The sequence below is a fragment of the Staurois parvus genome, unplaced genomic scaffold (assembly GCF_062004578.1).
Source record: "Staurois parvus isolate SC_StPar_1 unplaced genomic scaffold, SC_StPar_1.0 ptg002753l, whole genome shotgun sequence".
NCBI lineage: Eukaryota > Metazoa > Chordata > Amphibia > Anura > Ranidae > Staurois > Staurois parvus.
Window position 1 is genome coordinate 2,207,024 of NW_028320549.1, and position 72,089 is coordinate 2,279,112.

The window sequence follows — 72,089 nt, forward strand, 5'->3', positions numbered from 1 at the left end:
CAGACGTAGTCAGATGGGATAGCCGAGATCATACACAGAGGAGCAAGAGAGGGAGTATCCATAAGCCAAGCCGAGGTCAGATCAGGGGTAAATGCAACCTCCAACTGTCCTGCCTGGAGTCCCCAGCCCAAGAGAGTCCCTTCCACATAACTTTCTATTAATGTGCTTTGATACAGCACTTTGGGAACATCCAACGTCTTTTGCAATTACCTTTTGAGGCTTTCCCTCCTTATGGAGGGTGTCAATGATGGTTTTTTGCACAACTGTCAGGTCAGCAGTCTTTCCCATGATTGTGATTCCTACTGAACCAGACTGAGAGGCCATTTAAAGGCTCAGGACCCCTTTGCAGGTCTTATGGCTTAATTAGCTGATTAGAGTGGGACACTTTGAGCCGAGAATATTGCACCTTTTCACAATATTCAAATTTTCTGAGATTGTGGATTTGGGGTTTTTATGAGCTGTAAGCCATAATCATCACAATTATGACAAATCACGGCTTGAACTATCTTGCTTTGCATGTAATGAGTCTCTCATATATAATTTTCACCTTTTAAGTTGCATTACTGAAATAAATAAACTTTTGCACGATATTCAAATTTTTTGAGTTTCACCTGTATATACCGTAAGCCTAAACAATTAGAAAGAGGTTCTAAAGGCCATTCACAGTAACAGCATTGGGTTCCATTGCCTTAGTAGTCCCAACACAGGAAAATGTGCCTTATATCCTATGGGAATAAGGAAAAAATTGAACATTTTGCATTTTCCTGCAGTACTTGTATTGCTGTTTTTACCCCCATTGGGAAGATTCCCTTTCAACATATGTGTGCAATCCAGGTGACCACAGGAAGAAAGAAAGAATTTTCTGAATGGGTCACAGACATATTGCTTTATGCTATTGAAAGAAAAAAAAAAGAATGGATCTCCACAATACAGTTTCAAAAGGAGTTGGAGCAAAGTACATCCCACAACTCTCAATCAGTTTACACATTCAGCTTTGAAAGAATAGCTGTGGACTATTAACAGTGCACAACTCTGCAACTCTCTACTCTCATAACAATGGCAAAAAGGAATTTACACTCAACAATTTATCATCATCAGCCAGTTGTTGAAAGAATTCTAAGCTCTCAATTACACAACTAAACACATAGCAGTAGGACACTGGGGATGTGCACATGCTCTTTTGCTGTGTACATTTTTTGACACACATTATAAAACTACTGACAGGAACAATCAGTCTTGTAATGGAACATTGGCAGAAGCATTCCTCGACAACAGGCTCCTTTTACCTTCTTACTACATATAATGATTTGTTTTATAGTGTGTAGAGGGTTTTCAATTATGCCTTTACAAACTGCTCTTGCAGAACAATGCAACGGATTGCTAATAAAATGTGTCAATGATGGTGCATGAAGAGGACCTGCCACTTGTTGACAGGCATAGTGGTGCACAACTGAAGGCCTAGGGCATGTTAAATTGCTTTATTTTATTTTTTTAAGATTTAAGTATATTTATGAAGTGTGAAGTTACACCCCACAAGCAGAGAATAGCACTTAAAGTAAACCTGAGTTCCAAACATAACATTTGTTATCTTATAGGTAACATCCAGAAATGTTGGTTCTAAGCAGTAACCTTAAAAAAATCTAGCTTTTGTCTGTAATTCTTTTTGAAATAAAATCAATGCACTTCACATCCTTTAGGCTCTTTGTTGTTCATCTGTAGAGTGAGATCATCTAAGACTCTACTGCCTCTGACTGCTAGTCTCACATAGATTTTAGTGAGATTTGGTGATGGTACTACTGTACTTCTCATTTTTCTCCTCGCTGGAGAGAAAGCTGTACCTGAGGACTTGCACTGCAAAGATCTCCCTGCTTCTGCTTTGTTTATTTTGTGTTATGTGCTTCATTCGTGTCTCTTGCTGCTTTTTGAGTATTCCACCGCTAGTTATCAGATCACCAGTCATCAGTGGGTTAGCTTGGACATGAGGAAGCAACGCCCTGCTCCTTTACCAAGGAGGCCACCTCTCTACGGACACAGTGCAAATGTGGGCAAGGTAAGTCCATAAAGATCAACTGCAGGGAGACCCTAGGAAATACTGGTGACAACCAGGGGCGGACTGACTACTCATGGGGCCCCCGGGTAATAGGGGATCATGGGGCCCCTGTGTCCTTGCCCAAACTCAAAAAAGCCTATGAAAAAGGTACCAGGGGCTTCTCATGGGGCCCCCTACTGACCCCAGGCCCTCGGGCAGTGCCCGAGTTTCCAAATGGTCAGTCCACCCCTGGTGAAAACTAATCCTTGTCTTTTTTTATCACAGGTTCCACAGTTCAGTCACTTTTTAAAGGAAACCTGTATTAACCTGTATTTACAAAATATGGATGGCACCAGTTGTCGTCTTTCCTTTTTAAAATGATATATCTTTGGCTGTCATACTGATTCTGTGATTTCAGTACTTTCTGTGTCTTAAGCAAGCTAAGTATGACGTTCCTAGGTTCTGAATTTAAAATAACTTTGCTTGTTGCATGCTTGTTCTACGTCAATGATGCAGAAAGTAATTAACCAGAAACAGCTAGGCAACCAGCACGTTCAGAGGGAGGTTAGCATTGGCAACCTTCACATTTTATTCAATAAGGTTTCTTTTGAAAAAGTTGAGATTAGTAATTGTAAGTAGTTTTTTTCTACCAAAATATATTTCAGGTTTCAGTTGGTGCCAACAGGGTTGATTCACTAAAGGTAATTAGTATTGGCTATTGGCTGTTTACAGTGCAAGGGCAGTTGCACTTTGTATGTGAATTTTCCCCAGAGCTTAGTGAATGTATTGAAATTTCACTTTGCAAAGCATACCCAACCCTTTCAAGGGAATAAAAAGCAGCATTTTTGCTTGCACATGATCGAATAACGAAAGTAAGCACAGCTTTACCTCAATCACTAGGCTCTGAAGAAGATTCTCCTACAAAATGAACACTCTATTTGCCTTTAGTAGATGAACTTCCGTTCACCATTTATATTACTTTAAATAACTCGGGCAGCAAGAAAAGGAGTCAACACTGGAAAGTTGTATGAGATATCACCACTAAAAACCTCATTAGATATAAAAAGCCAGAGAATGATTAAACTCATTGCTGTCTGCTCACAATTAAAATATTACTTTTGGGATGGACTGACCTTTTAATTTCACACTTCATATATAGCTGTGTCAGATCTGCAGTGACACAGGAAGGATCATCACATATAATTGCTACACAGTGTAACACAGTTCTCAAACAGTCTAGAATAAAGGGTGGACTAATCATCAGGAAGGCAAGATGCAGGAATGCAGAAGACTATTGGAGGCAATACACATTGGGGTCACCAATGATACAAGCTTGAACATAACTTATAGCAGCATAGTTTAATGGCTAACTTAAACTGGATGTAGAGAATCTTGGTTATTGGCCATTCCTTAAGGATCCTCACCACTCTACCTGTCAGTTGTACAACTCACAACTTTTTAGTCTTCACAACCCATGATCCTCTTGTTTCAGAGGGAAAGTGGTCAAGTTCTTTGGAGATTAGGATCTTCCAGGGATGAAGGACCAGCTGTTTCAGTCTCCTTATCAATGTCACTCTTACTCGTGGCCCCATAATCACAATTCTTTCAGTAAACTTCTGCTCAAATATTCCACCTGGAACAACTGAGGAGACTTTAGAAGGTTCCTGTTCTGACACTGACTGCTCAACTAGTTTGCTGAACTGAGAACAATTGAGGGGGAGTGTTAAAGTTCCTGTTCCAACACTGTCTCATTCACAAAGACCAGTGAAACCTATCATAGACTTCCACCTAAAACGTTTGGATACCTAGTTTCTTCCAGACTTTGGAAGTGGTCAGGTTACCATGGTGGCCCTATGCTACAGTTCAACATGCCCCACTCTTTTCCCTGGTGTCACAAACCTCTGTTGGCTAATCCAACACCCTCTGTTGGCATGACAGCTACACAGAACTCTTCCTTGTTGTAGATACAAAGAGATAGATCTCCATACCTGTTATATAGTTTCTCATTGCTTTCAATATCAATAACTGTCTCTGATCCTTCCTGAAGAACTCTTCCTGGGAAATTGTGCCCCAGAATATGTCTATGACTGTACCAAAAACATTTTCCTGAAAATTCGGAATTGTTACTATATATAAATATTCTTTCTGCTTTAAAGTTAAAGCTTAACTCCGGGAGTTAGACAAAATCTATCCTTGCAGCTCTGCACTGCAAAGGTTAAATGCTCATTTAGTCTAGGGGTGCAGAGATAAGGTCTATCATTTACCCTATCCCTCTTTCCTGCAGGTTCCAGTCCTGTTTTCTTCTTCCGAAAGCTCTGGGTTCAGTGCAGTCTCTTGACATCATCATGTACAGTGAAGAGCTATTAACACTACATTGTACATAGAGGAAGTGAGCATGCAACCTCTATTAAAAGCGCCTTAAAGAGGCAGCATCATTGGACCAATTGCATGAATGGAGGAAGCCTGCTGGAGCCAGGAAAAAGGAAAGTACTACACCTTATCCCTGCACCCCTAGACTAAATAAACATTTAACCCTTGTGGTGCAAGGGGGAGGGAGAGGCAGGACCCACTGCCAGGAATTTCAACAAAATTCCAGAGTTCAGTTTTAAAGGAATACTCCACCCACACTAAAGAATGTATAAAACATATAATACATATATGCTATACAAGAAATTTTGCCATTTTATATTCCTAAAGTGTACACCCTAGCAATGAACGTCTCTTATTTGCTCCTATTTGGTCTGGTAAATATGCCATATAAAGTGATTTGTTATAGCTGTTCAAAAAGCGTAATAAGATGACTGTTGATCCTGCCAGAAAACCTGTGCACTCATAACTCATAACTCATAAATGACACTGAAGTCAAGTCACAGAACATCCCCGCCCAGAGATGAGGAGATTTAGATGTATTTCTAGTCCTTAAACACTGCCATTCCACCACAGAGACAATGGCTACAATATAACCAATGGGAAGACAGACAGCACTAAAAACTTGACAGATGATCTAACCCTTCATGAATTACATATATAAATGTGTGAGGATTACAGTGGGGAAAATAATTATTTGATCCCCTGCAGATCGTGTAAGTTTGCCCACTTACAAACAAATAAAGGGTCTATAATGTTTATCATAAGTGTATTTTAAATGATAGACACAGAATATAAACCAAAAATCCATAAAAAACACATGATACAAATGTTATAAATTGAGTTGCAGTTCAGTGAGTAGAATAAGTACTTGATCCCCAAGCAAAACATGATTTAGTACTTGGTGGAGAAACCCTTGTTGGCAAGCACAGAGGTAAGATGTTTCTTGTAGCTGGTTACCACGATTACACACATCTCAGGAGGGATTTTAGTCCACTCTTCTTTATAGATCTTTTCTGAATCCTTAAGGTTTCTTGGCTGTCGCTTGGGGACTCGAAGTTTCAGATCCATCCATACATTTTCTATAGCATTAAGGTCTGAAGTCTGGCTACGGCTCTCCATGACCTTGATGTGCTTCTTCTTGAGCCACTCCTTTGTTGCCTTGGCGGTATGTTTTGGGTCATTGTCATGCTGGAAGACCCATCCACGACCCATCTACAGTGTTCTGGCTGAGGGAAGAAGGTTCTCATTTACGATATTACAATACATGGCCCTGTCTATTGGCCCCTCAATGTAGCAAAGTGGGCCTGTTCCTTTAGCAGAGAAATAGCCCCAAAATATAATGTTTCCACCTCTGTGCCTAACTGTAGGGATGATGTTCTTAGGGTCATAGCATTTTTTTACCTCCAAACATGGCGAGTCAAGTTAACTAGCTGCCGACAGCAGATAGCCGAATGACGGCTGCACTGCGGCCGGCCAGTTCTGGGTGGATGTCATATGACGTCCTCCCAGAGCGCGCTCTCCTGCGCGCCCCAGGGGGCGCGCACCCGGCGATCTCCGTGATCGCTGTGTCCTACGGACACAGCTGATCACGTGATGTGGTAAAAGGCCAATCACAGCGGCCTTTTACCACGTGATCAGCGGTGTCCAATGACACGCTGATCAGAGGGAAATGCAAGTGCCGGTTCTCGGCTGCACTTTCCTCACGCTGTCAGATCGTGAGGAAAGTACTGCCGAGAACCGGCAGCTGTCAGAGTGGGGATCGGCACCGATCATCAGGGCACTGATGATCAGTGCCCTGATGATCGGTGCCCAGCAGTGCCACCCGCAAGTTCCGCCCAGCAGTGCGCCCACTAGCTCCGCCCACCCGTGCCCAGCAGTGCACCCACCTGTGCCACTCTGCAGTGCACCCACCTGTGCCACTCTGCAGTGCCACCTACCTGTGCCCAGAAGTGCCACCTACCTGTGCTGAGCAGTGCCACCCACCTGTGCCCACCCACCTGTGCCCACCAGTGCCACCCACCTGTGCCCACCCACCAGTGCTGCCCACCAGTGCCACCCACCAGTGCAGCCCAGCAGTGCTGCCAGTCAGTGCCACCAGTCAGTGCAGCCCAGCAGTGATGCCAGTCAGTGCCGTCAGTCAGTGCCCAGCAGTGATGCCAGTCAGTGCCGTCTCTCAGTACCCATAATCAGTGTCACCTATCAGTGCCGCCTATCAGTGCTGCATATTAGTGCCGCCTATCCGTGACACCTCATTAGTGCTGTCTATCAGTGCCGCCTATCCGTGCCACCTCATTAGTACTGCCTATCAGTGCCCTTTAGTGCTGCCTATCAGTGCCCATCAGTGCCGCCTATCAGTGCCCATCAGTGCTGCCTCATCAATGCACATCAGTGAAGGAGAAAAAATACCTGTTTGAAAAATGTTATAAAAGAAACAAAGAAACTTTTTTTTTTTTTCAAATTTTTTGCAATTTTTTTATTTATAGCGCAAAAAGTAAAGCACCCAGTGGCAATTAAATACCACCAAAAGAAAGCTCTATTTGTGAGAAAAAAATGATCAAAATTTCATATGGGTACAATGTTGCATGACTGCGTGTAGCAGGAGATATTAATCCTGTCTCATGGCTGTGATCTGCTGACTGGCCTCTCCTGTGTAACCTGACACTTGCCCTGACACAGACAAAGCAGTGAGGGATTTCAGCCCCCCCTTTCTCCTCTCAGACTGTAAGAGAGAGAGAGCCAATTATAAGAGCCATTAAAGGAGCCAATGACAAGGACTCTTTCAAGCAGGAAGTGCAGCTGCAAAGCATTGTGGACGATGGAGTTTTGAACAGAAACGGCCTTATAGGCTGATATGGAGATAGAATAAAAATAAAGAACTACGAAAGCCATCATGCTTAGGGAGAGGAGAATGAGGGGGGCCATCTTGGGTTTCTCCTGAAGGAGAGGGGGACTGCATGTGGCAGGAGAGAGATTGGACCTGGAAAAGAAGTGCTTTTGGGCAGTGCACTGGATGCTTGGTGATCTGCATCAGACAAAGGAACATCCAAACTGAGAGAAGTGGTCTACAGTACAGTGCCTACACTGACAGTGTGAAGTGCTCATCGTGAGGTGACCAGAGGAACCTGTCATTTTCAGGACGATCGTTTGGGCCTTTGTCACAGGATCTGGTGAGAGGGATTTCTCCCACTGTCAGATGACAGGAACATTGCACACATACAGAGACATCATACCTTGCTCATATTCACCAGGCACTGGGTTGTGTAGATGGCCCTGCTGAACAGACACCGTGTTCACTTTACTATACAAATACTGCCACTGGATTACAATTACACTTTAAGTGTTTAAGGAGTTTAAGTGCACCAACGAAAGTGGCTAGCTGAAGATCCCAACATTCATCCAGTTACAAAGAGACTAAAGTTACTGGTGCCATACGGGCACGCGCATGCGTAGTCAGGCCTCTATATTGCATGGTGTGTGAGGGATTAGCTTTACCTTGAAAGTAGCTATTAAGCATCATTTGGGTACAGTGTTTTCCTATTGGGATCATGGTGTCGGGGGTTAGAAGGGAGAAGTCTGACACAACAGAGAGTCATTCTTCTGCTCTCCTTCTGCTTGGACATCATGGGGCCCATTTTATGAAGAGGAGTTAAATCCACTTTGAGGGCGCCATGTAAGTGTTTCCTCTGCTCTTGGGGTTATTCATGGTTGGAATCCCCTGAAAGCAGCCTGAGTGTAAAAGTGAGTTATATTGCTTTCCGTCACAGTATTTGCTGTTCTCTTGATTCTCCTAACATATACCTGTTGTTAATGTTTATTACTTCCCATAGAGGTCTTACAGTAAAGCTGATCTCTGTGTTTTATTACAAAGTGTGTGCTTTTCATTGGTCCTTGCACTTACACTATTGCCAGGTGTGCCAGTGTGGGCTGAGACAGTTCTTGGGGTTGAGAGGCAGAGTGGCGGAGTGAACAAACTTAAGCAGCCCCTTCGGGGGTATCGCTACATGCGCAATTGTCAATCAAAGTGCGGCAGCGCTGAAAGCTGAAAATTGGCCTGGTAAATAAGGGGGTATAAGTGCCTGGTAGGCAAGTGGTTAATGGCAAAGAGATCAATTTTGGTCTCATCTGCCCACAGCACTTTCTCCCAATCCTTCTCTGAATCATTTAGATGTTCATTATCAAACTTCAGACAGGCTTGTACATGTGCCTTCTTGAGGAGGAGGACCTTGCTGGTATGCAGGATTTCAATCCATGGTGACGTATTGTGTTACCAATGGTTTGTTCGGTGATTGTGGTCCCAACTGCCTTGAGATCATTCACAAGCTCCTCCCATGTAGTTCTGGGCTGATCCCTCACTTTTCTCATGATCATCCTTACCCCATGAGGCAAAATCTTGCATGAAACTGCAGACTGAGGGCGACTGATGGTTATTTTGTATTTCTTCCAATCGCTCCAACAGTTGTCTCCTTCTCACCAAGTTTCTTGCTGATAGTTTGTAGCCCATTCCAGCCTTGTGCAGGTCTACAATCTTGTCCCTGACATCCTCTGACAGCTCTTCGGTCTTGCTTAGGTAGGCGCTGCAATATGTTATATGAGAAAGATAAAAATAGAATGACCTATCAATAACATCAAACAAATGGTAATCCTGGACAAAATATGATGAATGGTGAACATATAATAGTGACAGTCTCATAAAGATGTAGTCCCGTAGACTAAAAATTTGCTCTTTCACCATGTGCAGACAGTAAGTGAATTTCTCACTCACCAGAGTTGACTCCGGTTAAGGTGGTCAAATATTGCTTTGTGATCATAAATAATAATGACCAGCAACAAGCTCTCCTGGATCAGACCTCCCAGTCTCCTAATAAGAGATGCGGATCCAGGGGGATCAAACATGACTGCCCCCAATTGACTGATCACAAGACTCTGAGTACACAAATAATGGATGGATTCACAATCCCAGGCTCTCCTCAAGGTAAATATATTGCTCCAAGCAGCTCAAATAAACCAAATGAATTAAAATGCTCTAAGTGTAGTATTTATTGAAAATTGCATAACAAGTAGATATATATAAATGCACTCACTTGTATTGGTGCCCAGAAACTGGCACCAGTCTATGTAGCCTGTGTTTGACAGATGGCAGATGCCTTATTACATGCAATTTCAATCTAAAAATTAAAAATACAAACATAAGTACATTGCATAGGTTGGTGTCTAGAATTTACAACTATCCATCAGATTGGGTTACATTACTAGATTGGGTTGATGACATATTAGTATAGGGTTAGCTCTTTCCCACCCACACTTCTATGTGTAACTCATGTATCTTTATTAGGTGGTAGACACCCTATAAAGTGGTTGGATTATATTTTTAGGTGCATGGATGCAGTCTCCTTTTCATAGGACATTTTGTTTCTATGTTGATTTTTCTTTTTGGAACAGAAATACACTGATGTCTGAAAAACTGTTGGATATGTCCGAGATTGATTAATGATTACTGATGGATAATTGTAAATTCTAAACACCAACCTATGCAATGTACTGTTTGTATTTTTGACTTTTAGATTGAAATTATATGTAATAAGGCATCTGTCATTTGAAAATGTGAAGTCGTGAAGATACTTAAAAAAATATATCTATAGATGGTGATATCATTTTGGATCTGTGATTTCTATGACTTTTTAGATGACGTTTTGAAATAAAACATTCACTTTTTTTGTGAATTCAGTGTTATTGTGATACTGATGGGTCATCCTTGGACAACCTTTACTTTCCTTTTGTTAAGGACCAACTGGCGGTAGCCTCTAGCGACCCACAGGCCGGAATCCCTTAGGGCGCGGAATCTAAGCCTCAGTCTGCTGTTTCACCAGAGCCCCTGATGGTGGGGATGGACTTGAAGCAGCCTGAGACCAGGTCGCGACCCCTGAGTTCAACCAGCTGTGGTAGAGGTGGATTTGCCAGTGGTAGGTAACAAGTGAGAGCCAGATGTGAAGAGGTAGTGTGTAACGTAGTCAGACAGGCCAGGTCGGTAACAGCAGAGGCAGACGGTACAGATCAGCAGGCAAAAGGATAAACGGGTCACAGGCCAGGTTCAGCAACAGGAGGTCAGGTAAACAGGAGAAAGCAGAAGAATGGTCAGACAAGCCAGGGATCAGGGCAGGAGAGAGTCACGATAATCCTGGTCAGGCAAGTTCGGCAACAAAGGCAATCTCAGGTACTAGGAACAGGAACACAGGAATAAGACCATACGGCAATGTGAGCATTGCAAGAGCTGGTTTAAATAGCCCACCCGGCACTGACAGGCATGCCTGGGTCCTAGTGCCTGCCAGCACTGTCATTGGTGACAGGCGCACCTGGGATCTAGTGCCTGCCTGCCTCTATGTCTTGTCGGAATCCTACGCATGTGCAGATTCATGCGTCGTGGCGATCTTCTTGTTCCCTGACACCTTTTTATCTTGATGCTATATGGTCTAACCCTTCCCTACTCTATCCAAAACCACAAAAAAAATGTCTTGCTAGAGATGGAATACTATCATTACATGCAGTTTATTTACCATATACGGTAATTAGGATACAGTATTTTTTTCTGTTTGTGGTTCCCTAATGGGTTTCAATAAAACTATATCAGCAATTTCAGATTCATCTAGCTGTGTGTGTAATTTGGCAGGCAGACACAAACTGATGTTGGACCTTTTAAAATGACACAAACACTTCCTTTCTTCTTTGTAATCTTACTGTAAGATATTGATTAGCCTGCCTACTTACAGAGCCTCCTGTGTGTCTAATCATAGGTACTTTAGAAAATCCCCACTATGGTTTACCACAACAAATAAACACATTTTGAAAATGTAATGAAAGAGATGAGCTATCCAAAACTGGTAATTTAGTTTTAGATTGATACTGAAGAGTTAATACCATGTAACAGTTTCTTATATTACTCATGGTAGGATTGCAATCTTTGAATTCCTGAGTTTGCACATTTGCTGATGCTGTTACCAAAAGTCCTGTATTACCCGTTAGGTTTTCTGTTATTAATCGCTATTGAACATGAAGAATGGGAGAATCCCAGAAGTGGGCAGGGGCTCCAAGATTTGGGGGGGGGGGGCAGAAACAGGGCTGATAACTATAGCAGGGAGTCTTTTCTGCTAAAGAAAAACATATGAAGCTACCAGGCAACACAGCTTAATTGACTCTTCCTGTAACTGAAATCTAAATTTTGGGTGTGCCAGTCTATCACATAGAATGTGCAATGGTTTTGTGGAAATTGTATAGCTCTTTATTATAGTAATGAATAAAAACATATTCCATTAATATTATGCAGGCTTCTATCCAGCCATCAGGTGGAGCTATAGTCTAGTTTCACAATATTTGCATAATTAAGTTTCATCTCTGCTGAAAGGAGCACCATGTATACAGAACTAGGATAAGCTTCAACGAAAAAATCAAAAGTGGAAATAACATTGTATATTCTCCTCACCTTCCCCTGGTCCCCACAGTACTTATTCTATTCTTTTTTATTCTGTTTTTTATTCTGTTTTATTCTTTTCTATTTTTTTTCTATTATATTATTTTCTATTCTACTCTGTTTTACTCTATTCTTTTCAAAATTCAGAAGACGGCTATATTCTTTCTATTCTATTCTATTTTTTTATATTCTATTGCTTTATTTTCTATTCTATTCCTTTATTTTCTATTTGATTCTATTATTATCTATTCTATTCTTTTATTTCCTATTCTATTTTGTTTTATTCTATTCTATTCTTCTTAAAATTTGAATTTTGGAAGACGGCTATATTCTTTCTATTTTTATTCTATTCTATTTTTTTATTCTATTTTGTTCTGTTATATTCTTTTTTGTTATATTCTACTCTTTTCAAAATTCTAATTTCAGAAGACAGCTATATTCTAATATATAAAGTCTTTTAAGGAAATCAGCAAAAGTCAGCAATATTCAAATTTGTGTTCAATTTCATTTTCAAATTTGTTTTGAATTCAATTCAAATCTTGTTTCATTATTTCATATTCGTTTAAATGCTTTACTATTGCAATTTGTTACTATTGTAATCTCCAAATAACAACAATTTTGTATGCATTTAAATTCGTAAAGAAGTGAAATGCACATGTCCACTGGCTGGGGGGGGGGGGGGGGGTACTGACAGTTGATCACCTATGGTGGTAAGGACAGTTGGGACAAGAAGATGGGGGGATGTGTGCTATGCTAGTTCACCTTTTCATTTTTTTCTGAAAAGATGAGCTTACTTACTTAAGGCATGTAAATCTTTGCAGTAAACTTTTCTACTGTGACCCCTTTTGGTCTGTCACTTAAGTCTTCAAAAGTGGTGTTTTGTTATATTTGTTTGATAAGTATTGACCCTGGCAGAAATCTTGTGAGCAGATCGTTTCCTGTATTTTCTGATTGTTATCAATCAGTATTGTTTCCAGGTCTCTTTGAACTATAGCACCCCTCACCATCTTATACTGGCAGGATCACCAGGGGATAACAAAGGAAAAAAAACTGAAATAAGAGAACTAATGCAGCCACCACATTCAAGGACTAGTAAGTTGTAATATATACGAGGGGTGTTTAAGTCAAACCGGGATATTTAATTTTACAGGTATAAAAAGGTATAAAAAGGGATGCTAGCGTGGTGGTATTACACGCAGCAGTAAGTGTCCTAAAAGTGTAGTAGAAATTTTGGCAAACCAGAGAACTCCGGACACAGACTTCTGAGGAAAACAAGTGATTTATTGAAACATCGCTGTTTGACTCAGCCGGGCTCATGCCTGCAAAGCCGAGTGAGTTGAAAAACATCTCACACAGTATACATATTAACAATTACGTCACAATGCATACATTTCTTCTTTCATTTTCTATACTATACTATCAAAAGGCTTTCTAAACTCTACAGAATAACCTTGATTAGCAGCTGCAGATAAGAGTACTAGCTATTAGTTGATCCATATCACTCACAGGAAATAAGGGAGGGGGGAAGTGAGCCGCAAACCTTGTAAGCAGATGCTGTTAGAAATGTTACAGTTTAAAGTGGAACTCTGCCATATCTGGGTGCTACCACAAAATGAATAGACTGCGTACATGTTGGGGGAAAACCCAGAGACCATTAATCAAGCTGGCAGACAACAGTGTTAATGGGTGCAGCGTTTGGTGATGAAGTTTATTGTGAATGAAGGTGTAAAACCCGTGGATATCTACTGAAGACTTAAGCACAGTACGATGATGAGACGCTCAGTTGCGGTAAGATATTTCAATGGTGTGAACATTTCAAAGATGGCCGTACGTCCGTCAGTGATGATCCCGGAAGTGGTGGTTCTCAGCCAATGACAATAGTCAATCCTGTGAACATTTAGAGGAATGCCTGATCTTGGATAATTGACGCATAACCTGTCATGAAATTGCACAAAAGACAAATCTTTCTGTGGGAATGGTGAACACAATCATTGATGAAGTGAAGCAGGCTGTCCTAGGATGTTCAGGCATACTGACAAATCTTTCTATGCTGAAGGTTTCCAGGCATTAGTTAAATGCAGGGATAAGTGTATAAATGTATGTCGAAAAATTCTCTTGGGTTTATATATAATACAGTAAAGAATTACAGGTGATTACACACAGCACAGTGTAAAGATAATTATAGCATACAAATGGACTAAATGGAAGTTTCCTACTTGCCTGTGAATGAAAAAAAATCAAACAAAAAGACAAGAAACAAGAATCTTGATCAACAAACAAAGCTCCTACACATTTCGTAAACCCATCAGGAGACATTCAGAAGGTAGAATATAGTTGTCTCAGACACAGACTCTCAATGACAGTCGGTTCGCTCTATCCTTGAAAGAATTTTCTGATCTTGATAGATGATGGTGAAAAATGCTTCTTGACAGTTGAAGATGTAGAAGAAAAACTTTTTAGGTGAAATCTGATGGATATTGGAAACATAAAAAGACATATAACAATACAAAGCAATTCTTCTAATATAAATTAAGGTGCAGCATGAACAAGAAGATTCTGGTTTCCTTTCATTATTATGTTGAGCACTAAAATATAATATAACATAAGAAGTGCCCACTTATTGGCTGCATATTGTAAAAATTGATTATTTATAGCACTTGTATTGCAATGACTGATCCTTTGTTGATTGGGTATTGTAAAGCTGGCCATACACTAGTAGATTTTAAAACAAAGGTTTGTGTGAACATTCGTACAAAAATTCCCAGTACATTAGATGACTTGACAAATGCCATTTGAAAATAGTTCAAAATCGTGCTTGCTTTTTAATATTTGATTTCGGAATGAAACAAAAACTACATTTACTGTTAGAAATTTAATCACACATGAAAAATCTTCCATTCTGCTCTTTAGAATTTTTTTGTCATTATAGTTGAAACTAAATATTGATCTGACCGCACGGTTTAAAAATCACGTGATAGTTCTTGAAAGAAAAAAGTTTGAATGAAATTCTACAAATGCATCACCAGCTTAACCCTTTGAGATTTTGGAACGCCAAAAGAATCAATTTTTTTGTTTTTAAAGTTCGTACACTTCAGTTGCTGTAACTAAGCCATTTCATGAAATAATTGGCAAAAAGCTAGATCCATTTGTTGTTTGTTGATAAGAACTAAAATTTTGACTCAAACCAAAAAAAAAAAGAGTTTTAAGTTCTTAATCAGATGATACATGCAATTAAAAACATGGGACAAATACATCCCTTGGTCCTCAAAGGATTAAAGCATAACTACACTGCATCTGGGCACCACAAGCCAAAAACGCTATTTAATTAATTTTTAATATTCAAAGCAACCTCACCCATCCATCCATGTCTCCATGATTATTTTTGATAAGAAATCACTTTGGAAAACACCCCCCTAGTATTTCTGGCCATGGCCATCTTGAGTAATGGCAGATGATTCATGTAGTATTTACTTCCTGGAATCAATCTGCCCTAAGCCCAGGGGTGTGCTTAGCTGAGAAAACCCCTTCTCCACTCCTGAAGACTCCTGGGATGTATGACATCACTTGCCTAGGCCTGAAAACCAGGAAGTAACTGATGAAATATTAAAAAAAAAGTTTAAAACAAGTAAATATGATAAAACTTTCTTATCTATTTACTAATACTAGCAGAATAAGAACTAAAAAAGACAATGCTGATTGAGAGTGAAGTTTCCCTTTAACAATCCGCTGTTTGATTCCTGCACATTGTAGCAATTTCTATCATTTCTATCATTATCAAACCATTCTACTGAAAAAAACTGAAATACAGTACTTTGTAAAAGTCTTAGGCAGGTGTAAAAAATGTAAAATGTACATGCTTTAACAAACAGAAGCATTCATATTTAATTTTTATCAATTAACAAAATAGAAAGTAAATGAACAGAGAGAAATCCATATTGAACCCATATTTGGTGTGGCCACCCTTTCCCTTCAAGACAGCATCAATTCTTCTAGGTACACTTGCACACAGTTTTTGAAGGAAATCAGCAGGTAGGTTATTCCAAACATCTTGGAGAACTAACCACAGATCTTCTGTGGATGTAGGCCTCAAATCCTTCTGTCTCTTCATGTAACTCCAGACAAACTCCATGATGTTGAGATCAGGGCTCTGTGGGGGCCAAACCATCATTTCTGAGACTCGTTGTTCTTCTTTACACTGAAGATAGTTCTTAATGACATTGGCTGTATGTTTGGGGTTGTTGTCCTGCTGCAGAATAAATTTGGGGCCAATCACACTCCTCCCTTGTGTTTGGCATGATGGATAAGTATTTGTCTGTATTGCTTAGCATTGAGGACACCATTGATCCTGATCAAATCTAAAACTCCATTTGCAGAAATGGAGCCTCAAATTTGCAAGGAACCTTCACCATGCTTCACTGTTGCCTGCAGACATTCATTATTGTAGCGCTCTCCAGACCTTCACCAACAAACTGCTCTCCTGCTACAGTCAAATATTTCATATTTTTGACTTGTCAGTCCAGAGAACCTGCTGCCCATTCCTGTACCACAGTTCCTATGTTTTCATGCATATTTTAGTCACTTAGCCTTGTTTTCATGTCCTGTGCATGAACACATAGAAACCGGGGTGCAGAAAAATGGCAGCAGGTGCTCTGATGAGTCAACATTTGAAATATTTGGCTGTAGCAGAAGGCAGTTTGTTCTCTGTATTGGTATCGGCGAGTACTTGATCAAAACTATCGGTAGTCGTACTCGCCAATTAAAAAATGGTATTAGTACATCCCTAATTGCAAGTATTTGGTTAATTCTGTCAATGTGATGCTGAAATGTATCGTTAATATGGGTACATATATTGGCAGTTTTCCACTTTTAAGCATATCAAAATCCCCCAAAAACTAAATTTTAATATATTACAGCGTGTCAGAGGTCGATGGTTTGTTTTAACCCTCTAACTGACACTTTTGCTGGAAAAACTTGGTCTATTAACCACTTGCCTACCAGGCACTTATACCCCCTTATTTACTAGGCCAATTTTCAGCTTTCAGCGCTGCCGCACTTTGATTGACAATTGCGCGGTCATGCAACATTGTACCCATATGAAATTTTGATCATTTTTTTCTCACAAATAGAGCTTTCTTTTGGTGGTATTTAATCGCCACTGGGCGCTTTACTTTTTGCGCTATAAATAAAAGAAGTGCAAAAAATTTGAAAAAAAAAAAAACTTTCTGTGTTTCTATTATAAAATTTTTCAAACAGGTATTTTTTCTCCTTCACTGATGTGCGTTGATGAGGCAGCACTGATGGGCACTGATAGACGGCACTAAAGGGCACTGATAGGCAGTACTAATGAGGTGGCACGGATAGGCGGCACTGATAGACAGCACTAATGAGGTGTCACGGATAGGCGGCACTAATATGCAGCACTGATAGGTGACACTGATGATGGGTACTGATAGACGGCACTGACTGGCATCACTGTTGAGCACTGACTGGCGGCACTGACTGGCACAACCCCTGGGCACTGACTGGTGGCACTGACTGGCAGCACTGCTGGGCTGCACTGGTGGGTGGCACTGGTGGGCAGCACAGGTGGGTGGGCACAGGTGGGTGGCACTGGTGGGCACAGGTGGGTGGCACTGCTGGACACAGGTGGGTGGGCACAGGAGGGTGGCACTGCTGGGCACAGGTAGGTGGCATTTCTGGGCACAGGTAGGTGGCACTGCAGAGTGGCACGGGTGGGTGCACTGCTGGGCACAGGTGGGTGCACTGCTGGGCACAGGTGGGCGGAGCTAGTGGGCGCACTGCTGGGCACAGGTGGGCGGAGCTTGCGGGTGGCACTGCTGGGCACCGATCATCAGGGCACTGATCATCAGTGCCCTGATGATCGGTGCCGATCCCCGCTCTGACAACTGCCGGTCTTCGGCAGTACTTTCCTCACGATCTGACAGCATGAGGAAAGTGCAGCCGAGAACCGGCACTTGCATTTCCCTCTGATCAGCGTGTCATTGGACACCGCTGATCACGTGGTAAAAGGCCGCTGTAATTGGCCTTTTACCACATCACGTGATCAGCTGTGTCCTACGGACACAGCGATCACGGAGATCGCCGGGTGCGCGCCCCCAGAACTGGCCGGCCGCAGTGCAGCCGTCATTCGGCTATCTGCGGTCGGCAGCTAGTTAAAGGAAGTTGAAAAATAACAGACTTCCTAGCTGGATCACCAGGTGAAAAAAAAAAGAGAAAAAAGCCTTAAAAAAATCGAATGTAGCCAACGCATCTAACAATTGGTTAGCTGCAATATAACACATTTGTTTTTGGATTCAGGTACAATTTAAGTAGACACCGATCTTACATACGGATCTTGACCCATGACCAGGATGAATCTAGCTTGACTTGCCAATACTTGCTTGATGTGTCCAGTGAATTTTGAATACCTGACCACAACTCTGTTCTGTAGTACATGTTATTTTTCATACAACAGCATGACTTGAGTATGTAGAAAGTAAGGTGAGGGGGATGGGAAGTTAGCTTTGTCACCAATGATCCTATTTGTGTTTGTTCATATGTTAGGTTGGCATGGGGAAGGAACAGAGATTTGTCACATCAGAGCTCACACAGATCCTCTCTGTGCAAATGCAAAAACAAACACAGCTAAAGATGAATGAAAAGTAACATTAAATATTTCAGAAAGGCCATACAGGTAAGCTTTATGCTTCGGGTTCCACTATATCTTTCCTTTTATGATCTGGAAAACAATGAACAGCTCACCCTTATTGAAGCTGGCAGCTGAAGTAGATATAAAAACAAAAAAACACTTCTTAATGAAAGTATCTCATTTTCCTTTATTTTCCCGTGGTGATCCAGCCAGTGAGTCTGTTATTTTTCAACTTCATTTAACAGTCCAAGCTGTTCAGACAAAAGTGGCAGTTGGAGAGTTGAGATAAAGTATATAACACTGACAGGGGTACTTACAATGATCAGCTTTTATTCATTTATGTTAAACCTTTATCCCAAAAAGAAAAAAAAAAGCGGTTGCTGTAACTGCTTATAAATTGTTACTTCAAAAAAAAGTTCAGCTTTAATTTGTTAGTCAAGTCCACCTAAATCTGCTAGACTAAAGCAGCCAATAAATTATGCAATACAGGTGGAAAGAAAGAAAATCACTTTATTCCCCCATCAACAGAGTCAATGTTGTTGGGGAAATCCTTCCCGCAGCAATATTGTGTCTGGTGGTGGGGAGCCTTCCCTGCTAACAGAACACAATGATCAGTGATTGCATGAAAAAAATTTGACAGGCAGGTTGTACTGAAGTTAAACGATGGATTGACTTTAGTACAAGCAGCCTGCTCAAATATTAAATAAATCTTGGCCAATCCCTGCTGAACCGACCCAGATTCAATCCAACTACTGTATGGCCAGTTTTATACTACCCTATCCTGCTATCCAAGGATATCTCCATTTTTCCTCCATCCAGAGTCGAAGTGTGTTACTGGCTGGATCTCCTGATGAAAATAGAGGGGGGAAAAAACAAACAAAACAAAAGAAACGAATGCAGACACCACATCTCAGGATTAGATTTTTGGTTTGGGGTTTAATACAGCTTTAGGAATACTAGTAAAAATCACAAATGTACTTTATGTAAAAATGAACTAGAAATGTCCATCTGGTATATTTATGATTCAGTAAAGCAGTTGCTAATTGTATAAATGCTGCTTTGAAAAGGTGTTTTCAGGGAAGCCTACCCCACCCTCACCTAACTGCTGCTCTCCTTCATTCCTCCTACCACTCTATCCCCCACAGCCACTTCCTCCTGTACCACTACCCCCTCCCTCCTAGATTGTAAGCTCGAAAGAGTAGGGCCCTCTTACCCCTCGTGTGCTGTTCGTAGTTGCTGTAATGTTTCATGTATTGTCCCCCCCTCTATTGTACAGCGCTGAGCAAACCCTTTGGCGCTATATAAACTCAATGTAATGTAATAATGTAATGTGTTTCTAATGAAACACAATGGTGAATTTACTATAGACATAATGTTTGAAAGGAAGAAGGCCATGAATCATGCAGCAATTCTTCCAGAATAAATAAGTGTTCCAAGTATAAGAAAGGTGTCCTTCAGCCTGTGATGTGTTTGTGTAGGGGGGGCGCGAGGCAGTTTAAATGGGAAATCCAGGCAAGATAAAGCTCACTATTAAACTGGCATGTCAGGCTATGTGCACTGTGCCTTCACTGGATTTGTAAGCTGTGGTATGGTCTGCATAGTTAAAAAGACTCATAAAAACAATTACCTTTTGTGTTTCAGATGCTGTGGATACTATACATGCTACAAACCCACTAGAAAGAGTCAAATATTTTCCAACCCATCCAGTTGATTACTTTCAAAAACTTAGAAGCTGATATTTTTCTTTTTTTTTAGTTTATCTTAGATCTGATCTGGCTGCTGAACACATCTGGAAGGCTTTATAAGAAAGTTGCCCTCCCCTTGTGACTGCTCATTAGTGGGAGGTAAATGTTCAAGATTGGGTAAGGCAGAAAGGGGGTTTGGAAGTCCCAAGAGACCTAAAAGGGGCAAAGGGTAGGGTCACTCTTCTTCTTGGGGCAAAGGGTAGGGTCACTGACCTTCTTGGGGGCAAAGGGTAGAGTCACTGACCTTCTAGGGGGCAAAGGGTAGAGTCGCTGACCTTCTTGGAGATAGACAGCCTTCAAGCAAGTTCCTATCTGCTCTCTTGATTTCAAGTTTTGGCACAGTTTTCTTGGCAGTTTTTTCCTTTTCTAGCTGTTGGGCTGGAAGGCTTACATGTTCCTTGGTTTGTTGGACGCTTGTCTGTCAATTTATGAAGACAGATCTTTAGACAAAGCTATAATGTTAAAGTCCAGCTCCTTGAAACTAAAAAAATCCACTTTTTTTTCTGGGGTCGCTCACACTACACGGCTAATTGCTTGTTATTTCTAGGGGATTTCAGGACAGGTTGTATCTCTAACCTTATACCCCAGTCCGGCCAGCTCCAGTTGTCTCCTCTTCTACAAAAGCTTCAGTTTGTGGGTGGAGCCTTGGCATGAACAGGTACAATACAGGGACATTAACCTTGTATCATACGTTTTGGTGTTTGGAGTATTGAGTTTGACTGGAGACAGCCGAAGTTTACAGTGGAGCTTGTGGGAAGGGGGTGGATTGCAGTGCTGGATGGAGACTGACTGAACAAGGAGTAAGGTAAGTATTTTCTCCCTAATCCTCCATCCGTAGACATACCACTAGCAATTACCATTGTAACGCAGGGGCCCACTGTGTTAAAAAACATGCTGATCTCTTATTTCTCCTTTTCTATTTCAAATTGACCTTGCTTTCCATGAGAGTACATAATTCCCAGCATGGTTAGTTTTCTGGCTGTGCTGGCAGAACGGCTTGCTTGTTCTCCAATGATAAGAGTTTTGCTGACATGCCCCCACACAGCCATTTACTGGGAAAATCAGTGTACTGCTGCTTCTCCACCTGCTGCTTCTATATATATATATATATATATATCACATAAAGATGTAAAGGCAATAATGATGATAATAATAAAAAATAATAATAATCATATTAACTTGGTTTGTATATCTCTGTTCTCTATATATCCAGATCTCCACAGTACATTTGACCCTATTCTAACATTAAAATTGTAACATCGCAAATTCTAATATCCACAAATACAAATTCTATTCCATAGTGCCCCATACTCCCATATGGATGCTGCAGTTAAGCTGCCATAAAGGTCTTATTGAATCAGCACAGTAGAAATAATAAACTAAATAACCATACTGAGATCAAGAAGACCTTCATTCAGCCCCTGAGGAGTCTGACTATTAAGCATGTATGTCCAGAGTGTCTCTCGGTCACATAACCTTTTGTGTTTAACTCTAAGATCTCTAGCTTCAATCCCATATATCCGAGATAGCTCCAATGCCAAATATGAGTCCCTGGATCCATGATATTCAGAAAAATATTTAGCAAATTAGTGGTTGGCAACTTTATTCAAAATAGATTTTATTGAGTTTTTGATCAGATGAAGAAAAAATTTCTGAAACACACTTTAAACCCACATCTGGAAACTCTTACTCGTATGCTAAGAGCGGACATCATTCAAGGTGGTGTTAAAATGTGTTGGGCGGCCATTTGTGCATACTGAATATTGATTTTACATTTGTGAGATACTGTATATTTATCTGTCTTGCCATACCTGAAGTGTCATGGGATTACAAAACTTTTAAAGTGTTATGAAACTCATAACAATAAAATCAGTCTGTATATACAGTAAATCATGCTTGATATACTCACTGTGGTTAATCCTCTGCATTGTAAAGAAAGGCTGTTTGATCTTGTCTTCTGTGATCCTCCCCTTCTTCTATTGTTCCCAATCCATAGTACAGAGCAGCACAGGAAAATCTGCACATGCTGTGTTTGGTGTGTATTGCTAGAAAGTTTTTTGTTTTTTGTTTTTTTGAGAGGGTGCATGTGATTGGCACAGGGCCAATCAACACTGTCTGGACAGAGGGTCAGGGGTCATGCAGCCTCATAGGACAGTCAGAGGAGAATGAAAAATCCTCCTACAAGAATAACCAGTGCTCGGCCGGACACCGATAGAACTCACAAGACTACTCTAACTGCTGATGAGAAAAGGTATTTAGCAGTTTATATTTACTAAAATAATTGAATTTCCATATTCTGTGTACTGTGGGAGACTGGATATAGTTAATGCAGGGTCCTGGGTTTAGTAACACTTCAAGTACAGAAAACGACCTGCTGATGGCTAACCAGTAAGCCACCTGCACAGTGGCTTACTGGTTAGCACGTCTACCTTGCAATAAATGGGTCATGGGTTCAATTCCTGACCATGGTGCCTCCTGCATGGAGTTTGCATGTTCTCCCAGTACTTGTGTGGGTTTTCTCCGGGTGCTCTGGTTTCTTCCCACACTCCAAAGACATGCTGGTAGGTTAATTGGATCCTGTCTAAATTGGCCCTAATATGTGTATGAATGTGAGTTAGGGACCTTAGATTGTATACCCCTTGAGGGTTAGGGACTGATGTGAATGTTCAATATATACAGTTGTGTTCAAAATAATAGCAGTGTGTTGAAAAAAGTGAATGAAGCTCAAAATCCTTCTAATAGCTTTTATTTCCATACACACAAATGCATTGGGAACACTACGCATTCTATTCCAAATCAAAACATGAAGAAAAATAGATCAAATTTGTGTTGGTCCTCTAAAAAAATTGAAGAAAAGTGAATATTAGACTTTTCAAAAAAAATAGCAGTGTTTGTATTCTTCTTTACAAACTCAAACATTCACTATATAAACTGAAAAATGTTTGAAGATTTTGCTTTCCTTTGAATCACTTAATGAATATTTAGTTGTATAATCACTGTTTCTGAGAACTGCTGTACATCTGTGTTGCATAGAGTCAACCAACTTCTGGCCCCTGTGAACAGGTATTCCAGCCCAGGATGATTGGACTACATTCCACAGTTCTTCTCTATTTCTTGGTTTTGCCTCAGAAACGGCATTTTTGATGTCACCCCACAAGTTTTCTATTGGATTAAGATCCGGGGATTGGGCTGGCCACTCCATAACGTCAATCTTGTTGGTCTGGAACCAAGATGTTGCACGTTTACTGGCGTGTTTGGGGTCGTTGTCTTGTTGGAACCCCCATTTCAAGGGCATTTCCTCTTCAGCATAAGGCAGCATGACCTCTTAAAGTATTCTGATGTATTCAAACTGAGCCATGATCCCTGGTATGCGATAAATAGGCCCAACACCGTAGTATGAGAAACATTCCCATATCATGATGCTTGCGCAACCATGCTTCACTGTCTTCACAGTGTACTGTGGCTTGAATTCAGTGTTTGGGGGTCGTCTGACAAACTGTCTCCGGCCACTAGACCCAAAAAGAACAATCTTACTTTCATCAGTCCACAAAATGTTGCACCATTTCTCTTTAGGCCAGTCAATGTGCTCTTTGGCAAATTGTAAACTCTTCAGCACATGTGTTTTTTTCAACAGTGGGACTTTGCGGGAGCTTCTTGCAGATAGCTTGGCTTCACATAGGCGTCTTCTAATTGTAACAGTACTCACAGGTAACTTTACACCTTCTTTCATCTTCCTGGAGCTGATTGTTGGCTGAGTCCTTGCCATTTTGGCTATTCTTCTATCCATTCGAATGGTAGTTTTTCGCTTTCTTCCACGTCTTTCAGGTTTTGGTTGCCATTTTAAAGCATTTACGATCATTTTAGCTGAGCAGCCTATTATTTTCTGCGCTTCTTCATATGTTTTCCCCTCTCCAATCAACTTTTTAATCAAGGTACGCTGTTCTTCTGAACAATGTCTGGAACGACCCATTTTCCTCAGAATTTCAGAGAGAAATGCACTGTAACCAGCATGTACAACATTTGCTGCCTTCCTTCCTTAAATAAGGGCAATAATTGCCACCTGTATTTCAAAGAATGAATGCCCTCACTAATAGAACTCCACACTGCTATTATTTTGAACATGCCCCTTTCAATTAGTGATTCAATTACACAGAATCAGCAGCATGCATGTCATGACTGTTGGGTCTGTTGGATTTCTATTACTCTACTACACCTGCTAGTAAATTATTTGCCATGTAGAAATATCATTTCTCCCAAAAACAGTGATTGATCAGGTTAGTGATGTCTGACTGCTATTATTTTGAACACAACTGTATATATATACAGCGCTGCGTAAATTGACAGCGCTATATAAGTACCTGAAATAAATAAATACATCTGCCATGAATGTACTCCTATGTTCTATTGTGGAATGACAACATGAAGCAGTTTTTTCGACTAACTGGTGTCAGCCCTGCCAAGTTGTATTTGGCTAAACTACTCAAACTCTCCTACTTTCCGCATCTATACAACATAGACATCCTGTAGTCAAAATAGTAAAAACTATTAGTTGAGTAGATTCCCTGAGGTCACAGATGAAGTGTGCACAGGAGACAGGACACATCATCAAGTTTTTTTTGCCTTCATTGCAAAGATACTGTATATCAAATATCCCCAGCACCATACCCTCCTTACCTTCCTGCACCATGCCTTCCTGGCCTTCCAGTGCCATGCCATCCTGACCTCACTGCCCCACTCCCTCAGCATTGCACCCTCCTGAACTCCCTTCACCATACCCTCCTGACCCCCCTTCACTGTGCCCTCCACAACCCCTTGCACCAAGTCCTTCTGACCCCCCTGCACTGTGCCCTACTGAACTCCCTGCACCATTCCCTCCTGAACCCCCTTGCACCATGCCCTCCTGAACCCAATGAACTGAGCCCACCTTAACCCACTGCACTGTTCCCTTCTGAACCCCCCTTCACCATTCCCTCCTGGACCCCCTGCATCGTTCCCTCCTGAACCCCCCTTCACCATTTTCTCCTGGACCCCCTGCACCGTTCCCTCCTGAACTGACTGCACCGTATCCTCCTGACCTCTCCTCACCATGCCCTCCTGATCTCCCTGTACCATACCCTCCTGACCTCCCTGTAGCATTGACCTGCTCACGCCTGTCTTCTGCCCTACTGATCTCTATACACAGCTCTTCACCCTATTGACCTCTGTACAATGCCCTACATACTACTGATCTCTGTACATTGCCCTACCTACTACTCAGCCCTAGATGCTGCCCTACATACTGTGACAGACCCAACTGGGACAAGGGCTTTTAGAGGGGACTGCAGGCTAGCAGCTTGCCTACTGACCATAGCCCTGGTATTTGAGGGGGCTCTATTCTTTGGTGTGTGCCTGGGGGGACCTTTGGAGCAGTGTATTTTGATTCAAGTCCATGTTTTCCCCAAAACACACAAACTCTGAGAACTGGAGGAGCAGGATACAGGTTTGGGGTCTCTGTGCCCAAACCAGCATTGGCTGCTTCAACCCCCCCTTCATAGTTTCAGAGACGCTAAGAAAATGTTATTATAATCAGCTCAAAAGAAACTTTATGTGAGGACTCTTGCTCCTAGGTGTGCATTCTATTGTTATTGAGTTAATTGAGTTGCCTGTTGTTTGTCTGTTGGCAAGTCCTTCTGGAGGTGCCTACAAGATAAGACTAGATGGATGTAAGCTTCACCTTGTTGTCTAATCAATGTGGGATGTTTATCTCAATGTGTAATATTTGTTATATTTTGGGGACCGCCCCTATTTCAGGAGTGTATAAAAACTGTATTTCTGTTCAATAAAGTTAGTTCCAGTTTGGCATCTAAGCTATTCTCATCTAGCCTTGGGTGCCCGGCTATAATACCTTGGTCCTGTGTCCAAGTGGTGAGGAAGTGGTTCTCTTACTGAGTCACCCAATCCGGTTGACAGGTGTTCCGTCACACATACTGTATACACTGGCTAGAAATCAGGGCAGACAGCCAGGCCTGAAATTTGTAGAACAAATCATCCTGGAGTACCATAGAGTATGTTCTGCTTTCATGATGAACTCTGGCATCAGCCTTGTGGGGGTAACCAATTACTCCCCAGACATGAAACAAATTGTGAATGAAAGTGAACACAAAGTTGCTCACTGAAGCTAAAGTTTAAGATAGGCTAAGTTTATATTTCTTCAGTGACATTTGTTTTATAAGATTTTTTTAAGTTTTCATCCTTCAGTCTTTACTTTTATTGGGGGCTCGCTAGTTAATTTCTTTAAAAAGAAAGAGAGGGGGCACCGCACCCCGTGATCTTTGATCTTTTCCATGTTGTACAGGCAGATTTCCACCTCTCAAAGGTATAGAAGCTCAGGTACATGTTGAGAGTTAATTACTACTGTAAATGTCAGTGAGAAGTCTCAGATCGATAATCGATGCTGGTTACGTTTCAATCCTGATAAAGATTCAGAAAAATTATTTTTCTAGCACGTTATAGACACTTTCCAAATGGATAAAAAAAATTTGGAAGGCAAAAGTACTGCAAGTAAGTAGTTGATTTTTTTGTGTTTTTCTGCAGTTTTTAAGTTGGTGATCTCTTTAAATCTGAACTCTTCTAAATGAATTAAACAATTTCACAGCAATGAACAAAAGCAAACAATGGCGCACTCTCATCGTGCATTACCGTGGTACACCACGTGTTTATTATGAAATCAAATAGATATATACTCACAAACCAAAGGAGAATAAAAGCAGAATGAGTAGTCTGCAATGGCAGTCAATCCAATGCTGTGCCCTAATTAGGGATAAGCCGACGCGTTTCGGGAGATGAACCCCCTTCTTCGGAGCTCTGAAGAAGGGGGTTCGTCTCCCAAAACGCGTCAGTTATACCTAATTAGTATATAACTATTTGATTTCATAATAAACACGTGGTGTACCGCGGTAATGCACAATGAGAGTGCGCCCTTGTTTGCTTTTGTTCATCAGGATCCAGATTTCCCGATCTTTGAAGGGCTGCACCTCCCCGTTTGGCATTCTGAATTCCTTCCAGTCTGCATGAAGATTTGAGCGCTGGTTTCGTTTGTTTGTTTTAGAATTTCACAGCAATACTCATCTACTCAATGGTGCTGTCCATTGCAGAAATTCAGCTCCATCCTGTTGCCTCTGCTGGTCTTTCATGTTTCTCTAACTTCAAACACAACATTCCACAATCTTAATCTTAGGGTGTTACTAAACCCAGGACCCTGCATTCACTATATCTGGTCTCCAACAGTACACAGAATATGGAAGTGTAATTATTTTAGTAAATACAAACTGCTAAATACTTATTCTCATCAGCGCTTAGAGCAGTCTTGTGACTTCTATCTGTGTCCAGCCGAGCACAGGGTAAAGCTTGTAGCAGGAGTTTTCATTTTGCTCTAAGAGGATGCAGAACCCCTGACCTCTGTTTGTCTGTCTGGACAGTGCTGATTGGCCCTGTGCCGACCACATGCAGTCTCCCAAGAAAAAAAAACTCTCTAGCAATACTGAGCATGTGCAGAATGACTCCACAGATATGTCTTATCAGGAGATAATCGGGTGGACACTAGAAGAAGGGGAGGATCAGAGCAGTCAGGATCAAAAAGAGTTTTTACACAGTGCAGAGGATTAACCCCTTAGGTTCCATGGTGAGTATAACAAGCATGCTTTCCTGCATATACAAACTAATTTTACTTTTGTGGGTTTAGTAACATTTTAATTAAAACTGAGTTTTTGGATAACTGAACACATTTGCTAAAGTCTGCAAATTCCAGTTAAAAAGTGCATGTTCCTATAGCAAACAGCCTTCTATTAAGTTTAGGACGACAGTAATGTGAAGCTCACATGGTGGTTGTGAGTTACTGCAAATTGCACAAAGTGATTGCACTTTGCCCTGCCTTATAAAATATGTATCGGAGATACCTTGGATCTTTGTATGAATTGCTAGATATATGCAATTCATTATTTTCATTGTTATTGTGGTTATTATACAGGATAATGGTGTTACATTTATATTGTGTTTTGCCATATTGTCATTGGCATCATTCACTGAGTCCAGCATCTCCATGGTAATGTAAAGTGTGTGTGATCCTTTATACTACACAGGGGATAGAGCTGGTGTTGACTATATTCATCGCACAGCACAGAACAATGAGGCTCATGGGGGATGTTTTACTCTGCAGTTGAACATGATTGGCCCAGAAAGATGAAGCTGTAGAACCAGTAAACAAGCTAGCTGCCTTTTGTGAAAGTACTAAATAATTGATACTTGCATAAATATATAAAGTTTTAAGAAACCTCTTAAAGTTGAACATAGATAAAATAACAAAAAATTATAGTGGGAAAAATGTTCCTGTACTATTCCTATTGTCAATATGTTATTAGTTATTTTCTGCTGTCCTCTCATTCCTATGGGCTACAAAGTGTGTTCTCTGGGAATTCCTTTTCATTCATTAAATGTGTATTTGTGAAACAAAGATTGAGTGTACAGAATAAAAAAGAATAAAAATATAAAACATCTGTTTAAGAACAAACTTTGGCTGGAAATTTTTTCTCTAAGCCTTGTTCATTGGGCCGTGAACGAGCCAACTGTTTACGCATCCGTAGCCACCAGGTTCCATTAGCAGGCAACCCATTCAAGTCTACAAGGACACAGCAGCTGCACAGACATAGCTGCCTGTCCTAATGTGTCCTCATAGACTTGAAAGGGCTATCTGCATGCAGCACCTGATGGCTAAGAGACGCATAGACAATTGGCCTCTTTATGGCCCTTGTGTTCAAGTCTTAGAGAAAAAAAATTAAGTTTGGTGTACAGGCCTTAGTACCTGTGAGAATGAAGCCTAAAGGCTGTGCTGTCAACCAGTAGAAACATAATATCTCCAAAAAATTAGAAAAATAGGGTTGCTGTCATTGTATCTGGGAAGACATCATGGGCATCAAACATCTAAAGATAGATCTGAAGTGAATTTTTCCAGAGTTTTCACAGCTGCTATCTAGGGTCACAAGAGGGGGGAGCAATAAAATAATTGACTATTTCAGGGTTATGCAACCTTTGAGAGGTGAAGATCTACGTGGGCAACCTGCCCCCCCCCCCTTTTTATTTTTTTTAAGAAATTAACTAGCAAGCCCCCAATAAAGAGTAAAGACAGCATGAAGAAAACTTCTTTAAGAAAAATCTTATAAAACTAATGTCGCTGAAGAAATTTAAACTTAACCTACCTTAAAATTTAGCTTCAGTGAGAAACTTGGCATTCACTTTCATTCACAATTTTTTTCATGTCTGGGTAGTAATTGGTTATCCCCACAAGGCTGAAGCTATCTAGTACTACAGGCTGATTTGTTCTACTAGTTTCAGGCCTGCCTATCTGCCCTGATTTCTGGCCAGTGTATGTAGTATGTAGGGCAGCATCTAGTGGTGCTGGGGGTTTAGGAGGACACAGTACTAGGGGGTCAGGAGGGTACAGTACAGAAGGGTTAGGTTAGCAGGGCTGGGGGGTCAAGAGGACATAGTACTAGGGATTTAGCAGGGCTGGGGGGTCAGGAGGGCATATTACTGTGGGGTGAAAAGGGCACAGAAGTTCTATCCTTACACAAAGTAGGGCACAGGGAAGCTTCACTATACATTGGGAGAGCTCAGGAGAGCACAAAGCCGTACAAGCTATTATGGAGGCTTTCCTCGCCCCACAGCCGCACATATGCAAGGGTCAGGACTGTCTCTGCAGCCTAGGATTGGTTTAGCGTGCACCTGCACCACTCTGCAACTATGGGGAAGAGCACAGGGTGGGCATTGTGGGAACGTCTTCGTGGTCTACCCATCACCCGCCCATGGTCGACTGGTAGATTGTGATCGACAGGTGCTCTGCTGTCGGCCAGTTGAGTAAAGTGTCATTGACAGAATCACTGAAGAATCTCAAACAATAAACTATCATTTTACCAAGGCACTCTCTAGTTCTATGGTGTTCTGTATTCAGTGATGTGGTAGTAAACCCTTATATATACCAAGTGAAGTGACTGGCCTCAGGTGATTCACAGAGATGAAGCAAATCCTCCTACCTACATTGTACCTGTGTTTATCTGCAGTCTTCTCTACAGCCAATCAAAGTTCAGAATTTATACAGCTTGCCTGAGTTTTCAGAAAGCAGGGGGTGGGGAGCTGAAGTTACACTTTGCAGAGCTCAGTGTGAGCTGATTGGAGAGAAGGCACTCCCCTTCACACAGTACACAGCAACAGAGTTAAGGCTGTCAATCACAAGCTGAGTGCTGGAACTCCCTCCTCTGTCACCTTTTTACCTCTTGGTGTCAGGAAAACTTGTTAGCAGTGACTCATGCAGATGGCAGATTAAGGAAGCAGCAGACAGAAGTGACACTTAATACTCTAGATCAGACTTTCGCAACCTTTTTACTCCAGAGGAACCCTTGAAGTGATTTTCACCCCTAAGATTAATCCATTGGAGGTAATTAGGAATTTGCCACCCACATTGGTGGTCAGTGGGAAGAGTGCTTCCCTTACGGTGGTGGATAGAATACCACCCTTGCAGACAGCTTTAAAGATCACTGGATTGGTGCCATGCTCCTGACTCTGCCAAGTGGTGATGGACCTGGATCTATGAAGGAACCATCAGATTGGAGGCCAATTAGCCACAGTTCAAGAAACTCCCAGCAACCTCTGGAGGAACCCTAGAGTTCTATAGATCTCTAGTTGAGAATGGTTGCTCTGAATTGGGACAAGTACACACTATAGAGGAATATACTTTGTTCACATTTCATGTCTGAGGTTTACAACCACTTTAAACAATATTATCATGCCTTTAACATGTTTATGACTTTCACAAGGTATGGTTCTGTTTTGCTGGGAGTGGTTACTTTTTTCTTCCAGCAAAAGTGAACCACACACTGTTAGAAGTTTATACACACCATTTCTGGTGAAGTGGCCATACAACTTGACATTGAAGGTGTGAAACCATTTCATTTAAGTAACCCTGTTCTACAGTACATCATTCCTACAAAACACCACAAACAAAGGGGCACCATGATAACATTTTTTATTCAACTCAACAGGCTACCAGACACTAGTATCACCAAACATGGGCACCAGCTTTGGATATCCAAGAGAACCTGTGAACCAGAAACTCATGAGAGTACCGTGATGCCCAAAATCTGTATATCCTGCACAGGAGAATATTAGGTTGTTTCCTATGTTTGGACAATCTCACAGATGTGAGTGCTATATCTTCCTAAGCACTAACATAATACCGTTTTATGCCTACCATCAATTCTATGCCATATAGGAGTTCCATCCTTCCTAATTTTACCTCTAACGCTACCTTTGTGAGGGATGCTGTGTTCCTAGGTACCCCTAAACTCTGCACAGCCAGGCAACACGCATTTTCTACACTTTGATCCACAGTCAGTGAACAGTCCATGAGCTTGGTTTTTGTTATTTTATTACGGGAAAATAACTTGGATAGAGTAACAGTGAATATGAGATGCCCAACTTGACTGAATCACTGCACGGGGACAACTTCCTTTCTATTTACAGAAACATATCCTAGATTGTTCATTTCCTTAAAAGCCATCAGTCTTTGCGGATGAGTTGCAACAGCCACTTACAGGGGTGGTACTCACAGCCCCCTTCTGAGAAATCAGCTTGACTTGTAAACTACTTGCAGGGATGTCTCTTCTCCCCTGTGGAACTGCTTCCAGCTCCACAGCCTGCAGACACTACCAGCCCTCTTGGCTGCTCTGAAGATGTACCAGGACAAGGATAAAGGATTAAGCACAGTGCTGTTCTTTGAAAGCCTGCTACATGTGGCAGTCTCTCCCCTTGTGACCCCTGGGTGTACTGATGTACTCATTCTGTCCTCCTTGATCCCACTGCTCCCAGGCCTTGATCCTGTTCATGCCATACTGCTGAATGGATCCCCCTGAGCCAGCTGAGCCCAGCCTGGAGGTCAGCCCATCCAGACCCATGAGACCCTTTCCAAGCTCCCGACAGTCTCCTCAGCACTCCAGCTTCCACCTGACTCCCCAGCCAGCCTGACTATCCCATATTTATAGGCTGGTCCACCACTCTACCAGGGCCTTCAAACCTGGGATTGGTTAGACTCCCATAAAAATGCAGATTAGGTCTCCACCTCTTCCACCTTCTGGCTTCTGGAAGGTTCCCATGGTCCTCCAGAACAGGTGGAGGCAATAGAGTCCCAACCCTTTAAGCCATCCAGCTCGACCTGCAGTAACCCGACCTTAGACTCACACAGTTACTATGAGTCAAACACAATAGATTTGCCTACACTATTCTAGTAGCACGCTAGAGGGTGCTACATCTATGTTTTTGGAGCTATTTATTTCAGAGCAAAAAAATTCTCTCTCAACAGCAAATGAGTGCTGCCTCTCTCATCCGTCCTAAAAGGAGTACAATGATGTATAATAATAAGTATATTTCTGACATCTCTAGTGATCCTGTCATGGCGAGTTATCACGTAGTGTAGCACTACCACCGAAATAGTCTCTTGTATGTTTTCCACGGGCTCCCCTTTACTTACCTTGCAGCCAGGCACAGTTTATTTCTTCAGCTAAATACACACACAATTCCGCTCATTGTCTTTAATGACTAGTCCAGGGGATGTTTTGTTCTTTGGAGTTTTTTGTAGAACTGGGGAAAGGGATGGAGAACTGTAGTAGGGTACTCCAAAATCAGAACTATTCACACTGAAGACATTGAGCTGATCTCTTAGTTGAACACTTATGAAGTCTTGGCTGACAGTAGATAGTAGACTTTCTTGTAATATATAGAAGCAAGTAGTTTAGGAGTGAGCAAAATCCCTTTTTACAGTAGTAGTAGTTACAGGGTTGAGCCCTCAGGTACAAGCCAGTTACGACAGACTGCGGCAGCCCAAAGATAACGTAGCTGAGCAAAGTCCTTTGCAGTAGCAACACTTGGACAAGCTCTCCAGAACACTAGCCAGTGTTCCCTTTTTTTCCAGACCCACGCTGACTATCAAGCACCAGGGGAGGAAGCAAGCACACAGCGTCCCCAAGTTCCTCAATGTCAGTACTCACAAGGTCCAAGGACAGAATTGTTGCCTCCTTCCAATCGTCCAAGTGAAATCCTTCAGTGACATGAGACAGAGCTTTGGCGGACAACTCCCTTCAGTCAGCTTACTGAATGGTCAGGGTTGCTCTCTTTAACTTCGGGCTCTCAGGTTGACCCATCTGAGGCCACATGGCAGCAAGTGCCAGGTCAGGCAGCCTGCCTCCAGCCTCACTGGTGCAATCTGCTCCTGGAGAAGGCACTGAACCCATATGTTCCTAGAACATAAATACCACTCCCAGCTGCAATGGGACTATGTTCACTTGCAATTGGCCAAGGCTATATCCATATTTATGCTGTTCATTTGCCCAGCCCCGACCCATGTTCTGGAAGGTTCTCAGAGCTTCCTGAAGATGGGCAGAACTCAGCCAAACTCAAACAGCAGAGCAGCATGAGCAGACCTAACTAATCAACCACAGCATCCTATTAAGCAGAATACCACACATCCTCTCTTGTAAGCAGAGAAACACAGCTATGCTTAACCTAACTATACACATCCTAGCACCCAACTAGGAGGGTGCTACATAAGAAACGTACAAGTGTGACACGCGTCTTGGTAAAGAGGGTGGGATGGAGCCATGCAACATAACAACCTATATTCACAGTTCAGATTTAGGGATATCCAGAAGAGCTTGTATTGAAGGAATGGCTCAACTTTACAAACAGCCCAGTGGGAGAGAACTAAGCCAGGAAACACTCACAGTTCTGTACAGCCTGAAGGTACAGCAGGTTCAGATGCACCGTTAGTGTCTGTCTCAGAGGGTGGAATGCGGCCTGGCCAGTCCTGTCCCAGTGGGGAGGTTTCCAAAAAAGGGTGGCATGTCCTTAGCCTGTCCCTACTCATCTAGAACCTCTACCTGATGCTGATCATTCATGCTAAATGTCAGATGGGTGCTCTTTCCTTACACTATACACTTTGCAAATGCATGCCTAAACCAGGCAGGGACCTAAAATGGCTCTGTTGACCCAAGATGGCCGTGGAAACAAAAACAACACTTCCTGTGCTCTATGGCCCAGAGCAAGGGTGGATAGATGGACACAGAACTTAAAGAAATTCACCACCAAAGCATCAAAGGTTGTGTGGCTCTAAACAAGGCTGGGGAAGCCCGACCAATACTGTAAAGCGAAACAAAAAGAAAGCGCACCAACCTTGCGCATTACCTCAGTAAAATGTGATTTTATTGAATTTAAAATATACTCACAAACAGAGAAGTATAACAAGCGTGTAAAGTCCTTAGCGAGACTCAAGAAGTCTGAGACCAGCGCGAGTCTTATCAACAGGGAAGATTCTCAAAGTCAACTGACAAGTTGAAAGGGAGTCCCTTCTTCATCAAAGCTGACTAGACAATGAGAGCCCTCTACCATATATACCCTGAGACTGAAGTAGGACCCTCCCACCTGGGTTAGGCAGTCCCGGGAAAGGAGAAGGGGCAAAGGTGTCATCAGAACAAGCTCAAAAATCAGCAATAGAGTAAAACGTCATTAGGTATGGTAAAGAACATTAGAAACATTCAACGCATTATTGGTAATGCTGCATATAGCAAGATTGGGGTTCACAGAAATGAATATTGTTAGATCAGCATAAATGCTTAGAAATAAATAAATAATATGGTTTTATTTCGCTTTACAGACCCAAGATGGCCACCAGGGGTCACCTGGATGGAGCATTGCCAACTGGAATGCTGCCCCAGAGACCCAGGAAAAAAAACAGGTTTCTGCTGACTTCTCCAGCTGCAGTACCTCTCCGGTTGAGCGCCACCTACAGTGGAGGAAGCAGACTGCACCTGCCTACATGTTGACAACCATATGGACAGGAAAGACAGACAAGCTCAGAAGATGAATGTCAGGACAAAATTAAGATCCATCCAGTAGGTAGGGAAACATGTATTCATCACTGACAGTAGAGTACGTACATAGTTAGTCTGGTTGAAAAAAGACAAAAGTCCATCCAGTTCAACCATAAAAAAAACCCAAAAACCTATACCTAAAGAGTAGACATTTATGCCCACCCTAGCCTAGCTATATCTCAGAGTGACACTAAACAATATCATTAGTCTCCAAAAAGGATCTGTACACATACATTAGTTAATGGCCCTAGAAATAATTTTTCATTAAATTGTTTCTTACTGTGGTTTTTTGTGTTTGTGTAATGTCCTCCATGAGTTCCCGAACATCTCTCACTTCCAATGAATGAGCCATGCATGTTAGTTGTGGTCATGTGAGGTCTATGAACACTACCAATCCTGTAGCCCTTAGTCCCTAGGCCATTTTGGGAGCAAGCAAGAGAGGGTTGTTGCGTTCCTACTGTACATACAATGGGACCATGGAGAATTAATGTAGATACCCTCTAAGAGGAAATCGGATGACAGCATTAAAAAAAAAAAAAGAATTAGAGGAAAAGGAGTAGAAGGTACTTTTTTTGAGTTAAGAATATAAACAGGAATATATTTTTTTAAACTAGAGTTTAGTGTCACTTTAGATATCACTGGTGTTGAGAAAAAAGGAAAGTGTTCCCATGCCAACACAAGAAAAAGTGAGATAATTACACACTAAAAATAATGTTACTCCAGCTAAAAGAGTCATCTCTGGCTGGTGAATTCCTAGAAGTCCTTGGGATTAAAGTAGCAGATGATAGAAAGCTATATAGTGGAATACAGTGCTTGTCAAATATGTCTAGCAAGCTAACCTGGATGCATGGGTATATTGGGCAGATGAATAGCAGCTGAGGTTTGTTATTGCATTCATCATACAATATAGAGGATTTAATAGTAAAGAAGGATATGGTGTCCTGGCAAGATGGAACATTTCAAGATGAACTCAAGGCAAACAGGTAAACAGACAGATGCTTACCAGTCAAATGATTTGTATTTCTCACCGATCCATTTACACAGCCCCTTCGCACAGCACATCCAGGCAGCTGACACTACTTTTGCTATTATAGTTATTTACTATAGAAGGGGTACAGTGTCCTCTCTACATTTACATGATTGGACAGTGATGGAGCAGCAGAAGACCGGTAAGGTTATCTCTATTTTTCCCTCTACTCTCTAATCCTATCAGTATGTTCCTTGTCAGCATATCTGCATGCAGTACATATGATTGGCTCCCAGCGCTGCCACTCCCTCTCCCAGACTAAGTGCTGCTGCATAGGATTTCGCAAGAAGCTGATACTAAAATTAAATTAATTTATTTACACTATTGCATAAAAAAATCAATTTAACAATTTAATACTGGATACCTAGTTGCATTTATTTGCTACTTTTTATTTGACTGATATGCGGCTTGGCATGCAGTGCTAATTTGAGTAAGACTGAGCAAGTTTGTAACATTAAAAGAAGTGTAGCGCTACCCATGCAGGAGCCGCTGAGTTTGTTTGGGTGCCCCCTAAGCTCTGCATGGCCAGGAAACATGCATTTTCCACATCCCCACACACAGAGTCAGTAAACAGTCGTTGAGCTGTTGTTTTGTTGCTTTTATTGAGGGGTTAACAACTTGGATGGGGTCAGTGGGATGCCCAAGGAACAGAAAACGTGAGGATAAACTTCTTAGCAAACTGTACACTGTACAAAAATGTGGCTCAGCAAAAACAGCACTGCCTCTTTAACCTCCCTGGATGTATTCCCGAGTGTAGGTCAGGGTAAAGTTTCAGCACCACAAGCGGTAACCCCGAGGTACACTCGGGAATACCCTGCAGTGTTGCTCGGGATCCCTTCTGCACTTACATTGTCCTTCGCTCCCGCGATGTCCCCCCTGCAGTGTCCCTGGCAATGTCCTCCAGCAGATGCCAGCATCTGTCTTCCAGGTTCCGTTCCCTGCAACGTCGGGACGTACGGGGACGGAACTGGCGGAAAATTTAAAAATGTCAAGAAGTGACATTCACTAAATACACTAAAATCACATAGTAAAACATTATTGTATCAAACCATTTCACATACATGTTGTCCCGAGTGCTTTGTCCTGTGTCCTGCCTGCATTTTTACTGTTCTTTCTGCCTGGAAATTGAGAAATGTCCACGGCACCCAAAAAGCGTCCCTTTAGGTCAAAAGCGGTTTTAGACCAGCTAGAGAACAGCGATAGTAAATCAGAACCACTTGCAGAATTGAGTGATAATGATTTGTGGGGAAATTCGTCATCAGACACTGAAAACGATTTTGCGATTTTGCTCAGTGATGTGCGAACTTGGCGCTATATTTCAAATTTCAGTGTTTTTGGTTTGATTACATTATTGAATTACATTTATTATTATTATAATATTATTTTTTATGATTATTTATTAAATTATAATTTATGATTTCGTGTTTCAAATTTTAACCTACCAGGGACAGGCTAGGGAGGTTAAGGAGCACTGAAGTCCCCTTGATGTACCTCCTGAGATCCCAGATGAATCCTTCCTCCTTCACCCGGCTGCATTGAGGTTATCCCTGGGCAAGGGATTCTGCCACTTAAGTAGTCCCAGATGAGAACTAGTTGGGTCTTGCACCTGACCTCCTTCTCCCTTTTCTCTGGCCTAGTGGGTGTAGAAGTACTCACACTGTGCTCTCCTGTTAGCATGGAGGGGTGCAGCCCATTTCAGGCCTTATGCTAGGCTGGCTCCGTCCTTGCTGACAGGATTGTCTTCCCTAGAAGACTTAGAACAAGGTGGAGATCATTCTGTCCGCCAACCAGCCTGTAGGTAGGCTCCCCTCCCTGGGGCCCCCTCCCAGGCTCCACTCTCTAGCACCTTCCTTCAGTCCATCTTCCACCCAACTCCCCTGCTGCTGTCATATTTAAGGGTTGCCCTTGGCCACAAAGGCAGGCCTCCTGCCTGGGGAATGGCCAAGTTCCCCTAAACATGCACATCTGGGACACAAAAAGAGAGACATAATTATGTTCCTATACAAAGAATTAGTTCTCATCTTAGACTACATTCACCCGGGTGGCCAGGAACTAAACGATGCCTCTGGACACAGCAACACTAGGGGCTAAGGGCAAATGCAAATTGACTGATAGGCTGCTGCCAGTTTGTGTGCAGCCTGAACCTTTTAGAAGCACTGTCCAGACGAGTGGTCAGATGAGAGGTCATATGTGAACAGCGACAGCAGCCAATGATTTGTGCAAATCACAAATCTGACGGCCGTCACTGACAACTGCTGTTGTTCACACACAGTATGTGCAAGCGATTTAGAAGATTCTTGCTGGAGGTCGCCCTGTGTGGCCATATCAGTGTAGCCTTAAAGTTGCAGTTCAGTTTAGGGCATCCATTCACAAAAATGTCTGTTGTGAAACTGGAAGGAGTCCAAAGAAGGGCAACTATATTATTAAGAGCAATGGAAGACCTCAGCCTAGGAAAGATTAACAAGACTTCATTTGTTCTGTTTCAAATGCCACTTAATGCATTGACATACCTCCTTAGACCCAGTCTGTCCAGGACAGTATGGGCACCTGTTGACTTGGCACCATCCACAGGAAGCGTAACTCTTCAATAAGACCAGAAGTTAAATCCAACACAATTTTACTTTAGCTAATTGCAGTACATATGATATTTCTCCAGTCCTTTGAAGTGTAGGACAATGATGTTCCTAAGCCTTGTCTCTGTGGATATCTAACACTGACTGGGGGAACATGAAGGAAACAGGGCAGGTCTAGGTAGGACCTAACTAACAAGCAGCTAAAGTGGTACTAAATCCAAAACCAAAAAAAGTGTATTATATTGCAGCTTATTAATCATTAGATGTGGTGGCTGCATTTGTTTTGTTTTCTTTGGCTTTTTCCTCTTTTTTTCCTTGGTGATCTATCCAGTAACACCCCTCCTGTATTAGTGAGACATCACTCTGGATAAATCAGCACAGGAGGCAAAGCAGACAGCAGCATGGGGGGGGGGGGGGGGGTAAATGTATTAGCATATTTAAATACGCTAACAAATTGAAGCCAAACTGCAGTTCTCACTTTATAATAAGGTACAGCAAGCAAGCTTTATTTTTCCTTTTGGTTTGGTTAAAAGAAATAATCTTGTAGTATGTTGATCCAGAGATGCATCTAGTTACCTCTCAGTATCAGGGAAACACTTGTTCCAGTAAGGGGCGTTTGGATAATACTTCAGAATGATTTTTGTGCCTTTGTGTGAATGAAATATGGTAATGGAGTTGTGAGAACGCAAAGGTTTTTTTCCCTTAGTCGAATTTGATGTACGTATCTTTTTTGTCAGCATTATGCTAAAGTTGTGGAACAGAGCTTGCTGTACCTGAACGCTGCACAGGATTGTTTGCTGAAATAAATCATATGTTGACAAGTAGGTTTTATTATTTCTTCCAGCAGGCTTAATGAACCAGCAGGAAATCACTGCTTCTGTTTGGGCTGAGGATATTAATACTGCTGCACTGTAAAGGTGAATATGTTGTAGCAGACAAAAGTTTGATGGTGTAAGGTATTCGGAGAATGAGATAGTGGAGACAGTTCAGAAATGAATAAAATAACATTTAGAGTGGATTCAAACTGTTGTGTTGAGCTACAAAATACATGTACATTTGCAGCATTTAAAGCATGAAGTACAAATGGTCTCTCTTAATTAGATATGTGCGTTTTGTTTCGTTATGAATCAAAATTCAGACGCAATTCTCATTATTGATAGATTTGGTTGTATCCAAATTTCCAAATCACAATAGTAACGAATTTCAACAAATCCAACGTAAATTATAACAAAACAAATTTTCCAAATTCGAAAATGAATTTGAATTCAAATTCAAAAATGAATTTGAAATGGAAACATGTTGAAATAAACACAGTAAGGTATAAAAGTGTACTAAGATGATGATTCCTACTTACAGTATTTGCCGGCGTATAAGACGACTGGGCGTATAAGACGACCCCCTACTTTTCCTGTTAAAATATAGGGTTTGAGCTATACTCGCCGTATAAGACTACCCCTCTTCCAACGCACACCAAATAAAAATGAAAAAACATCAGATTTGATTTCAATATGGTATGGTATTTCAGTATGGTATTCCAATGATGGGGCACTATTCCTCCCACTGACACCAATGATGGGGCACTACTCCTCCCACTGACACCAATAATGGTGCCCCATCATTAGTGTCAGTGTGTGAGGAATAGTGTCCCATCATTAGTTTCAGTGGGAGGAATAGTGCCCCATCATTGGTGTCAGTGGGAAGAATCGTGCCCCATCATTGGTGTCAGTGGAAGGAATAGTGCCCCATCATTGGTATCAGTGGGAGGAATAGTGCCCCATCATTGGTGTCAGTGGGAGGAATAGTGCCCCATCATTGGTGTCAGTGGGAGGAATAGTGCCCCATCATTGCTGTCAGTGGGAGGAATAGTGCCCCATCATTGGTATCAGTGGGAGGAATAGTGTCCCATCATTAGTGTCAGTGGGAGGAATAGTGCTCCATCATTAGTGTCAGTGGGAGGAATAGCGCCCCATCATTGGTGTCAGTGGGAGGAATAGCGCCCCATCATTGGTATCAGTGGCAGGAATTGCGCCCCATCATTGGTGTCAGTGGGAGGAATAGCGCCCCATCATTGGTATCAGTGGAAGGAATAGCGCCCCATCATTGGTATCAGTGGAAGGAATAGCGCCCCATCATTGGTGTCAGTGGGGAGAATAGTGCCCCATCATTGGTATCAGTGGGGAGAAAAGTGCCCCATCGTTGGTGTCAGTGGGGGAGGAATAGTGCCCCATCGTTGGTGTCAGTGGGGAGGAGGAATAATGCCCCATGGTTGGTGTCAGTGGGGAGGAGGAATAGTGCCCCATGGTTGGTGTCAGTGGGGGAGGAATAGTGCCCTATGGTTGGTGTCAGTGGGGAGAATAGTGCCCCATCGTTGGTATCAGTGGGGAGAAAAGTGCCCCATCGTTGGTGTCAGTGGGGGAGGAATAGTGCCCCATGGTTGGTGTCAGTGGGGGAGGAATAGTGCCCCATTGTTGGTGTCAGTGGGGAGGAGGAATAGTGCCCCATCGTTGGTGTCAGTGGGGGAGGAACAGTGCCCCATCGTTGGTGTCAGCGGGGGAGGAACAGTGCCCCATCATTGGTGTCAGTGTGGAGGAGGAATAGTGCCCCATCGTTAGTGTCAGTGGGGGAGAGGAGCGGCTGCTCCTTCTTCCAGTTCGGCCGCTCGATTTTCGCGGGGCCGTTCGGCTCCGCCTCCGTGCCGGTGATTGGTCGCCTGTGTGCCTTTCCAGTGCTGGCGCCCAATCACCGGTGAGGAGGCGGAGCTGAGCAGGTGGTGGGACCATCGAGCGGCCGAACTGAAAGAAGGAGCAGCCGCGCTTCCTGGACCGGATCGTCGTTGGACCGGGACCGGAGCCAGGTAAGGTACAGCAGCCCCTCTGCCCACCCCTGTACTTGGTGTCCGTTGGAGGAGGAGGGGGGGTGGCGACGCCCCTCAAAAAAGTGCCGCCCTGACACCGGCTCGCCGTATACCGGCGTATAAGACGACCCCCGACTTTTCAAAAGATTTTCACGGGTTGAAAAGTCGTCTTATACGCCGGCAAATACGGTAGCTTGTGTTTTTGTGGTGTGAACTGGCCCTTGGTGTCCTAACGTGGCTACATTAACTCCTCCACTGTATTTGGGTATATGCCTTTGATTTTCACCATTATGAAAGGGATTGGGAAATTAGTAGCTTACAGAAGAATGATACGTTTTAATTTTCTGTTCAGCTCACAAGTGACAAAGACATTTCAAAGCAAGAGCAACGGGTATTTTCTGTATTTGATGAAAATGCCTGAAAAAAGAGAAATAATATTGATGGTTTTTGCTGTTCTGTTAAAAAGACTTCCCTTCTCTTACTGTCTTGGTGATAACAGTTTTATCAAACAGAAAGTGAGGGAAAGTTTCAAACTGCAGCACAGTCAGAAATAAAATCGCGTTTTTGTAAAAAAAGGGGAGGGATACACACTGATCAGCTTTTGATCACTGGGCATAACCAAAGTTCAGATTTTCACTCAATTCCTTTATGATGAAGAGGAAGCTGGCATAAAGTTGGGACTAGTTCAGCAGCATTGAAATTAAACAAAAAAAAATTATGAAAAATAGGTATTCTTTGTCAATGATTTATTATTATTATTATTATTATACAGGATTTATATAGCGCCAACAGTTTGCTCAGCGCTTTACAATATAATGGGAGACAATACAGCAACAATACAGTTCAAGACAAGAGGATTAGGAGGGCCCTGCTCCTTGGAGCTTACAATCTAAGAGGGAGGGGCTAGTGGTACAAAAGGTAATAACTGTGGGGGATGGACTGGTAGGAGGAATAGAAGATTCCACTATTAGCTGAGGGCAGGATAGGCTTCCCTGAAGAGATAGGTTTTCAGAGATCGCCTAAAAGTGATCAGAGTAGGCGATAGTCTGATAAATTGGGGTAGAGAGTTCCAGAGGATGGGGGAAGCTCTGGAGAAATCCTGGAGATGAGCATGGGAGGGGGAGACAAGGGAGCTAGAGAGCAGGGGGTCGTGCGAGGAGCGGAGAGTACGGTTTGGGTGATATTTGGAGACAAGATTGGTGATGTAATTTGGGGCAGAGTTATAAATGGCTTTATATGTTATTGGTAATGTTTTGATTTATGATAGGTGTTACGTTAGCAAACTAAATTTCATCCAGTTAGAGCGGACTCTGCTTTGCTCAGCGGGGGACCTGTCTGCTAATCCCTCGCTGAGCAGGCTGATGACAGGTCCGCTGTCTGCTTTGTTTATGCAGATTGCACGTAGACCTAGCCCGCTCTGCTCTATGGATGATCATCCAATTTTGATCCGCCTAGACGTAAGGGAAACGGATCCCCTTCTGTTTCTTTTTAGAGGATCGGATTGGGCCTGCAAAATATGACTGTAAGAGCAGGTATGCCAAGATCGTATACCGGCAGTCAGCCTCTCTATGCAGAATAACGTGTCTTCCTATGGAAAGAACTGTTATGCCACTAGCTAGATTTTGTAACATTTTCAGAAAAGCAAGTTTTCAGATTGGACCTTCTGTTTTTTTTGGATGAGTTGGGATGAGTGTTGTGCCTCATCTGTCATGAAGGGTTAGCATTCCCAGGAGGACTTGTAATATAGTTTGTGCCATGTAGCCATGCATAACCTGGTAGCCCTGAGGTTGCAAGATGGTAACAAGTCTCCTAGCTGGTAAGGAGGATCATTAACCCAATCCACTCATGTTCCACAGTTCTGCAAAAGGTCCCTTGGTGTAAGATGGGTTTTTCCATTCTTCTGTCGATTGGAGGCCCTCTTACATGTTCCTCCTCTAGCTGGTAAGGAGGATCATTAACCCAATCCACTCATGTTCCACAGTTCTGCAGGAGGCCCCTTAGTGTAAGACAGGTTTTTCCATTCGTTGGTCGATTGGAGGCCCTCTTACATGTTCCTCCTCTAGCTGGTAAGGAGATCATTAACCCAATCCACTCATGTTCCACAGTTCTGCAGGAGGCCCCTTGGTGTAAGACGGGTTTTTCCATTCTTCTGTCGATTGGAGGCCCTCTTACATGTTCCTCCTCTAGCTGGTAAGGAGGATCATTAACCCAATCCACTCATGTTCCACAGTTCTGCAGGAGGCCCTTTGGTGTAAGACAGGTTTTTCCATTCTTCTGTCGATTGGAGGCCCTCTTACATGTTCCTCCCCAGCATCAAATTTTGTGAAAATGTGTGAATAAGTTTTATTTAAATAGAAGGAACCAACATATCAGATTTTTCACTTCTAAATAACCTTCTGTCTATCTTTGGAGTATAGATACAAGTCCATTGTGTCTAATGGTAAATCCATCTTTGACTGCAAGTCAGACTTGGGGCCTACTATTTTCTAATGTAAAGTAAGGTATGATTTGATTGCAGTCTCTGCATTTTCCCCAAAACAAGACTGGGACCTGCTTGCCTTGCCTAAGGATATAAGTCCAACCTTCACCTTTACCAGTTCTGTGTAAGCAGTGCTGTTTTTCAACGTGATGATCCCTAGGGTTATTTCGTAGGCTACCAGCTGCAACAACAGCAAGTAAAACATGATCTTCCATTAAGCAAGAATTATTTTTATTATTCCCCAACATTGTGCACTATTGATGTATAAAATGGAGTAAGCTATTGCTGCCATTTCATTATATTTCATTTTACTGTGGTCTGATCATTTCATGAGTTTTGGCAAAAGTGTTTGTTTTTTGCACATTTCTGTTTCCATAAAACAACAAATTCCATAAAACAACAAGTTTATTAGTCTAACATTTTCATTTTTTCCCTCCTTATCTCTCCATAGTGTTCCTGCATCTATCAAACGAGTAAACAGAAGAAATCTAAATTATTTTGCCTACTGTTTTCAATCATTATTTGGGAGCAAGCAAACTCTTGTTAAAATGTTTTCCTAAACAGGCTATTATCTTTCCATCTGCTGGAGAAGTATTTCTTGCTGACATTTTGTCGTTATCACCAGTTGTGATAATAAAGAAGGTAGAGCAGTGAATGACAAATGATGGGCTCCTCATTGATGGATTTTATTGCTATGGGCATACTTGTGCCAAATTAAACCATGGCACCTCTGGTCTGTGCTGATGCACCTGACATTTCCAGTGAGAAGACTGCCAAGGGCACCCCATTCCAAGAATTGAGGGCACACTAGACTGTCAGAATGATAAATGTGGGGGTGTTTGCACTGCGGAAGTATGCTCTCAGTTCAGCGACTTATTCATAAGCATCAAAAGTAAATTTCATTCAGGAGCAAGGATTGTGCTAGACATAGCCGTACTCTTTTAACCTCTTCAGTGATGCTTTGCACGATTGTGCTGTGGAGGGATGCTTGGAAGCATGAAAGCTTATAATAGATAAAGTTGTCCGTTCAGCACCATGGACGGGGCTAACTACTTTACAGCTGACTGAGGCATATATAACTCTGATACAAAATATATGGGAAAAAAATAACAGCTAACATAAAATAAAAGGATATTAACTCCTTGCAGACATGTTAAGCTGTAAGTACAAGTATCATATCCTGCAAGCAGATGCAAACCAGTTTAAGGGAATATTTAACAGTTTTCAGTCAATTTTTTTTTATGCTAAAAAAATAAATAATTGTAATTAGAGATGAGCGAAGAAATGAAAAATTCGATTCGACTGATTCGGCGAATTCGTGGACAATATTCGATTCGAGTCGAATAAATTCGCTGTGAATTTAACTTAAAAAAGGGTGTTTCTAGGCTTCAGAGAGACTTAATATTAGTGCAGAACACTGTACCTTTAATTTAAATGCCCTTGGAGTCTGCTGGGGAAGAGAAATAATACTGTCTGTCAGTATGACATGCAGATGAGTGCCGTCGATCTTAGAATCACTGCACACTTCACTCCTTTGGCCAGTCACGGGGCCAAAACCAGTGTTTGGAGCCACAGTGTGGCGGTGGAGGCAGCAGCAATGGGAGGCCATACAGCAACCTATGACAAAATGGAAACCAGCAGGAGCGTGAGGAGACCTGAAAGTGGCACATGGCAGAGTGGGAGCAATGGGAGGCGGTACAGGGACCCAGGTCACACTGTGGGCCCAGCAGCAGCGTGACCAGGCGGTACGGGGGCCCATGGCCGATATGGGGCTTGGTGGCACCTATGGAAGGCCTGTAATCTGCCAGCAACCTATGACAAAATGGACAACCGCAGGAGTGTGAGGAGATTTCAAAGTGGCACATGGCAGAGTGGAAGCAATGGGAGGCCGTACAGGGACCCAGGTCACACTGTGGGCTCAGCAGCAGCGTGACCAGGAGGTACGGGGGCCCATGGTCGATATGGGGCCTGGCGGCACCTATGGAAGGCCGCTAATCTGCCAGCAACCTATGACAAAATGGACAACCGCAGGAGTGTGAGGAGATTTCAAAGAGGTACATGGCAGAGTGGAAGCAATGGGAGGCCGTACAGGGACCCAGGTCACACTGTGGGACCAGCATCAGCGTGAACAGGCGGTACGGGGGCCCATGGCCGATTTGACCTCATTCATCCCATAGTCCTGCCGACTCACGAATAGCGTGGCCTCCTCAAAGGGCCTGAGCAAGCGCAGGTGTCACACATGAGCTGACAATGGCTGACATCTAAGTTACACAGGGAGTACCTTTATCCGCTTTTAACATCAGGAAATCTGTGATGGCCTTTAGCTGTTCGTAAAGGCGGTCTAACATATGTAGGGTTGAATTACACCTTGTTGCAACGTCACAGCATGAGGAGTCGGTACGGGGGCCCATGGCAGATTACATGTCTGGCAGCAGCAATGGGAGGCCCGTAATCTGCCAGCACCCTATGTCAAAAAATTTAACACACCAGCAGTGTGAAGAGACCTGAAAGTGGCACATGGCAGCAGAGTGTGGCGATGGAGACAGCAGCAATGGGAGGCCGTACAGGGACCCATGAGAGACTCTGGACTTGGCAGCAGCATGAGGAGGCGGTATATAGGGGCCCATGGCAGATTAGGGGCCTGGCAGCAGCTATGTGAGGCCCGTAATCTGCCTGCACCCTATGTCAAAAAATTAAACACACCAGCAGTGTGAAGAGACCTGAAAGTGGCACATGGCAGCAGAGTGTGGCGATGGAGACAGCAGCAATGGGAGGCCGTACAGGGACCCATGAGAGACTCTAGACTTGGCAGCAGCATGAGGAGGCGGTATATAGGGGCCCATGGCAGATTAGGGGCCTGGCAGCAGCTATGTGAGGCCCGTAATCTGCCTGCACCCTATGTCAAAAAATTAAACACACCAGCAGTGTGAAGAGACCTGAAAGTGGCACATGGCAGCAGAGTGTGGCGATGGAGACAGCAGCAATGGGAGGCCGTACAGGGACCCATGAGAGACTCTAGACTTGGCAGCAGCATGAGGAGGCGGTATATAGGGGCCCATGGCAGATTAGGGGCCTGGCAGCAGCTATGTGAGGCCCGTAATCTGCCTGCACCCTATGTCAAAAAATTTAACACACCAGCAGTGTGAAGAGACCTGAAAGTGGCACATGGCAGCAGAGTGTGGCGATGGAGACAGCAGCAATGGGAGGCCGTACAGGGACCCATGAGAGACTCTGGACTTGGCAGCAGCATGAGGAGGCGGTATATAGGGGCCCATGGCAGATTAGGGGCCTGGCAGCAGCTATGTGAGGCCCGTAATCTGCCTGCACCCTATGTCAAAAAATTAAACACACCAGCAGTGTGAAGAGACCTGAAAGTGGCACATGGCAGCAGAGTGTGGCGATGGAGACAGCAGCAATGGGAGGCCGTACAGGGACCCATGAGAGACTCTAGACTTGGCAGCAGCATGAGGAGGCGGTATATAGGGGCCCATGGCAGATTAGGGGCCTGGCAGCAGCTATGTGAGGCCCGTAATCTGCCTGCACCCTATGTCAAAAAATTAAACACACCAGCAGTGTGAAGAGACCTGAAAGTGGCACATGGCAGCAGAGTGTGGCGATGGAGACAGCAGCAATGGGAGGCCGTACAGGGACCCATGAGAGACTCTGGACTTGGCAGCAGCATGAGGAGGCGGTATATAGGGGCCCATGGCAGATTAGGGGCCTGGCAGCAGCTATGTGAGGCCCGTAATCTGCCTGCACCCTATGTCAAAAAATTAAACACACCAGCAGTGTGAAGAGACCTGAAAGTGGCACATGGCAGAGTGTGGCGATGGAGACAGCAGCAATGGGAGGCCGTACAGGGACCCATGACAGACTCTAGACTTGGCAGCAGCATGAGGAGGCGGTATATAGGGGCCCATGGCAGATTAGGGGCCTGGCAGCAGCTATGTGAGGCCCGTAATCTGCCTGCACCCTATGTCAAAAAATTTAACACACCAGCAGTGTGAAGAGACCTGAAAGTGGCACATGGCAGCAGAGTGTGGCGATGGAGACAGCAGCAATGGGAGGCCGTACAGGGACCCATGAGAGACTCTGGACTTGGCAGCAGCATGAGGAGGCGGTATATAGGGGCCCATGGCAGATTAGGGGCCTGGCAGCAGCTATGTGAGGCCCGTTATCTTGCAGCACCCTATGTCAAAAAATTAAACACACCAGCAGTGTGAAGAGACCTGAAAGTGGCACATGGCAGCAGAGTGTGGCGATGGAGACAGCAGCAATGGGAGGCCGTACAGGGACCCATGAGAGACTCTAGACTTGGCAGCAGCATGAGGAGGCGGTATATAGGGGCCCATGGCAGATTAGGGGCCTGGCAGCAGCTATGTGAGGCCCGTAATCTGCCTGCACCCTATGTCAAAAAATTAAACCCACCAGCAGTGTGAAGAGACCTGAAAGTGGCACATGGCAGCAGAGTGTGGCGATGGAGACAGCAGCAATGGGAGGCCGTACAGGGACCCATGAGAGACTCTGGACTTGGCAGCAGCATGAGGAGGCGGTATATAGGGGCCCATGGCAGATTAGGGGCCTGGCAGCAGCTATGTGAGGCCCGTAATCTGCCTGCACCCTATGTCAAAAAATTAAACACACCAGCAGTGTGAAGAGACCTGAAAGTGGCACATGGCAGCAGAGTGTGGCGATGGAGACAGCAGCAATGGGAGGCCGTACAGGGACCCATGAGAGACTCTAGACTTGGCAGCAGCATGAGGAGGCGGTATATAGGGGCCCATGGCAGATTAGGGGCCTGGCAGCAGCTATGTGAGGCCCGTAATCTGCCTGCACCCTATGTCAAAAAATTAAACACACCAGCAGTGTGAAGAGACCTGAAAGTGGCACATGGCAGCAGAGTGTGGCGATGGAGACAGCAGCAATGGGAGGCCGTACAGGGACCCATGAGAGACTCTGGACTTGGCAGCAGCATGAGGAGGCGGTATATAGGGGCCCATGGCAGATTAGGGGCCTGGCAGCAGCTATGTGAGGCCCGTAATCTGCCTGCACCCTATGTCAAAAAATTAAACACACCAGCAGTGTGAAGAGACCTGAAAGTGGCACATGGCAGAGTGTGGCGATGGAGACAGCAGCAATGGGAGGCCGTACAGGGACCCATGACAGACTCTAGACTTGGCAGCAGCATGAGGAGGCGGTATATAGGGGCCCATGGCAGATTAGGGGCCTGGCAGCAGCTATGTGAGGCCCGTAATCTGCCTGCACCCTATGTCAAAAAATTTAACACACCAGCAGTGTGAAGAGACCTGAAAGTGGCACATGGCAGCAGAGTGTGGCGATGGAGACAGCAGCAATGGGAGGCCGTACAGGGACCCATGAGAGACTCTGGACTTGGCAGCAGCATGAGGAGGCGGTATATAGGGGCCCATGGCAGATTAGGGGCCTGGCAGCAGCTATGTGAGGCCCGTTATCTTGCAGCACCCTATGTCAAAAAATTAAACACACCAGCAGTGTGAAGAGACCTGAAAGTGGCACATGGCAGCAGAGTGTGGCGATGGAGACAGCAGCAATGGGAGGCCGTACAGGGACCCATGAGAGACTCTAGACTTGGCAGCAGCATGAGGAGGCGGTATATAGGGGCCCATGGCAGATTAGGGGCCTGGCAGCAGCTATGTGAGGCCCGTAATCTGCCTGCACCCTATGTCAAAAAATTTAACACACCAGCAGTGTGAAGAGACCTGAAAGTGGCACATGGCAGCAGAGTGTGGCGATGGAGACAGCAGCAATGGGAGGCCGTACAGGGACCCATGAGAGACTCTGGACTTGGCAGCAGCATGAGGAGGCGGTATATAGGGGCCCATGGCAGATTAGGGGCCTGGCAGCAGCTATGTGAGGCCCGTAATCTGCCTGCACCCTATGTCAAAAAATTAAACACACCAGCAGTGTGAAGAGACCTGAAAGTGGCACATGGCAGCAGAGTGTGGCGATGGAGACAGCAGCAATGGGAGGCCGTACAGGGACCCATGAGAGACTCTGGACCTAGCAGCAGCATGAGGAGGCGGTATATAGGGGCCTATGGCAGATTAGGGGCCTGGCAGCAGCTATAGGAGGCCCGTAATCTGCCAGCACCCTATGTCAAAAAATTAAACACACCAGCAGTGTGAGGAGACCTGAAAGTGGCACATGTTTGAGGCATGATTCATGGCGGATTTAGTCAGTTGTGTCAGGAACTGGTGGTTTGAAATCCAGACTAATCCACGCCTGATTCATTTTCACAAACGTGAGTCTCTCCACACTTTGGGTGGACAGTCGTGTCCTCCGCGGAGTTACAATACCTCCTGCCGCACTAAACACGCGCTCCGATGCCACGCTACTGGCCGGGCATGACAGCCTTTCAAGGGCAAATTCAGCTAGTTGGGGCCAAAGGTCAAGTTTCGTTGCCCAGTAGTCAAGGGGATTGTCTACCTCGGTTGGCAGGGTGCTGTCCAAGTAGGCCCAAGCCTGTTGTTTGAGCTCCTGCTCCAGGTCCACCTGATGCTGCTGCTGCTGCTGCGGCTGGTTAGTAGTTTCCTCACTGCGCTGGTGAAGAAAGCTACTCATCATCGACTGCAGACTGAGGCAGCCGCTGCTGGTGGAGCTGCCACTGCTCCTACCACCCCACCCCTCCCCTGCTGCCATGCCAGCGGAACGCGAGCGCACAGGGCCCACAGTGTCTGAGGATGGACGTTGGCGCACAAAGGCAGAGACCAACTGACTACATAGGTGGTTTTTATAGTACGTAATTTTGGCCTCCCTCTCAGCAGGTGTGAAAAAGGCCACCATTTTGGACCGGTAGCGAGGGTCCAACAAGGTGGACAGCCAAAAGTCATCCCTCTGTCTGATGGTTATTATTCGGCTGTCGCTACGCAAGCAACCGAGCATGCTATGGGCCATTTATGCCAAGGAATGCGAGGGACTCCCTGCCTCCATCTCCACAGCATACTGCCACGGTGCGTCTGGGTCCTCTGTCTCCTCCTCCTCCTCCTCTACCAGATGCTCCTGCTCCTCCACTCCTGTCCGCTGAGTGGAAAAACCACCCATTTCACTCAATAATTCCTGAGCACAAATGTCCTCCTCTACCTCCTCCTCTTCTTCCTGTCCTGCCCCCACAGGGGTCATGTGGCGTTGAGATCTGTGCGCCACGTCTACCGCACCCTGACCAGCCATTGTTAACAGCATTTGTTCCAGGACGTGCAACAGAGGAATGACGTCGTTCATCCCATAGTCCTGCCGACTCACGAATAGCGTGGCCTCCTCAAAGGGCCTGAGCAAGCGGCAGGTGTCACGCATGAGCTGCCAATGGCTGACATCTAAGTTACACAGGGGAGTACCTTTATCCGCTTGTAACATCAGGAAATCGGTGATGGCCTTTCGCTGCTCGTAAAGGCGGTCTAACATGTGTAGGGTTGAATTCCACCTTGTTGCAACGTCGCAGATCAGGCGATGCTGTGGAATTCCGTTCTGCTGCTGCAGCTCAATGAGGGTGTTCTTTGCGGTGTAGGAATGGCTGAAATGCATGCACAGTTTACGTGACATTTTAAGGATGTCTTGCAGTGGGATGGTGGATTTTAGGAACCGCTTGACAACCAGATTGAACACGTGAGCCATGCATGGCGCATGGCACAACCTTCCTTGACGCAGAGCAGACACCATGTTCTTTCCGTTGTCAGTCAACATGGTTCCGATTTTTAGTTTGCGCGGAGACAGCCATCTGTCGATTTCTCTGTTCATTACACTCAGCAGTTCCTCCCCTGTGTGACTACGTTCGCCAAGGCATACCAGGTGCAGCACAGCGTGACACCGTTGCGCCCTGCACATGTGATATGCCGGTCGGGTAATGGGACTTGGCACGGGGGTGGCGGCTGAGGACACGGCGGAAAAAGAGGTGGTAGAGGCGGACATGCTTGCTGGACCAAGGACGTGCAAACGTGGAGGCAAAAGCGTCGTGACCTGTCCAAGTTGCTGGTGCGGCTGTGCCGGCACCACGTTCACCCAGTGGGCCGTAAATGACATGTACTGTCCCTGACCGTAGTTACAGCTCCACACGTCGGCGCTGCCGTGCACTTTGGCAGAGACCGACATGCTCAAAGACTGGCCCACCATCTCTTCTACGTGTGAATGCAGGGCTGGCACTGCCTTTTGGGCAAAGAAATGACGGCTTGGCACTCTCCACCGCGGCGCGGCACAAGCCATCATTTCTCGGAAAGGTGCTGAGTCCACCAGTTGGAAAGGGAGGGACTGCAGCACCAGCAACTTGGACAGGAGGACGTTCAGCTTTTGCACCGTCGGGTGCGTGCTCGCAAACTGTTGTCTCTTGGATACGGATTCCAAGAAAGACTGTTGACGGAATCCGAGAAGAGGAGTAGCAGGAGAAGGAGCATCTGAACGAGCGGAAGATGCCAACGAGCGACAACTCCCCTCAGCAGAGGTGTTGGAGCCTTGACTGGCTGATAGAGGGCGATTGACGACGTCGGGTGACGGAGCAAGTAACGGAGCGGGTGATGGAGCGGGGGCTGGGGCAGGCAGAACCGCCGTATGTTTATCACGGTTTTCCCAGGCCACCGAATGGTGACGCTGCATATGCTGACGCAACGCTGTAGTCCCAACATGGGCCCCCTGGCCACGCTTGCATTTCTGGCCACATAGTCGACATACGGCTACGTTTACTTCCTCGGGCGGCTTGAGGAAAAATTGCCACACCACCGAGTAGGAAACTTTGCCCCCGCTACTCTTCACTGGCTGACTGCTACTTCCTCCGTGCGCACCGGCACCACTACTGGCCGTGGTGGTAGGCTGCAGTGGAGCTGGTGCTCTACTCCGTGGACGTTTGGCTCCACTGACACTGATGCGACCCTGCTGCTGTCTCCTGGGCAACCCACCGACTGTTTTGCTCGCTGCCAAGCTGCCACCCTCTTCTCCTGATGATGCGGAAGAAATTGCCTGATGACGACGAGGCTGCCAAGTGCGATCAACCTCCTCATCATCAAGTAGGGTCTCCGCCTCACTACTAGCCCCCTCGGCTGCGTCTGGGTCAGGAGACAGACCTGTCTCTAGACCGGCTACCGAGCCACTCTCCTCGCCAGTACTTGTTCGCTTGGCTGCTGAAAAGGCCGATGTCTCCCCCCGTTCCTGACCGCCCTCTGTTAGCTCTTCCTCACTGTACAGTGGGGCTGAGCCCACAGCATGCGATACTTCGCTTGGTGAGGGAACAGCAAAGGACAGGGGCAGGTAGAGGACACGTGATTTCAGTGGGCTTGCTCCCGGGCCATGCCAACTAACGGTTGTGTCTGACGTACCCACCGACCGTTGGCTGTAGGTGTCAGAGGTGACCTGGGAAGAGGAAGACGACCGAGCCAACCAATCAATGACGGCAGGGTTGTCGGTGGAGACACGACCGCTGGATGACACCGGGAGCACTGGCCTCTGGCTGCGAATACTGCTGCCTCGACCCCTTCCTCTGCTGCCACGTCTGCTCGCTCCTAAAACATTGCCTCCTCTGCCACTCCTCTGCATGTTGTCTGACATACTATTTAATTCAATGATTAGGTGTCCCTGAGTAACAATTCTCTGGCACTCAGTAACAATTCTGTCTGTCCCTGAGTATGAATTCTGTGGCCCTGAGTAACAATTCTGTGTCTGTGCGAGTAACAATTCTGTGTCTGTGCGAGTAACAATTCTGTGTCTGTGCAAGTAACAATTTTGTGTCTGTGCGAGTAACAATTCTCTGGCACTCAGTAACAATTCTGTCTGTCCCTGAGTAACAATTCTCTGGCACTCAGTAACAATTCTGTCTGTCCCTGAGTAACAATTCTCTGGCACTCAGTAACAATTCTGTCTGTCCCTGAGTATGAATTCTGTGGCCCTGAGTAACAATTCTGTGTCTGTGCGAGTAACAATTCTGTGTCTGTGCAAGTAACAATTTTGTGTCTGTGCGAGTAACAATTCTCTGGCACTCAGTAACAATTCTGTCTGTCCCTGAGTAACAATTCTCTGGCACTCAGTAACAATTCTGTCTGTCCCTGAGTATGAATTCTGTGGCCCTGAGTAACAATTCTGTGTCTGTGCGAGTAACAATTCTGTGTCTGTGCAAGTAACAATTTTGTGTCTGTGCGAGTAACAATTCTCTGGCACTCAGTAACAATTCTGTCTGTCCCTGAGTAACAATTCTCTGGCACTCAGTAACAATTCTGTCTGTCCCTGAGTAACAATTCTCTGGCACTCAGTAACAATTCTGTCTGTCCCTGAGTAACAATTCTCTGGCACTCAGTAACAATTCTGTGTCTGTGCGAGTAACAATTCTGTGTCTGTGCAAGTAACAATTTTGTGTCTGTGCGAGTAACAATTCTCTGGCACTCAGTAACAATTCTGTCTGTCCCTGAGTAACAATTCTCTGGCACTCAGTAACAATTCTGTCTGTCCCTGAGTAACAATTCTCTGGCACTCAGTAACAATTCTGTCTGTCCCTGAGTATGAATTCTGTGGCCCTGAGTAACAATTCTGTGTCTGTGCGAGTAACAATTCTGTGTCTGTGCAAGTAACAATTTTGTGTCTGTGCGAGTAACAATTCTCTGGCACTCAGTAACAATTCTGTCTGTCCCTGAGTAACAATTCTCTGGCACTCAGTAACAATTCTGTCTGTCCCTGAGTAACAATTCTCTGGCACTCAGTAACAATTCTGTCTGTCCCTGAGTATGAATTCTGTGGCCCTGAGTAACAATTCTGTGTCTGTGCGAGTAACAATTCTGTGTCTGTGCAAGTAACAATTTTGTGTCTGTGCGAGTAACAATTCTCTGGCACTCAGTAACAATTCTGTCTGTCCCTGAGTAACAATTCTCTGGCACTCAGTAACAATTCTGTCTGTCCCTGAGTATGAATTCTGTGGCCCTGAGCAACAATTCTGTGTCTGTGCGAGTAACAATTCTGTGTCTGTGCAAGTAACAATTTTGTGTCTGTGCGAGTAACAATTCTCTGGCACTCAGTAACAATTCTGTCTGTCCCTGAGTAACAATTTTCTGGCACTCAGTAACAATTCTGTCTGTCCCTGAGTAACAATTCTCTGGCACTCAGTAACAATTCTGTCTGTCTCTGAGTAACAATTCTCTGGCACTCAGTAACAATTCTGTGTCTGTGCGAGTAACAATTCTGTGTCTGTGCAAGTAACAATTTTGTGTCTGTGCGAGTAACAATTCTCTGGCACTCAGTAACAATTCTGTCTGTCCCTGAGTAACAATTCTCTGGCACTCAGTAACAATTCTGTCTGTCCCTGAGTAACAATTCTCTGGCACTCAGTAACAATTCTGTCTGTCCCTGAGTATGAATTCTGTGGCCCTGAGTAACAATTCTGTGTCTGTGCGAGTAACAATTCTGTGTCTGTGCAAGTAACAATTTTGTGTCTGTGCGAGTAACAATTCTCTGGCACTCAGTAACAATTCTGTCTGTCCCTGAGTAACAATTCTCTGGCACTCAGTAACAATTCTGTCTGTCCCTGAGTATGAATTCTGTGGCCCTGAGTAACAATTCTGTGTCTGTGCGAGTAACAATTCTGTGTCTGTGCAAGTAACAATTTTGTGTCTGTGCGAGTAACAATTCTCTGGCACTCAGTAACAATTCTGTCTGTCCCTGAGTAACAATTCTCTGGCACTCAGTAACAATTCTGTCTGTCCCTGAGTAACAATTCTCTGGCACTCAGTAACAATTCTGTCTGTCCCTGAGTAACAATTCTCTGGCACTCAGTAACAATTCTGTGTCTGTGCGAGTAACAATTCTGTGTCTGTGCAAGTAACAATTTTGTGTCTGTGCGAGTAACAATTCTCTGGCACTCAGTAACAATTCTGTCTGTCCCTGAGTAACAATTCTCTGGCACTCAGTAACAATTCTGTCTGTCCCTGAGTAACAATTCTCTGGCACTCAGTAACAATTCTGTCTGTCCCTGAGTATGAATTCTGTGGCCCTGAGTAACAATTCTGTGTCTGTGCGAGTAACAATTCTGTGTCTGTGCAAGTAACAATTTTGTGTCTGTGCGAGTAACAATTCTCTGGCACTCAGTAACAATTCTGTCTGTCCCTGAGTAACAATTCTCTGGCACTCAGTAACAATTCTGTCTGTCCCTGAGTAACAATTCTCTGGCACTCAGTAACAATTCTGTCTGTCCCTGAGTATGAATTCTGTGGCCCTGAGTAACAATTCTGTGTCTGTGCGAGTAACAATTCTGTGTCTGTGCAAGTAACAATTTTGTGTCTGTGCGAGTAACAATTCTCTGGCACTCAGTAACAATTCTGTCTGTCCCTGAGTAACAATTCTCTGGCACTCAGTAACAATTCTGTCTGTCCCTGAGTAACAATTCTCTGGCACTCAGTAACAATTCTGTCTGTCCCTGAGTAACAATTCTCTGGCACTCAGTAACAATTCTGTCTGTCCCTGAGTAACAATTCTCTGGCACTCAGTAACAATTCTGTGTCTGTGCGAGTAACAATTCTGTGTCTGTGCAAGTAACAATTTTGTGTCTGTGCGAGTAACAATTCTCTGGCACTCAGTAACAATTCTGTCTGTCCCTGAGTAACAATTCTCTGGCACTCAGTAACAATTCTGTCTGTCCCTGAGTAACAATTCTCTGGCACTCAGTAACAATTCTGTCTGTCCCTGAGTATGAATTCTGTGGCCCTGAGTAACAATTCTGTGTCTGTGCGAGTAACAATTCTGTGTCTGTGCAAGTAACAATTTTGTGTCTGTGCGAGTAACAATTCTCTGGCACTCAGTAACAATTCTGTCTGTCCCTGAGTAACAATTCTCTGGCACTCAGTAACAATTCTGTCTGTCCCTAAGTAACAATTCTCTGGCACTCAGTAACAATTCTGTCTGTCCCTGAGTATGAATTCTGTGGCCCTGAGTAACAATTCTGTGTCTGTGCGAGTAACAATTCTGTGTCTGTGCAAGTAACAATTTTGTGTCTGTGCGAGTAACAATTCTCTGGCACTCAGTAACAATTCTGTCTGTCCCTGAGTAACAATTCTCTGGCACTCAGTAACAATTCTGTCTGTCCCTGAGTAACAATTCTCTGGCACTCAGTAACAATTCTGTCTGTCCCTGAGTATGAATTCTGTGGCCCTGAGTAACAATTCTGTGTCTGTGCGAGTAACAATTCTGTGTCTGTGCAAGTAACAATTTTGTGTCTGTGCGAGTAACAATTCTCTGGCACTCAGTAACAATTCTGTCTGTCCCTGAGTAACAATTCTCTGGCACTCAGTAACAATTCTGTCTGTCCCTGAGTAACAATTCTCTGGCACTCAGTAACAATTCTGTCTGTCCCTGAGTAACAATTCTCTGGCACTCAGTAACAATTCTGTGTCTGTGCGAGTAACAATTCTGTGTCTGTGCAAGTAACAATTTTGTGTCTGTGCGAGTAACAATTCTCTGGCACTCAGTAACAATTCTGTCTGTCCCTGAGTAACAATTCTCTGGCACTCAGTAACAATTCTGTCTGTCCCTGAGTAACAATTCTCTGGCACTCAGTAACAATTCTGTCTGTCCCTGAGTATGAATTCTGTGGCCCTGAGTAACAATTCTGTGTCTGTGCGAGTAACAATTCTGTGTCTGTGCAAGTAACAATTTTGTGTCTGTGCGAGTAACAATTCTCTGGCACTCAGTAACAATTCTGTCTGTCCCTGAGTAACAATTCTCTGGCACTCAGTAACAATTCTGTCTGTCCCTGAGTAACAATTCTCTGGCACTCAGTAACAATTCTGTCTGTCCCTGAGTAACAATTCTCTGGCACTCAGTAACAATTCTGTCTGTCCCTGAGTATGAATTCTGTGGCCCTGAGTAACAATTCTGTCTGTGCGAGTAACAATTCTGTGTCTGTGCAAGTAACAATTTTGTGTCTGTGCGAGTAACAATTCTCTGGCACTCAGTAACAATTCTGTCTGTCCCTGAGTAACAATTCTCTGGCACTCAGTAACAATTCTGTCTGTCCCTGAGTAACAATTCTCTGGCACTCAGTAACAATTCTGTCTGTCCCTGAGTAACAATTCTCTGGCACTCAGTAACAATTCTGTCTGTCCCTGAGTAACAATTCTGTCTGTCCCTGAGTATGAATTCTGTGGCCCTGAGTAAGAATTCTCTGGCACTCAGTAACAATTCTGTCTGTCCCTGAGTAACAATTCTCTGGCACTCAGTAACAATTCTGTCTGTCCCTGAGTAAAAATTCTGTGGCCCTAATAACGTTTCTGTGGCCCTAAGTAACAATTCTCTGGCACTGAGTGAAAATTCTGTCTGTCCCTGAGTATGAATTCTGTGGCCCTAACTAGCGTTTCTTTGTCCCTAAATAACGATTCTGTGGCCCTCATTAACAAGTCTGTGTCCCTGAGTAATGGTTCTCTGTCCCTAAGTAACTTCTCTCTGTCCCCAATTCTCGTTTCTGTGGCCCTAACTCTGTCCCTGTCCCTAGTACAGAGCGGTCTGCCTCTGTTCAATGACTGCAGGCAAATGAAGATTTCCAAAATGGCCGCTATATATACCTCGACCATTGCACAGTGCTGGCTGGCTGGCTGCTGATTGGCTGATGCGATCACATGTCGTTGAGGAATGCATTATGGGGCAGCGCGCCTTGTCTGCGCGCCTTCCCCGACATCCCCGCTCCGTCGCCGCACATGTCAGCCGCCATTTTCGGAAAAATTTCGATTCGCGCGTCCGAATTAGGCTGTTTTTCGGATTCGGCACGAATCGAAATTTTTCCGATATTCGACTCGAATTCCACTTCGGATACTTCGATTCGCTCATCTCTAATTGTAATATATTGCAGTTTACTAATCTTTAGATACGGTGGTTATATTCATTTCACTTCCAGATTGTCTAGATTAATCAGTTCCAGTGCCATGTATTTTTTTATTGAACAGATATAACAATGGTGTATTTACCACAATAAAACGATTGTTAAAACTTGATTTTTTCCCATAAAATAATAAATATGGTATACTTACTTCGTTAACCTCCCCTCTGATGATGTGCCTTAGCACGAAAGGTCTTAGGAGGAGCTGACAGCCTGTGACGCCTTTAACCGCCGGGACCACGAGGAGGTCCGGTGGCCATTTTATTGGAGGCCTGTACAACTTTTTACCATTTCACTTTTTGCCATGTTTACTGACCTGCACTTTTAAATTTTATATTAACCACAATAAAAGTTTGGAAATACTTCACTATTAGTACTCCCTTTTTAGACCCCACTCTGAGGGGGTATTAGATCAACCCACAGACTTCACTGCATACAGTATCCAAAGGAGGGAACAGTCATCCGGATGACACAATCTGATCCTAAATGGTCCTCCGAGTTGAGTCCACCACCATTAGATGACACCTATCCTTCAGGAGAACGGCACCTGCTGATCTTTACATATCAATGCGCAGTCGGTGAGTGCGCATTTCTATCATTACTTCAATTAGTTCTTCTGGATCTGATGTAGTTGTGATATTATTTGGCTACTATTACATGAATCATCTGAACGAACGTTTCTGAACGAACGTTCGTTTGATGCTTTTCTTATGATTTAGTGCTGCACTTTATATATTTATTGGTATACTTACCTGCTTTGTGCCGTGGTAATGCACACTGCAGTCCTGAACCTCCACTTCTGGGGTCCCACGCCAGTGCTATCCGCTCCTCCTCTGCTGTGTCTGCCCACATAGCAAACCACGTGCTATGGGGTTAGACTGCGGGCTCACTCCCTAGCCAGGCTGTGTGTGTCCATAGTCTGGAGCCATAGGCTGTGTTTGTGTGTCCAGGATTTGATTGACAGGAGCAAGAGCCAATGCTGTCTCTGTGTCCTATGAGGATTGGAACAGAGACCAAGGCGGCTGCAGACGGGCACAGCACTGGATTGAGTGAGTACTCAAGAGGGTAGGTATATTGAGGGGTTGGAGGTCCCGGTGCCTTCTGGGATATGTGACATTCATATCTCAGGACGCACTGGGATGGGAGCCATGCACATTCACTAACATAGGAGGGGGGCGGGCCTAGTGGCACATCATTGTAAGGCAAACATGGCGGTGTGGGACCCGGCAGAGACTGCTGAGAAGAGGATCTCACTAGGACAATGCTGGATCCTCATTGTGAGTAAGTGGGTGAGTAAATGAAATATGCACAACCCAGCATCAGGTAAGCGGGGGAGGAAAAAAAATATTAGGGCGGAAGGTAAAATTACTCTTAACCTAAAGAGGAATTTTACCTTCCGCCCTAATATTTTTTTTCACGTTTTCTTTTACAGTTAGTTTATTGAGTTTTCACAAAGATTTAACAATAGTATAGGACACATAAAACAAAAATAATCTGCGCTAAGGAGGAAATATTAAATCACATAAAAGTGAAGCTGCTAACACTATACTGTATCATGATACAAGATATAAAATCATAAAGAAAGTGTACCACTAGAATTGTGTCCAAAAAATACAAAATGCAACAAATAATATCATTAACAAATACAATGCAAGAGAAATTAAAATGATGCATATAAAGTCCACATACAAAAACTGAGTAACAGATATCCACATGACCGGATGTTCAATGCACTTCTTTATTATGATTAGTGAACCATAATCACCAAATGTGAGTTCTTCTACCCTCATGCAGTGGGATAGTACAATTACCTGAAAAAAAAATTACCATGTAGAAAATATTAAACAAATCAATGCTTAATTATATAGGCAGCTTCCTCCAGCAGCAAAGATCAGCGCAATCGTCAATCACTCCAAACTTTCCAAGGAAAGTGGAATAAAGCTAAAATGTTCACTCAAATCAACTGCCAAGGCAATCTGATGTTATACACAGGGGTATGTAACACCCTGCTGTAATACTGGGATGGCAGTGTTTTTCAGTTATACAGACTCTGTTGAAAAGCTTTGTGGGATTCGTAGGCTAATTGCAGGACTTCACTGTCCAACATGGAGTCAAAGAAATATATATTTCCCAGAGGAGTTGGTGGAAGGACAAGGATAGATAAATACAGTAGCCTGGGAACTCAAGGACAGGAAGTGGACCGAGAGAGCTGGAGAGCAGGTGTAAGTAGAAGACCATTCAGGATGCCAGAGGTCCAAGCTGGGCCAGACCGCAAAGAGTGGAGGAGAGAGGAGGAATTGCTGACATTCCGGACACAGCTGACAAGTCTGGTGAACAGCCTTGCTAGCAGGTGGGCCAGAGTACTGCTCTCCAAAGTGATCTCTGAAGGAGGAACTATGAGGAAACGGGGGCCACCGTCTACAGAGAGACCATCTGCTACCTGGCCAAGGCCATGGAACAGGTGAAAGAATTCCATACTCAAGAAATCTAACTTGCACATGACATTACCAAATCCAGTTACTTTCTACTCAGCTTGACTATTGTTTTTCAAGTTACATGTGTTAAGGCCCAAGTTGTTCGGCCTACAAGTTATTTCAGTTCCAGAATATCCAATCACAAAGGTCTACTGCACTATCTGCCTTCCGCAGGCCCAGCTGTATTATTGCTCCCATTACAGTCTGCACTATTTGCCAAAGTGCTCCTCCATTGCTGCAGTTTGCTACTGTGGCTCAAGGAAGAACCAAGTTCTATAGAAGTGTGTTTTGCCTATTTTTAATCTCTGCCAAAGCGTACACCCTACTCTGTGTCTGCCAAAAGGGTACTATTCAAATTCAATATCACTCAAAGGGGCAGCTCCCTTACTTTGAATTCACCCTCTATTAAGGAACTTCTACCATTGCCTCAAAGAAGATTTGAATTATTATGCGCACCAACTATGGCCCCATTGAGCGCACGGAAGATCAGACACTGAAGTTAAAGGGACATTGGCCTATTTAATAGAGTAGCTCTTCTTATTCTCAGAATTGGACTCAGCCCTCAGCCACTGAGAGCCCAAAGTGAGTTAGACTCTCTGCTTGGTAGTTTTCTTTTCTCATAGGGGAAGAAACATCTCAGGACTGGAGCTATTGTTTGAATTCTGAATTGCAGGACATCTAGAACTGATTGAAATTGTGCTGTGTTGAAATGACTAGAGTGACTGCTGTTGTCTTATGCATATACTTTCCTGTTGCTTTGTTGTGCTTCCATCTGATCTCAATACAATCAAAAAAATCTGTTCACTGTAAACTGTGTGAGTCTATTTTATGGTTGCAGCCAGAGGATTCTTCTGGTCAGGGGTTTAAGAGTTTGGGCCTCCAGAGCGGTGTCAAGAGAGACAGGGAACCCGACAATTACTCAGTGGCCCCTGAGGGGGTAGTGCTACAGGTACAAAGTACAAGAAACATAGTTTTACATGTTACATAGTTTTACAAAAGCTCATCCTTTTATTTTAAACTGCACTTACAATGTTTCACAGTGTCAGCGTTTGTACAACAGCATTGTATTGGAATGCAGAGAAGAGAGGAGTGAAAGGAGAGATGTCGGGGGAGGCAAGAAGGGTCTGGTCAGGACACTGGGCACCAAGGCGAGCTGGGCTAGTCAGCTAAAGTGGCATAGCTAGAAAGAGCAGAGAGTGGTCTAAACACACGATGATAAATATGTTTTAGGGTTTCAACCTTTTCACCAATACTGCCTTAAGAAAATACTTTGAACAAGCGATATAATCACCTTGTGTAACTGTTTAGTTGGTCCATATAGTAAATTAAGTGGAAAGATGTTTATCTTAAAGAAGAACTCCAGGATAGGCAAACAAAATCACCCATTAGTACACCCCCTACACAAAACACTAAATAATTAATACAACTTTGAAAATCCTTACCATTTAGGAAAAAAATCTAACTGAATTTTCATGACCTCATCACTGTAATTCAAAAGATAACAGCATCTGCTCTGCAAAGGAGGAGGTGCAACAGCCGGGATTACATCATATCCTCTCTGCAGTAAAAGAAAACTACAGTTTCCATCAACCACAGGGAATTGCAGTGAATGTGGGCGGGTACAATAGGCCTGTACATGTTGAATGTGTCTGAGAGTCTCGGTCTGCCCAGCACTGCAAGAGGGGCTGAATTACAACATTGCTTCCTGGAGGGAGAACTACAGAAGGGATGTGCCAAGACCAATGGCTGGGGGAATAGGAGGCAAAGCAGCCACCGATCTTACAAACAGGAAACCAAAGAGAATTAACAGTTTGATTTGAAAGTTAATAGGCTATTTCAGAGCAACTACTGAGTGAACCAGAAGATGGATGACATGTTCAGTGAAGGTAGGAAATCAGCAACAAGGACATGTAAAGAAGTTTTTGCCCAGAGTTCTGCTTTGGGGTTAGGTAAAAAGACAGGAGGCTGGGCTGTGTTACTAAAGGAAAAAAGGGGTTTAACCTTCGCATACAGAAAGAGTTCTTTACTGTAAGAGCTTTAAGAATGTGACAGGTCTTCCTCAAGAGCCGGTTCTGATTAAAGCTGGCCATTCACTGATCGAAATTCAGCCAGCCCAGCAGTGAAAGGCAAAATTTTGATCAGTGTGTGGCACTGCTTGCTCAAAAGAAGACTTCTGTAGTAAGGACATGGTGGAAATGTTTCAATTGGTGGCTGCAGCAAATCAGAGAGTGCCACTATCAGAATACTATGTCCCAGGATGGGGGATTCCTCCATCTCATTGGTGTGGATGGAGGAATCTGGCTGAATGAAAAAAAACAAAAACAAAAGTGTATTGCCAGCTTTACTCAATAGATTGCTTCAAAAAAGGGTCAAATGTCTCTCTAAATTCGAAAATACTAATGGCTACTAATATCCAAAATAAGGTTGGTGAATATTGATCCAGGTAGTATCTGACTGCCTTTGGAAATGAATAAGAATTTTTTTGCCTGCTAGAACAAATTAGACCACAGAAGTTGCAAAGTGCTTTTTTAATTAAACTGGATGGACTTGACTTTCTTCAGGCAATATATATACCTCTGATACAAGCTCCTAATCTATAGTGGCAGGGGTAGAAATGTCTAGATCACTTGCCACACAAGTTATCTTTCTTCAATTAGAGAAGTTGTTATTAGAGATGAGCGAATCGAAGTAGGCGAAGTGGAATTCGCCGAATCCGAAAAATAGCCTACTTCGGACGCGCGAATCGAAATTTTTCCTAAAATGGCGGCGGACATGTGCGGCGACGGAGCGGGGATGTCTGGGAAGGCGCGCAGACAAGGCGCGCTGACCCATAATGCATTCCTTAATGACATGTGATCGCATTAGCCAATCAGCAGCCAGGCAGCCAGCACTGTGTAATGGTCGAGCTATAAATAGCGGCCATTTTAGAATTCTTCATTTGCCTCCAGTCATTCAAGAGAGGCAGACCGCTCTGTATTAGGGACAGAGTTAGGGCCACAGAAACGTTACTTGGGGACAGAGAAACATTACTTAGGGACAGAGAAGCATTACTCAGGGACACAGAATTGTTAATGAGGGCCACAGAATCGTTACTTAGGGCCAAAGAAACGCTAGTTAGGGCCACAGAATTGTTACTCAGGGACAGACAGAATTGTTACTGAGTGCCAGAGAATTGTTACTTAGGGCCACAGAAACGTTAGTTAGGGCCACAGAATTGTTACTCAGGGACAGACACAGAATTGTTACTGAGGGCCACAGAACTGTTACTTAGGGCCACAGAAACGTTATTAGGGGCACAGAATTGTTACTCAGGGACAGACAGAATTGTTACTGAGTGCCAGAGAATTGTTACTTAGGGCCACAGAAACGTTAGTTAGGGCCACAGAATTGTTACTCAGGGACAGACACAGAATTGTTACTGAGGGCCACAGAACTGTTACTTAGGGCCACAGAAACGTTAGTTAGGGCCACAGAATTGTTACTCAGGGACAGACAGAATTGTTACTGAGTGCCAGAGAATTGTTACTTAGGGCCACAGAAACGTTAGTTAGGGCCACAGAATTGTTACTCAGGGACAGACACAGAATTGTTACTGAGGGCCACAGAACTGTTACTTAGGGCCACAGAAACGTTAGTTAGGGCCACAGAATTGTTACTCAGGGACAGACACAGAATTGTTACTGAGGGCCACAGAATTGTTACTTAGGGCCACAGAAACGTTACTCAGGGACACAGAATTGTTACTGAGGGCCACAGAACTGTTACTTAGGGCCACAGAAACGTTAGTTAGGGCCACAGAATTGTTACTCGGACAAACACAGAATTGTTACTGAGGGCCACAGAATTGTTACTGAGGGCCACAGAACCGTTACTTAGGGCCACAGAATTGTTACTCAGGGACACAGAATTGTTACTGAGGGCCACAGAACCGTTACTTAGGGCCACAGAATTGTTACTCAGGGACAGACACAGAATTGTTACTGAGGGCCACAGAATTGTTACTGAGGGCCACAGAACCGTTACTTAGAGCCACAGAATTGTTACTCAGGGACACAGAATTGTTACTGAGGGCCACAGAACCGTTACTTAGGGCCACAGAATTGTTACTCAGGGACACAGAATTGTTACTTAGGGCCACAGAAACGTTACTCAGGGACACAGAATTGTTACTGAGGGCCACAGAACTGTTACTTAGGGCCACAGAAACGTTAGTTAGGGACACAGAATTGTTACTCAGGGACAGACACAGAATTGTTACTGAGGGCCACAGAATTGTTACTTAGGGCCACAGATACGTTACTCAGGGACACAGAATTGTTACTGAGGGCCACAGAACCGTTACTTAGGGCCACAGAATTGTTACTCAGGGACAGACACAGAATTGTTACTCAGGGACACAGAATTGTTACTGAGGGCCACAGAACCGTTACTTAGGGCCACAGAAACGTTACTCAGGGACACAGAATTGTTACTGAGGGCCACAGAACCGTTACTTAGGGCCACAGAATTGTTACTCAGGGACAGACACAGAATTGTTACTGAGGGACACAGAATTGTTACTGAGGGCCACAGAACTGTTAATTAGGGCCACAGAAACGTCAATCAGGGACACAGAATTGTTACTGAGGGCCACAGAACCGTTACTTAGGGCCACAGAATTGTTACTCAGGGACACAGAATTGTTACTTAGGGCCACAGAAACGTTACTCAGGGACACAGAATTGTTACTGAGGGCCACAGAACTGTTACTTAGGGCCACAGAAACGTTAGTTAGGGACACAGAATTGTTACTCAGGGACAGACACAGAATTGTTACTGAGGGCCACAGAATTGTTACTTAGGGCCACAGATACGTTACTCAGGGACACAGAATTGTTACTGAGGGCCACAGAACCGTTACTTAGGGCCACAGAATTGTTACTCAGGGACAGACACAGAATTGTTACTCAGGGACACAGAATTGTTACTGAGGGCCACAGAACCGTTACTTAGGGCCACAGAAACGTTACTCAGGGACACAGAATTGTTACTGAGGGCCACAGAACCGTTACTTAGGGCCACAGAATTGTTACTCAGGGACAGACACAGAATTGTTACTGAGGGACACAGAATTGTTACTGAGGGCCACAGAACCGTTACTTAGGGCCACAGAAACGTTATTCAGGGACACAGAATTGTTACTGAGGGCCACAGAACCGTTACTTAGGTCCACATAAACGTTATTCAGGGACACAGAATTGTTACTGAGGGCCACAGAACTGTTACTTAGGGCCACAGAAACGTTAGTTAGGGCCACAGAATTGTTACTCAGGGACAGACACAGAATTGTTACTGAGGGACACAGAATTGTTACTGAGGGACACAGAACTGTTACTTAGGGCCACATAATTGTTACTCAGGGACACAGAATTGTTACTGAGGGCCACAGAACCGTTACTTAGGGCCACAGAATTGTTACTCAGGGACAGACACAGAATTGTTACTGAGGGCCACAGAATTGTTACTGAGGGACACAGAATTGTTACTGAGGGCCACAGAACCGTTACTTAGGGCCACAGAATTGTTACTCAGGGACAGACACAGAATTGTTACTGAGGGCCACAGAATTGTTACTTAGGGCCACAGAAACGTTACTCAGGGACACAGAATTGTTACTCAGGGACAGACACAGAATTGTTACTGAGGGCCACAGAATTGTTACTTAGGGCCACAGAAACGTTACTCAGGGACACAGAATTGTTACTCAGGGACAGACACAGAATTGTTACTCAGGGACAGACACAGAATTGTTACTGAGGGCCACAGACGTGTTACTTAGGGCCACAGAAACGTTACTCAGGGACACAGAATTGTTACTCAGGGACAGACACAGAATTGTTACTCAGGGACAGACACAGAATTGTTACTGAGGGCCACAGAATTGTTACTTAGGGCCACAGAAACGTTACTCAGGGACACAAAATTGTTATTCAGGGACAGACACAGAATTGTTACTCAGGGACAGACACAGAATTGTTACTGAGGGACACAGATTTGTTACTGAGGGCCACAGAACCGTTACTTAGGGCCACAGAAACGTTACTCAGGGACAGACACAGAATTGTTACTCAGGGACAGACACAGAATTGTTACTGAGGGCCACAGAACTGTTACTTAGGGCCACAGAATTGTTACTCAGGGACACAGAATTGTTACTTAGGGCCACAGAAACGTTACTCAGGGACACAGAATTGTTACTGAGGGCCACAGAACTGTTACTTAGGGCCACAGAAACGTTAGTTAGGGACACAGAATTGTTACTCAGGGACAGACACAGAATTGTTACTGAGGGCCACAGAATTGTTACTTAGGGCCACAGAATTGTTACTCAGGGACACAGAATTGTTACTGAGGGCCACAGAACCTTTACTTAGGGCCACAGAAACGTTACTCAGGGACAGACACAGACTTCTTACTCAGGGACAGACACAGAATTGTTACTCAGGGACACAGAATTGTTACTGAGGGACACAGAATTGTTACTGAGGGCCACAGAATTGTTACTCAGGGACACAGAATTGTTACTGAGGGACACAGAATTGTTACTCAGGGACAGACACAGAATTGTTACTGAGGGCCACAGAACTGTTACTTAGGGCCACAGAAACGTTACTCAGGGACACAGAATTGTTACTCAGGGACACAGAATCGTTTAATTAAAGAGTATGTCAGACAACATGCAGAGGAGTGGCAGAGGAGGCAATGTTTTAGGAGCGAGCAGACGTGGCAGCAGAGGAAGGGGTCGAGGCAGCACTATTCGCAGCCAGAGGCTAGTGCTCCCGGTGTCATCCAGTACAGTGAGGAAGAGCTAACAGAGGGCGGTCAGGAACGGGGGGAGACATCCGCCTCTTCAGCAGCCAGGCGAAGAAGTAGTGGCGAGGAGAGTGGCTCGGTAGCCGGTGTAGAGACAGGTCTGTCTCCTGACCCACACGCAGCCGAGGGGGCTAGTAGTGAGGCGGAGACCCTAATTGATGATGATAAGGCTGATCGCACTTGGCAGCCTCGTCGTCATCAGGCTATTGCTTCCGCATCATCAGGAGAAGAGGGTGGCAGCTTGGCAGCGAGCAAAACAGTCGGTGGGTTGTCTCCATCGCCACACTCTGCCATGTGCCACTTTCAGGTCTCCTCACACACTGCTGGTGTGTTGAATTTTTTGACATAGGGTGCTGGCAGATTACGGGCCTCCCATAGCTGCTGCCAGGCCCCTAATCTGCCATGGGCCCCTATATACCGCCTCCTCATGCTGCTGCCAGGTCCAGAGTCTGTCATGGGTCCCTGTACGGCCTCCCATTGCTGCTGTCTCCATCGCCACACTCTGCCATGTGCCACTTTCAGGTCTCCTCACACACTGCTGGTGTGTTCAGTTTTTTGACATAGGGTGCTGGCAGATTACGGGCCTCCCATAGCTGCTGCCAGGCCCCTAATCTGCCATAGGCCCCTATATACCGCCTCCTCATGCTGCTGCCAAGTCCAGAGTCTCTCATGGGTCCCTGTACGGCCTCCCATTGCTGCTGTCTCCATCGCCACACTCTGCCATGTGCCACTTTCAGGTCTCCTCACACACTGCTGGTGTGTTCAGTTTTTTGACATAGGGTGCTGGCAGATTACGGGCCTCCCATAGCTGCTGCCAGGCCCCTAATCTGCCATAGGCCCCTATATACCGCCTCCTCATGCTGCTGCCAAGTCCAGAGTCTCTCATGGGTCCCTGTACGGCCTCCCATTGCTGCTGTCTCCATCGCCACACTCTGCCATGTGCCACTTTCAGGTCTCCTCACACTGCTGGTGGGTTCCATTTTGTCATAGGGTGCTGGCAGATTACGGGCCTCCTATAGCTGCTGCCAGGCCCCTAATCTGCCATAGGCCCCTATATACCGCCTCCTCATGCTGCTGCCAGGTCCAGAGTCTGTCATGGGTCCCTGTACGGCCTCCCATTGCTGCTGTCTCCATCGCCACACTCTGCCATGTGCCACTTTCAGGTCTCCTCACACACTGCTGGTGTGTTGAATTTTTTGACATAGGGTGCTGGCAGATTACGGGCCTCCTATAGCTGCTGCCAGGCCCCTAATCTGCCATAGGCCCCTATATACCGCCTCCTCATGCTGCTGCCAGGTCCAGAGTCTGTCATGGGTCCCTGTACGGCCTCCCATTGCTGCTGTCTCCATCGCCACACTCTGCCATGTGCCACTTTCAGGTCTCCTCACACTGCTGGTGGGTTCCATTTTGACATAGGGTGCTGGCAGATTACGGGCCTCCCATAGCTGCTGCCAGGCCCCTAATCTGCCATAGGCCCCTATATACCGCCTCCTCATGCTGCTGCCAAGTCCAGAGTCTCTCATGGGTCCCTGTACGGCCTCCCATTGCTGCTGTCTCCATCGCCACACTCTGCCATGTGCCACTTTCAGGTCTCCTCACACACTGCTGGTGTGTTGAATTTTTTGACATAGGGTGCTGGCAGATTACGGGCCTCCTATAGCTGCTGCCAGGCCCCTAATCTGCCATAGGCCCCTATATACCGCCTCCTCATGCTGCTGCCAGGTCCAGAGTCTGTCATGGGTCCCTGTACGGCCTCCCATTGCTGCTGTCTCCATCGCCACACTCTGCCATGTGCCACTTTCAGGTCTCCTCACACACTGCTGGTGTGTTCAGTTTTTTGACATAGGGTGCTGGCAGATTACGGGCCTCCCATAGCTGCTGCCAGGCCCCTAATCTGCCATAGGCCCCTATATACCGCCTCCTCATGCTGCTGCCAAGTCCAGAGTCTGTCATGGGTCCCTGTACGGCCTCCCATTGCTGCTGTCTCCATCGCCACACTCTGCCATGTGCCACTTTCAGGTCTCCTCACTTTGCTGGTGGGTTCCATTTTGTCATAGGGTGCTGGCAGATTACGGGCCTCCTATAGCTGCTGCCAGGCCCCTAATCTGCCATAGGCCCCTATATACCGCCTCCTCATGCTGCTGCCAGGTCCAGAGTCTGTCATGGGTCCCTGTACGGCCTCCCATTGCTGCTGTCTCCATCGCCACACTCTGCCATGTGCCACTTTCAGGTCTCCTCACACACTGCTGGTGTGTTGAATTTTTTGACATAGGGTGCTGGCAGATTACGGGCCTCCCATAGCTGCTGCCAGGCCCCTAATCTGCCATAGGCCCCTATATACCGCCTCCTCATGCTGCTGCCAGGTCCAGAGTCTGTCATGGGTCCCTGTACGGCCTCCCATTGCTGCTGTCTCCATCGCCACACTCTGCCATGTGCCACTTTCAGGTCTCCTCACACACTGCTGGTGTGTTGAATTTTTTGACATAGGGTGCTGGCAGATTACGGGCCTCCTATAGCTGCTGCCAGGCCCCTAATCTGCCATAGGCCCCTATATACCGCCTCCTCATGCTGCTGCCAGGTCCAGAGTCTGTCATGGGTCCCTGTACGGCCTCCCATTGCTGCTGTCTCCATCGCCACACTCTGCCATGTGCCACTTTCAGGTCTCCTCACACACTGCTGGTGTGTTGAATTTTTTGACATAGGGTGCTGGCAGATTACGGGCCTCCCATAGCTGCTGCCAGGCCCCTAATCTGCCATGGGCCCCTATACCGCCTCCTCATGCTGCTGCCAGGTCCAGGCGAACGTAGTCACACAGGGGAGGAACTTCTCAGTGTAATGAACAGAGAAATCGACAGATGGCTGTCTCCGCGCAAACTGAAAGTCGGAACCATGTTGACCGACAACGGAAAGAACATGGTGTCTGCTCTGCGTCAAGTAAGGTTGTGCCATGCGCCATGCATGGCTCACGTGTTCAATCTGGTTGTCAAGCGGTTCCTAAAATCCACCATCCCACTGCAAGACATCCTTAAAATGTCACGTAAACTTTGCATGCATTTCAGCCATTCCTACACCGCAAAGCACACCCTCCTTGAGCTGCAGCGGCAGAACGGAATTGCACAGCATCGCCTGATCTGCGACGTTGCAACAAGGTGGAATTCAACCCTACACATGTTAGACCGCCTTTACGAACAGCGAAAGGCCATCACCGATTTCCTGATGTTACAAGCGGATAAAGGTACTCCCCTGTGTAACTTCGATGTCAGCCATTGGCAGCTCATGCGTGACACCTGCCGCTTGCTCAGGCCCTTTGAGGAGGCCACGCTATTCGTGAGTCGGCAGGACTATGGGATGAACGATGTCATTCCTCTGTTGCACGTCCTGGAACAAATGCTGTTAACAATGGCTGGTCAGGGTGCGGTAGACGTGGCGCACAGATCTCAACGCCACATGACCCCTGTGGGGGCAGGACAGGAAGAAGAGGAGGAGGTAGAGGAGGACATTTGTGCTCAGGAATTATTGAGTGAAATGGGTGGTTTTTCCACTCAGCGGACAGGAGTGGAGGAGCAGGAGCATCTGGTAGAGGAGGAGGAGGAGGAGACAGAGGACCCAGACGCACCGTGGCAGTATGCTGTGGAGATGGAGGCAGGGAGTTTCTCGCATTCCTTGGCACAAATGGCCCATAGCATGCTCAGTTGCTTGCGTAGCGACAGCCGAATAATAACCATCAGACAGAGGGATGACTTTTGGCTGTCCACCTTGTTGGA

General features: G+C 44.7%; 1 long non-coding RNA gene across 1 annotated transcript; it reads left to right on the top strand.

Moving 5' to 3' along the window:
- Positions 1 to 6,998: 6,998 nt before the first annotated feature.
- On the top strand, positions 6,999 to 45,397 carry LOC149429298 (uncharacterized). Its single transcript, XR_016310502.1, has 3 exons — positions 6,999 to 7,566; positions 34,987 to 35,228; positions 44,588 to 45,397. It is a non-coding gene; the product is annotated as an uncharacterized LOC149429298 (long non-coding RNA).
- Positions 45,398 to 72,089: the final 26,692 nt, after the last annotated feature.